We start from the raw sequence: 72089 nt of genomic DNA on the forward strand, positions 1-72089 counted from the left end.
ACATATACATTTGGTTGGGGGACTTAAACATTTAGCCCCTAACACTAAGTTAGTAAGTAGATAATGAAATCATGTCATCTTTTGCCAGGAGCTTGCAATTTATCAGCTGTGCCCCACCAGAATCCCCACATCATCCAGAAGTTCTTTTTTAGATCAGCCGTTCTAAAACCAGGTAGTCATGCCAGAAATGGGACAAGAATATTGGTCCTCAGATGAAGTCAAGTATCTATCCCTGGTTTTTCTTCAGCCATCATAGGTTCATAAAAGATGAGGAAGATCTCCTAACGCATAAATTCAGGGAGTTCTCTTCCTCATTCTAGCTGGTTACCCTATCTGCAAATAGCCTATAATGAAGGCCCTACGATGTGGCAGGCAAGAGCAGGGTGTTGTAATCTCATCTAATCTCATAATAATCTGAGAATAGATTATTATTACACCCTGCTTTTAGGTGAGAAACTGAATAAGTTTATGAATAAGACTAAATAATTTTCACAGCATCAAATAACCAATAACTGGGGGAGTCCAGATTTGAACACAAGTCTGTCTGAACTCAAAGGCTCAGGGAGAATTTTGATGTGTCTGGAACTCCCTCTTGTATTACTTGCCCAAATATTCATCCACTGAAACAATGTTCATTGAGTTCCTACTGTATTCCAGGCTCTGCGTGGGCAGTGGAATATAGTAATGAATAAAACAGTCCAAAAAAAAAAAAAAATCCCTGTCCTCTGACTTGCTTTCCAGTTATAGGAGACAGACAATGAACAAAATAAATATGTGAAATTAAGTAGCGTATCATAAACTGATAAGTGAAAACTAGCTCAGGGGAGAGGGACAAACATTACTGGGTTGGAGAAAGTCACAACTGAAAATACGCTGGTCAGATCCCCAACAAAATATTAGCAAATGCAATTCAGCAATACACTAAATGGATTACACACCATGATCAAGTGGATTTATTCCATGGATGCAAGAATGGTTCAACAACCACAGATCCATCAGTGTGATACACCACATCAACAACATGGAGGATAAAAGTCATATGACCATCTCAATAGATGCAGAAAAAGCATTTGACAGCATTTAACATCCATTCATGATGAACACCCTCAACAAAGAGGGTATGGAGGGAATAGATCTCAACATAACAAAGGCCATACATGACAAGCCCACAGCTAACATCATGCTCAGCAATGAAGACCTAAAAGCTTTTCCTCAGGGCACCTGGGTGGCTCAGTCGGTTGAGCGTCTGACTTCGGCTCGGGTCATGATCTCGCAATTCGTGAGTTCAAGCCCTGCATCGGGCTCTGTGCCGTCTTCTCTCAAAGACGAATAAGCGCTAAAAAAATTTTTTTAAAAATAAATAAAAGCTTTTCCTCTAAGATCAGGATCAAGATAAGGATGCATGCTCTCAACACCTTTATTCAACATATTATTGGAAATCTCAGCTAGAGCAATTAGGCAAGAGAAAGAAAATCATCCAAATTGAAAAGGAAGAAGTAAAACTGTCACTATTTAATTTTTTTGTTTATTTATTTTTGAAAGCGAGAGAGACAGAGCATGAGCAGGGGAGGGGCAGAGAGAGAAGGAGACATAGAATCTGAAGCAGGCTCCAGGCTCTGAGCTGTCGGCACAGAGCCCGACATGGGGCTCGAATCTGCAGACCGCAAAATCATAACCTGAGCTGAAGTTGGACACAACCGACTGAGCCACCCAGGCGCCCCAAAACTGTCACTATTTATAGAATACATAATATTATCTATAGAAAACCTTGAAGGTTAGACCGAAAATTGTTAGAATAAATGAATTCAGTAAAGTTGTAGGGTATGCAATCAATATACAGAAATCTATCATGTGTCTCTACACTAATAATGAACTATTAGAAAGAATTTTAGGGGCATCTGGGTGGCTCAGTGGATTAAGTGTCAACTTAGGCTCAGGTCATGACCTCACGATTCATGAGTTCAAGCCCCACATCAGGCTCGCTGATGTCAGCACAGAGCCCACTTCAGATCATCTGTCTCCCCCTTTCTTTGCCCCTTCCCTGCATTCTCTCTGTCAAAAAAAAAAAAGAAAGAAAGAAAGAAAAAAGAAAGCTAAATTTAAAAAATACCATTTATAGTTGCATCAAAAAGAATAAAATAGGAATAAATTTAACTAAGGAGGCAAAAAGACGTGTACACTGAAAACTATAAGACATTGATGAAAAAATGGAAGAAGTCACAAATAAATGGAAAGATATTCTGTGCTTATAGATTGGAAGAATTGATATTGTTAAAATGCCCATACTACCTAAGACGATATACAGATTCAATGCAATCCTTATCAAAATTCCGACGGCATTTTTCACAGAAATAGAACAAATAATCCTAAAGTTTGTGTGGCACCACAAAAGACCCCAAATAGTGAAAGCAAGCTTGAGAAAACAAAGCGGGAGGCATCATTTCAAACTCTATCACAAAGCAATAGTAATCAACAGCATTGTATTGGCTTACAAATGTGCACCTAGATCAGTGAAACAGATTACAGGGCCCAGAAATAAACCCACACATATATGGTCCATTCATTTATGACAAAGGAGCCAAGAGTATATACAATGGGAGAAAGAAGAGTCTCTTCAATAAATGGTGTTGAAAAAACTGGACAGCCACAAGCAAAAGAATGAAAGTGGACCACTATCTTACAAACATTTGCAAAAATTAACTCAGAATGGATTATAGACTTAAATGTAAGACCTGAAACCATAAAACTCCCAGAAGAAAACATAGGCAGTAAGCTTCTTGACATTGTTCTTGGTAGTGACTTTTTTGGATTTGACACCAAGAACAAAGAGAATAAAAGCAAAAATAAGCAAGTAGGGCTACAACACTACATCAAAGTTTAGCAATGGAAGCCATCAACAAAATGAAAAGGGGGGCACCTGGGTGGCTCAGTCGGTTAAGTGTCCGACTTCGGCTCAGGTCATGATCTCGCGGTCCGTGAGTTCGAGCCCCGCATTGGGCTCTGTGCTGACAGCTCAGAGCCCGGAGCCCGTTTCAGATTCTGTGTCTCCCTCTCTCTCTGACCCTCCCCTGTTCATGCTCTGTCTCTCTCTGTCTCAAAAATAAATAAACGTTAAAAAAAAAAATTTAAAAAAAAACAACAAAAAAAAACAAAATGAAAAGGTAACACAACCCACTGAATGGGAGAAAATATTTGTAACTTGTGTTTCCAATAAGGGATTCAATTCATATCTGTAATATATAAAGAACTTGGGCAATTTAATAGCAAAAAGCCCCAAACATTCAAGTTAAAAAATGGGCCTTGGGGCACCAGGGTGGCTCAGTCGGTTAAGCATTTGGCTTCAACCCAGGTCATGATCTCACGGTTTGTGGGTTTGAGCCCTGAAGCGGGCTCTCTGCTGTCAGCCTGGGGCCTGCTTTTGATCCCCTATCTGCCCCCTCCTCTCTCTCTGCCCCTTCCCTGCTCATGTGCTTTCTCTCTCTCTCTCTCTCAAAAATAGTAAGTTTTGAAAAATAATAAAATTAAAGTAAAGTAAATTAAAAACGGGCAGAGGGGTGCCAAGGTGACTCAGTCGGTTAAATGTTCAACTTTGGCTAGGGTCATGATCTCAGGGTTCATGAGTTCAAGCCCCACATCAGGCTCTGTGCTGGCAGTGCAGAGCCTGCTTAGGATTCTCTCTCTCCCTCTCTCTCTGCCTTCCCGTGCTCGCTCTCTCTCTCAAAAATAAATAAATAAACTTAAAAAAAAGAAAAAAATGGGCAGAGGATTTGAATATACATTTTTCCAAAGAAGACATACAGATAGCCAGCAGATAAATGAAAAGATGCTCAACATCACTAATTATCAGGGAAATGCAAACCAAAACCACAGTGAGATATCATCTCACATTTGTCAGAATGGCTATTAGCAAAAAGACAAGAAAAAACAAGTGATGGCGAGGATGTAGAGAAACAGGAACCCTCGTGCATTGTTGGAGGGAATGTAAACTGGTGTTGCCATAATGGAAAAGAGTATGGAGTTTCCTCAAAAAAATGTAAAATAGAACTGCCATAGGATCTAGCAGTTCACTTCTTAAATTAAAAAAAAAAAAAAGTTTTTTAATGTTTCTTTATTTTTGAGGGGGGGAGGGGCAGAAAGAAATTGAGACACAGAATCTGAAGCAGACTTCAGGCTCTGAGCTGTCAGTACAGAACCCAACTCAGAGCCTGTTGTGGGGCTCAAACTCACGAGTCATGAGATCATGACCTGAACCGAAGTCAGATGCTCAACCCACCGAGTCCCCAGGGTGCCCCTAGCGGTTTACTTCTTTGTACAAAGGAAGTGAAAACACTACCTCACAGAGTTACGTGCATTCCCACGCTCATTGCAGCATTGTGTACAACAGCCGAGATAGGAAAATAACCTAACTGTTCATCAATGAATGAATGGATAAAGACATGATGTTTGTTTCTAGTATATATGAATATGATTCAACCATAAATAAGAATGAAATCTTGCCATTTGCGACAACATGGACAGAAGTTGAAGGCATTTTGCTAAGTGAAATAAGTCAGACAAAGACAAGCACCATATAATCTCACTTACATGTGGAATCTAAACAAAACAGGAAAAATCGAAACAAAACAACGAAGCTCATAAATCTAGGGAACAGATTGGTGGTTGCCAAAGGCAGGGGACAGGGGCTGGCAAAATGGGTGAAGGAAGTCAAAAGGTGCAAACCTCCAGTTGTAAGATAAACAAATCACGGGGGTAGAAAGTACAGCATGGCAGTCATACTGAATAATACTGTATTGCATGTCTGAAAGTTGCTAAGAGAGTAGATCTTAGAAGTTCCCATACAAGAAAAGACATTCTGTAATTTTATACAGTCGTGATATTAACTAGACTTACTGTAGTGATCACTTCACAATATACAAATATTGAATCCTGTTGTATACCTGAAACTAATAATGTGTGTGTCAATTATACCTCAATTAATAAAAAAGAAAACATCATTCAGAAAAGTCCTTATTGAGGAGGCAGTTAAGCAAACACATGAAAATGGTTAAGTTCTATCAGTTGCCATCAGCTCTGAGGCCTCAAAGACTCGAGGCAGAGGGATTTTCTTTGAAAAGTCATTATGGACTTTGTCCTCTTGCAAGTGATATGAAAATACACTCAAATGGACATAAGCAAAAAGTGGGAATTTATTAGCTCAGGGAATTGAAAAGTCCAGGCCAGCCTGGAGTCAGGCATCAAACAATATCGTTAGGACAACCTTCCTTATTTTGTGTTTATTTACTTCATTTAGGCTGCTATAACAAAAAACACTACAGAGTGGATAGCTTAAAGAGAAAACCCTTCTTTCTCACAGTTCTGCAGGCTGGGAGGTCTGAGCTCATGGTGTCAGCTGTGTCTGATGTGGGCCCATTTCCTGGTTCATAGATGACTATCTCCTTGCTGTGTCCTCACATGGTAGAAGGAGAGAGAGAAAGTTCTCTGGGGTCCCTCTTAAAAGGGCATTAATTTCGTCCATGAGGGTTCCCTCATCTTGACCATATCAGCTCCCAAAATCCCTGCCTCCTAAAACCATCACATTGGGGGGTTAGGATTTCAACATGGGAATTTGGGCGGGGACACAAATATTCAGTCTATTCAGTATCTCTGCTTTCCTCTGTGGTGACCTTATTCTCCAGCTTCTCACAAAGATAATATGGCTGTCAGCAACTCTAGAGCAGCATCCTGCCCAGTTCAGAGTGAGTGTGGAAGGAAAGAGAGTGTCCCTCCACCTATGGTCCAAGCAAAAGTCTCATTGCATGGCTTTGGGTTGCATGCTTATGTGGACACATTACTGTGGTCGGAAGGGAAACAGGCAGCTCTGACTGGCTGGGTCTGGTCACCTGCCTCGCCTGAAGTGAGAGGGAGAGTCACCCTATCAGCAGCAGGGGAGGGTGGGACCCAGAGGAAATTTAGGGTGTTGCCGGAAGGAAATGAATAGAGTGGAGAAAGCAACTAGTATTCACTGTATTTCTGATCTAAAACCAGTTCCTTTTATCCCATCGTATGCAGTGTTGATTCAGCGTGCTCCACGGTTAAGCATAGATTTCTCCCTAACAGATGGTTTGCGGAAGACCGTTCAGTGGAACTGATGGTTTCTGGAGTCTCCTGTCACCACATAGAACTTGTGGCAACATAGTCATGGGCAATCAGCCCCTAGGGAATGGCTAGCTAGGTGGTTTTGGCCTGTGACCTCTGTGTTTCCTCTGTGAGCTTCAGTGAGCCGCATCACAGTGCCTGACATCACATGCCAGAAGTTCAAGGTGTTGACTGATTGATTGAAATGTAGTTGGCACACAGCGTTGCTTGAGTTTCAGGTGTACAACATAGTGATTCCGCAAGTCTATGTGTTATGTGGTGCCCACCACAGTGGAGCCAATCCAATGCTATCGCAATACTGTTGACTGTGTTCCCTGCAAGGAGATCGTGGCTTTTAGAGTCTCACTGCATTCATTCTGACACCTTAGCCAGTGGGGCTGACAACATGCTAAGGACACGGTCTTAAATTCTGAAAAGGGACTCCCACTATGTTAGTGGAACCTCACTATTTTCCTAGGAAGTTTCATGCTTGAGCTTTGGTGCTAGATGGTCAAGGGGCTGGATGTAGACCCCAACACTTATTGCTCTGGGAACCTGGGCACGTCATGTGACTTCCTGAGCCTCGGTTTGCTCATTTGCATAATGAGGTCATTAGGAAGAGTAAATAAATGAGCCCCGTATAAAGAAGCAGCACGCAGTGCAGGGGGGGAGGGGGCGGCGGAGGCTCAGAAAATTTTGTTCTTTTTTTCTACTTCCTTGCCCTCTTTTTCCATGAGGCCATTATCAGGCTCCCTCGGAGTCCATGTTATGCAACTGGCAGATAAACCTGCCAAATAAAAAGAGAAGAAAATAAAGGGATGGGCAAGCGAGCCCCTGGGGGCAGAACTAGGGGCTGTGCCTTTGAGTGGAAAACCATGGGCTTTGGAATGAGACTGGAGTTTGAATCCAGAAGGCCCGGGGGAAATTATTTAGTATTCTGGAGTTGTTTTTCCCCTCTCCACAATGAGAAAAGCACTTATTGCTATTTATGATTACTGCGAGGATTAATTGAAATAATGTATGTTAAGGAAGCTGATGCATAGGAGTGTTCAGTGAATCTTAGTCCTGTTCGTTTTTCGAAGTAACCAGTGCCCGGATGAGGTTTGATGGGCGATCAGAAAACTCACATGAGAATGCCCAGAGAGAATTATTTATTTTTCTGGAGGCTGGAATGTCCAGAACTCTGCCTGATTCTCCTCCCTTTTGGCTTGTGCAATGTTTTCTCTTGTTAGGGGTTGGGCAAAGGAAATACAAGTTAGTCAACAAAGGTGTACTGACAATCTGCTGTACACAAAGAGAATGCTACGTGTTATGGGAGGGAAACCAAATAAGTAAAAGATATGATCCTTGCCCTTGAGACACTTCTGACCTAATGAAGAGAAATGAGCATGCAGAAGAGGCTATTTGAAACACTCGTGAGCAAAATCACAGCCTGCCTGCCAAGTGCCAAGGTTGACCATGAAGGTATGACCTGGGCAGGGTGTGAAAAGTCAGGGAGGTTTCTCAGGGCAGAGATTAGCAGCACGAAGAGGCCCCAGCAGAAGCCCAGAGGTAGAATGAAAAACCTGCACGCACACGGTGGCCTCCCTGACTTGTCTGCGCACCGGGAGAGCATTGCATGGGGGGTAATGAGATAACAAGTCAAGAGACTCTTGGGCAATTAAATGAGGGCAATCACAAGTCCGTGTTGTTACCTGTTACTGGCTCTGGTAGCAACAACAAATCCAAACAGTCTCCCCAGGCTGACAGGTTGGAAGGAGGGCTGGAACCGTCATCCACACAAGCCAGGGATTATCCCTATTATCGTAAATCTGAACTTCCTGGCAATTCTTATACAGTGGCAAGGTTACCTGCCTCAGTGTAGGGTTGCATTGAACAAAAACTGGAGGCGCATCAGGTGCCACATCTCAGCATAGATCAAGTCACAGTTCTACCTGTTACAGGGACTTAGGTCACGATCTTCCACTTGCACAGCTAAGGACAGAGGACACTGAAGGTGAGGCTTCTGCTTCCGGACGCCGGTCTGCAGTTTCAATCTCCCAAGCCCACCTTAGCTTCTGAACAGAAGCTTCTTCTGTGCTCTTCTCCACAGCTGCGTGACAGCATGGTGTGGCTCTGTCTCCTATTTGCTGGGTGGAATTCAGCCAGTTAAAGAAAAGGATGATGCTGATAGTGGTAATTCTCTCTTCGGATTGCTGGGCGGTAATTCACTTAAAAGGCTTAGCACAGTATCTGGCACACGGTAATCACTTACTAACCAGTAACTTTTGTTATCTTAAACTAGTTTGAGATTTGGTGAAGTTGGGTTACTATTTTTCTCTAAAGCACAAAGGGCAGATTTATATGGCCCAGAATGGACTGGACCTTAGGTTCAATCCAGATGTGATTCTAGCATGGTGGGATGGAGACTCTTCTAACTTGAACCTTCTGGTGATTTGAGTGGTTTGATACACTCTTCAGTAGAAGTTTCATGGAAAGACTCAGTGGAACAGAGGCCTACGTGTACGTTTGTTTGTTTTTTTGTTTTTTTGTTTTTTTTAGTATTCAAAGTGCAGTTCCTAAGTAACTTGTTTTCTTTTCTTCAGATGTTAAAATGAAGTTAAAAGGGATATAGAGCACTGTCATCAAACTCTTAGTGTCTTACCCAGTTTGTTTATGCTCTAGGCCAGTTTGGAAGAAATGATAGATTAAGAGAAAGTCTGCTTGCCTGAAGATTTGTTGAGAAAGAGAGCTGGGTGGGTGAACGCAATGAATGTAATGACAACTGGAACTTTCTTTAGACAGAAAATGATGTCATGCAGCCTCTCTTGGTAGGAGGTTTCAAAACAAATTGCCTAGGAAGCAGTGCTAATTATTTGGATAGCAGATTGCATTTCTCCTCTGGATCACCCCCTCTCTGGACCACAGGTGACAAATGGAAGCATCTGGATTCTCAAGGCTCTGGTCTGAAAGGCTGAGAGGGTGGAGTTCTGTAGCCCAGGGTTGGGAGTGAAGACTCATGAGTTCTGGTCTCACTCAACTGTTTGCCCATGGGCATGTCACGTCATCTCCGGGTCTCAGCTTTGGTGGGTTCCAACTGATGTGTTCTGAATTCCGTCCAAGTTCTGGTATCTTTTTAAAAATTTTTATTTTTTAAGTAATCTCTATACCCAATGTGGGGCTCGAACTCACAACCCCAAGATCAAGAGTTGCATGTTCCATTGCCTGAGTCAGCTAGATGCCCCCAAGTTCTGGTGTTTCATAATTCAACAAATGTGTAACTTGGTTCCTAGCTGAAGCATGTGGTCTTAATGGGCTAAGGCAACGGTGAAATGAAATTGCCTCATTCTCTTATGAACTTTCTCTGGCTTTCTAGGAGGGGCAGAGGAAGAGTCTCAGTCAGATTAATAATGAGGATGGGCAAATACATCACTAGACCCAGGATGCAGAGTCTGGACTTAATTGCCTTGGAAGTACTGCCCTCCTCGGCCTCCATCACCCCCACCCCCATGGTCTGCTTCCTCCAGGATGGGAGGAATAATTTTTTTCACCCTCTAGCTGAGCTTGCTCTCCTGTATTCAGAGGCAGCTTTCAAACCCATGTCATTTCAGAGAGGCTTCCCTCTGTTCTCAGACACCCAGCTGGGGCAGCCCACGACCTCCTTCCACTTGTGACTATGGATGGATGTGTCAGAGCAAGTCGAGTCACGGGGAAAGCATGAGCTCTCCTACATGCTCCCCAGACAGGTCTGTTTTCTCTGTAACCAAGCTCAGTCACTTGCCAGACTCTCAAAACCGACACATCTCTCAAATTCTCAGGACTGTTTGCTCCCAGGTGAAATACTGAGTTTGGGTGCATTTATAAAATTGATAGAAGACTGCATCTGAGAAAAGCTACCCATTGAGTGGCGAGAACCGACCACCCAGAATATAACATTTTCTAGCACATTTTTTTTTTTTTTAAGTATGTTCCACACCCAGTGTGGAGCTTGAACTTACGACCCCGAGATCAAGAGTCGCATGCTCCACCAGACTGAGCCAGCCAGCCGCCCCTTTGGCACATTTTTTAAGCCTTGCATCACTCTCTGAGTTTTACAACATTGCTATGTGGTAGGTGTTATTAAACCCATTTAACAGATGAGGAAAGTGAAGTTGGGGAGACTAAGTTTTGCCCGAAGTCACATAGCAAAATAAGGAGTGAATCTATGGACCTAAATCCACGTCTTTTGATCCTGAGTTCAGTGTTCTGACCATGAACACAGCAGAAGCAGGAAGTCAATTCAAATCCACATTCCCACATCAGCAGGAAGAATTCTGTGAACATTTCTTGGTCACTGATCTCATGACTCATAGGTCCAATTTGCCAATATCATTTTTATGGCGGTTTAGTCATTTTCCTGACACTGTATGTCTCATACAGAACAAAATTAAGTAGATAAGATTCTGAGGCTACTCATAAGAAGTTTACATTCCAGAGAAACAACTTGAGTGAGAGAACATTTTATATTTTTTGTTTAAAGTGAGCGCAGAATAAGGGGCAGGAGCCTTAAAAAAATTAAAAAAAAAAATAATCTTAGAGGAAAATTGTTCCACTAAGGCAAGTTCCAGTCACCAATATGTTCTTCCATTCATCACACGTTAACTAAGCATTTATTATGTGTCAAGCTCTGTTCTAGCCACTGAGGATGCAATCATAAGACTTAGTCCTCACCATCAAGTAACTGATAGTTCCATGGGGAATCTAGAAATGTCAAGAGGCACTAGGGTGTGAAAAGGGCTCCAGGAGAGCCCTGAAGTTTTGTAGTGCACTGAGACAGGGAAGGTCTGACAGAGGAGGTGATATTTTACCCACATTACTAAGGACTAATAAAATGAGGCCAAATAAATAAGGGGGGAGCAATCATTTCAGAAAATCATCACCATCCTAAGCACCATCCCATCACCCATATAATTACTTCTTATGTGCCAGACGCTGTTGTAAACATTCTGTAGACGGGGCTCCTGGGTGGCTTGGGGCGCCTGGGTGGCTCAGTCAGTTAAGCATCTGACTTCGGCTCAGGTCATGATCTTATGGTTGCTGAGTTCCATCCCCGGGTTGGGATATGTGCTGACAGCTCAGAGTCTGGAGCTTCAGATTCTGTGTCTCCCTCTCTCTGTGCCCCTCCCTTGCTCGCACTCTGTCTCTGTCTCTCTCCCTCAAAAATGAATAACATTAAAAAAATGTATAAAAAACATTCTGTAGACATTAACTCATCTGATCCTCCCAATCAATCACAAGGAGGTTCTGTAATTATGCCTATTTTTCAGGTGAGGAAAATGGACAGAGATTAAGTGACTTAGTGAAAGTCACCCAGCTAGGAAATGGCAGAATCAGGGTTTGAACCTGGGCCCACTTGACTCCGGAGAGTGTGTGGTTGACCCTGGTGAGGCCAACGACGGAAAGAACATTTGGCAAAAAAGATGAGAAGGTGTGCGTGGGTATTTGTGTGCAGAAGTGGATGCATTTCAGCATGCCAGGAGCATAGCCCACGATCGTGTCTGCCTTTGTTGCCCTCCACGCTCGTTTCCTGCACCCCTTCCTCCAGTTTCTCATCATTCTCTCCATGCAGTACCATTTTTTTTAAGTTTATTTATTTACTTTGAGGGAGACTGAGACAACGCAAGTGCGGGAGGAGCAGGGAGGGAGGGAGAGACAGAGAATCCCAAGCAGGCTCTGCACCACCAGCTGCAGAGCCCGACATGGGCTGGAACCTACAAACCGTGAGATCATGACCTGAGCCGAAATCAAGAGTCGGGCAGTTAACCGACTGAACCACCCCGGATGCCCCTTCGTTCAGCACCACTTTAAATCCACGGAGTGAGTGTTTAAACCAATAGGGATGCAGATTTAAGCTGCAAATCTACAAAAATACTAGCCTATCACAGACCAGTTTTCACTCTTTCCTTCTGACTCTGCTTAGCACCCAGTCTCCCCCTCTATGGTTTGTTTCTGATTCTGACTTCTGTCCTTCTTGTTCTGAGAAACCATGAAAACTATAGCTCATGTTCACAACTCGGATATCCCGGACGAACAAATGCCTTCAGAAGAAAAGTAATTTTGATGCTGTTTCTTTTTCTGGGTCTTTGATTTTTTATAGAATTAGACACGGATCTTTCTTTCATTCTATTTTTTTTTTTTTTTTTACCGTTTTGTCAATTCTTTGATGCTTTTATGAAGATGAAAAGTTATCCAGCATGCTTAGTTGTTTTCTGCCAGAGGGTTGGTCCAAATGATAAGTCCCTCAGTTTCAGGAGTCTTCAAGTTCCATGGCCCATCCAATGTTCGCAGTGACTCTATGATGTCATGAATCTGATTTTTCCAATGAGGCACGTGAGATTCAGGGAGTTTAAGTAACTTGCAAAAGTCACACTGCTAATAGACGTCGGGGCCAAGATTCCCATCCAGGTTTCTGTTCCTACTGGTCCCTCAGTGTTCTCAGGTTCACCACATGCTAGATGTCTGGTTTTGGGGGAAATCACTTCACCCATTCCATTTCTTCATTCATTAATAAAGATGATAAATAAATCTACCTCCAAGAGCCATGCAGACGAAATGAGTTAACATGTGTGAAGATCTACAGCTATGTCTTGTGCATAGAAATAAGTTAATAAATGTTTGCAGTTATTGTAATTCTGTAGGGAAATCAGTCCTGTCTAGAAGTTGGAAGTTTATGATTTGCTTAAAGTAGAATATTTACCAACCATTTTCTCTCTCTCTCTCTCTCATTCATTCATTCACCACTTAAGGGCCTTCTAGTGTCTAAGGTCTCCCATAGAGCATACATGTAGGCCTTCTAGAGCTTTGGGCCAAGGCCATGGGTGTCTCCCTATAGTGGAGTCCTATTTTCCAAAGGGAGGGGCTCCTTCCCTTCTGGTCTCTAGGTTACGCAAGGAAAAGCCTGTCTGAGTAAATGTTTTGTAATGACAGCATCTGTTCATCTGCTTCCCTATTTTCTTCTCCTATTTCTGGAGTCCTTTCTTTCAGCCTCTAGGGACACAGTGGATACGTACTAAAACAGGCAGTTACAATCCTGAAGGTTCATCCACCGGACCTTCTTGTCTCCCAGATTATAAGAGTCCTACAGCATATAAATTCATTGTCTTTTTGAAAAAGCTTTAGCCATACCTTCAGAGACTGCCAGGCCCTCTCTGAAAGAAGAGAAGCAAAACTCAGGTGAGCCAGAGAATCATCCCTGAGGTAGATAGTTGACTAACCACAGATATCCATAGAGTGGATAGTCGACTAACCACAGATATCCATAGAGTACTTGCTATGAGGAAGGCACTCTGTGTTGGCATTGTGGAGGGTAGGAAGGAGACTACAACATAGTCCTGAGACGAGGTGAAGGGCACAAAGATCATAAATAATCGTTTCATTAAACAGTAGATGATTGTCATACAGCAATATTTGGGTTCAAGTTGAACTGAATAGCTACTTGGTCTGCGTGCAAGGAATTCAGAGGGGAAGGAAAGGGAGGTGTGTGTGTGTGTGTGTGTGTGTGTGTGTGTGTGTGTGTGTTTCAGATTGGTATTAGGATCTCACTTGGGAAGCAAGTTGAGTAAGAACACTTCCTATGGGATGAAGAACAGGGCAATGGTAGGTCCAAAGGTCCAGAAAAATGGGGCTTAAGGCAACACATATGAAATCAAACAGTGTGTCTACGCTGATTTGGTTCATTTAAAGCCAGTAGACTTGCTCATACACCACCTATTTTTTGATTAAGCTATTCCTGGATTCGTGAGTACTTTTTGTGATAATCACCTAGAGATTGTAGTAATCACCTTGTCCTTGAGAATAGGAACATGAAAGACCTCCTCATTCAGAGACCTACTATATCATGAAATCAGACGGGTCAGATCCTAGTCATTCAAAAGAAATTGAACCTAACCTCTTTTGTTCTGGACCCTGAATTCTGGGTTTAGTACAACTTGTTTCTGTTCTTGTATTATTTCCTTCGGATCCTCACTCCCTTACACGTGATCTTGCTTCTGACCTTTGAACCTGCATGAAATGAACCATAAGGAAGGGGTTGAAGAAAGTGTTTAAGAACTAAGACCAAGAAAAAGGTTCATTCCATAGGGTGCCTGGTATGTGTTGCAGAAATGGGCATGGCCTCTTCAAAGTGTTGACTGGGTTAAACCATTTATGAGCATAAAACAGCGTTGATATATTTATTATTTTATTTTATTATTTTTAAATTTTTTAAATGTTTATTTCTTTTTGACAGAGAAAGAGAGAGAGAGAGAGAGAGAGAGAGAGCGAGCGCATGAGCGGGGGAGGGGCAGAGAGAGAGGGAGTCACAGAATCCAAAGCAGGCTCCAGGCTCGGAGCTGTCAGCACAGGGCCGGATGTGGGGGCTCGAACTCACAGACCGCGAGATCACGACTTGAGCCGAAGTCAGGCGCTCAACCGACTGAGCCACCCAGGTGCCCCTCTTTTTTTTTTTTTTTAAACTTTATTTATTTTGAGAGAGAGAGTATGAGCAGGGTAGGGGCAGAGAGAGGGAGAGAGAGAATCCCAAGCAGGTTCTGTGCTGACAGCGTGGAGCCTGACATGGGGCCCAAACCCACCCACAACCATGAGATCATGACCTGAGCTGAAATCAAGAGTCAGATGCTTAACCAACTGAGCCACCCAGACACCCCTGATATATATATTATTTAAAAATTGTACCAAGATGCAATTGCATTGAAGTTTTAAACACTAACAATTTCACCACTTGCTTTATGTTTAGGTATCACTTTGTATAAACCATAAATGCCGTTGTGGATCTAGTTGCTGTTAATCTCAATGCCCCGGTTGAATGGTCATGAGGTGTATTCAAGACACTTCTTTCCTGTGTTACTTTGAGAGAAAGGATGAGGGAATAAAAATAGCAGGATGAACAATGGAAAAAAGAGGGAGTGGGGTTTCACCCTGGGTCCCCAAGAGACAGCAACGGAAAAACAGCACAAAACGAATGAGAAATCCAGAAAGTCGTTGAAAGGAGCCGGAAATGGCTCAGGAAATGCCAGAGAAAGCAAAGGCGAGCAGTAGGAAATAGATTGAGACTGAGAGTCCCAGGCATTGGCCCTATAGGGACTGGGATAGTCCCAATTGGAGATGGAGACATTTTCTGGAAAAATGAAACCTCTCCCTGCTGGAAACAAAAAGGAAGTTGGAAGCAGAGAGCATGATGGGGCAACAGCTCTGCCGTGGTCCGTGTGAGAGACGCCAGCCAAGCTGCAACTGCGTAGGAGGTAAGAAGGGAAACTGTTCCTTCCACCTGGACAGATGCGTGCTGCAGAGCCCGGAAGTGATTCCAACACAGATCCCTTAAAAAAGGCACAATGGCATGTGGAAGTGAATTTCCAACGATTTACTAGGTGTTCGGGATTGCAGCTGGGTTGAGCTGGGGTCCCTGCAGATTCACAGGAAGTAAGCCTTTGACCGCAAAGAGGGGAATGGACATTTGTCAAGCAGCACAGCAATGCTGTGGAAAGGGTGTTATTCTCTCCATTTTAACAGGTGAGCCAAGGCATGGAGTAGAAAGTGACAGTACATTATTCATTCACACCCAAGGTCACATGATTGAGAAGTGCGAAGCTGAGATTCAAAGCCCAGCCTTTCTGTCCCCCAGCCTTACCACTTACATCATGCTGGGCATTGTTGCATATTTGGAAATCTCACCTAGGGCCAAGTTCTTTATATACTTTCTCTGAGCTATAACAGGATCCAGCCATGAGCTTAAGTGTCAGCGTGTCAGCATTTCAAAACCTGCTACTTCCACATGACCCTAACACCTAGAGCTAAAATTGGGCAGGATCTCAGAGCCCAGACGTTTCTTTCCTTTTGATGATTTCATGGGGGTGGGGGTGGGGCAGGGAGCCCTGAGTGGATAGAGTCCGGATTTGGTAACATGTCCTTAACTGGCCCTTGGGCTTGATCTCATATATTCTTTCCTTATAGTCATAGCCTTGATTAAGAAATGAAGACCCCAGAGGGTGCCTGGGTGGCTCAGTTAATTGAACGTCTGACTTCGGCTCAGGTCATGATCTCGCAGTTCATGGGTTTGAACCCCACATTGGGCTCTCTGCTGTCAGTGCAGAGCCCGCTTCAATCCTAGGTCCCTCCCTCTCTCTGCCCATCCCCCGCTCATGCTCTCTCTCACGCTCTTTCTCAAAAATAAAGTAAAATTTTAAAAAAAGAGAAAAGAAATTAAGATCTCCAAAGAGAAAACTTATCCACAGATTTCCCTACTGTTATTTGAAGGAATGAGGTAATACAATTACTTTATATCTTTAAAACACTTTATTTAGTCTTATGTCTTAAATTATTAGAAAATCGAAACATATAAAAAAAATATCAAGGTAATGAACATTCATTGTAAGCTTGTTATGTATCGGGTGCCTTCTAATCTATATTATTTCATTTACTTCTGGGAAGAAAGTATGCTCACTTTATAGATGAGGAAATTGAGGTTCAGAAATGTTACAAGAATAGGAGGTGGAAGCGTCAGGATTTGAACCCAAAGACCCTTGAATCTTAGCTAGGTGTCATGTCAAACTTTAAGAAGGAAGTCAGATGACTTAAGGAGGTAAACCTTTAGTGAGTAAGTTCTAAGGAACTCAGAACGGTGTCAGGAACATGGTAAGCCTTCTATCAATGTTCACTCCTGTTACGGGTATTGTTATTATCAGAAGACCAACTGTAAGACCTCGTTTCGAAGAGAATCTCTGACACGGTTACTTCTCAACCACATCCAGCAGATCACTTCATACCTAGAGATACGACGGTGACCATTATTCTGATGGTACCACTGGCACGTGACATTTACAGAGTGATTCAGGCTTTGTAAGCCTTCCACTTTTCCATTCTTAGGGAGAAAGGGCTCTCATATGGGTTTCTAGAAGGCTTTCATAGTCCACACCTGGAAGGAAAGATACAGGGATTTTTTTTAAATGTTTATTTATTTGTTTATTTGTGAGCGAGAGAGAGACAGAGCATGAGCAGGGGAGGGGAGAGAGAGAGGGAGACACAGAATCCGAAGCAGGCTCCAGGCTCTGAGCTGTCAGCACAGAGCCCGATGCGGGGCTCGAACTCACGGATCATGAGATCGTGGCCTGAGCTGAAGACAGATGCTCAACCGACTGAACCCCCCAGGCTCCCCGACACAGGGATTGTTAGACATCAGACTGTTGGTGGTGGTTTCAACAAGGCAAACTCAGGCCATTCTTGCCATGAACAGAAAACAGTGATGGGTCAGAGATAAGAGACGCAAGGGCCAAGGCGGTTGAGAAAGGCTTGCTTGGAACTCTGTCTCCCTGAAATGTTTCCAAGGTTGATGGAGAGGATCGGTGTGAACTTCATACAGAAGACAAATCTAATTCCGATAAGGCATAAGGAATGGCCGATATTTAAGGACTGTGGAATTGAATTGAAATTATCCCTCAGTTTTTGCCTTTAAAATTTGCTCTACTTGAGCTACTGCTAGCTTGCTGATCAATTTCTCAGGTGTTTAAAAAAAAAAAAGTTACATTTTGGGCAGAGTGCCCCAGCTACTTCCTTCTCTGGGCCTTTGTTCCTGCTGGTTCTCTGCCTTCTCAGCCTGAGCTCTGCCTGCCGCTTCTCAGGGCTTCCTTCAGCATCATTTCCCCAAAGAAGCCTTGCTAACTGCCTGCCCCGCCTCTCGCTGTCTCCACCCTGGGTGAAGTACCCCTTCTCTGAGCTGGTTGAGACCCCAAGCGTACTTCTCTACCTATATCATAGCTCGTATCACTTTGAATTGATTTCTCTTTCTGCACTGAAAGTATCTGGTAAGTGTCCGAATCTCCACGTGGGCAGGAGCACCTGGGCCTTCTGTCCTTCATCAACATGGTGCCGGGTGTGTGCAGTAATCCCTCAGGAATGACAACGTGGCCTGAACCTCCTCTGAAATAGTGGGCCCCTCACTGTCAGCCGTGCAGATGGTAGCTGGGATCACCTGTTTAAAAAACAACCTACCTTCACTTATTTTGTGAGTACTCTCTCGTTGGCTAAATCTCATTTTGAGAGACAAAAAGATACCTTGAAAGGCGAATCTAAAAATCTAGGTATAGAGATGACAAAAGGACCACAGAAGACAAGGATGAAAGCTTGGGTGATGCGCTTCATTTTCCCCAGAAGGTAGACTTCCCTGGGCCCGCCTGACGTTGTCTCCATTCGTTTGATGTCCCTTTAGGGCAACGGCCGGAAATGGAGATAGATTCTGGCTCCAGCAGCACCAGGCTCTTCTCGCCGATCCTCCTTCCAGTCAAGCTGGGAGCCAAGCCTGGGGCAGGCTATGGTATGCAGGATTTGAATTTTTCCTGGCACATGCGTGAAACAGTGTGATCCAACTGGTAGCAGAAATTCCATGTTTGTGCAGGACAACATCTGCAGATTTTATCTTCAGTACAGCCCAGATACAGTCACACTTGGTATTTAAAGAATGACGGAAACAACCGCAGAAAGAGATAAAATGGCAAGTACTCTCTGTCCAGAGTCTCTGTAGCTGTTTCAAATATGAATAGGCTTTGTAACTAGAAAAGGAAACAGGAAAGATTGGGGGTGGTGGGGAGAGGGAGGGGGTCAGAGATATGAGGATTTATCTATCAGAGCTGGCATATATACAGTAATCAGTCCTGTGTCGGCTTTGGAGTGGAGGGAACACGAACTATCTAGAGCTAGAAAGATGTGGGCTCCTGGTGCTGGCGTGTGCGGAATGATGTAGGTACGAAGTTATTCATGGCAACATTGCTAATATAGAAAGAGATTGGAAACAACCCAATATCCAACAATGGAGGACTGGTTAAGTCACTGATGGTATGCCCATACAATGGAATGCTGTGCTCTGTAAAAGGGAAGGAATGAGGAAGCTCTTAATGTGGCAGGATGAAAAGACATACAAGATATATTGCTCTGGGGAAAAAAGCAAGACACAGGGCAGTGGGCACAGAATGCCATGTTTTGTGTAAAAAAGGAGGAAAAATAAGAACATATATATATTTAAATTTATTTATTTATTTGAGAGAGAGAGAGAGAGAGTGAGAGAGAGAGAGAGAGAGAATGAATGAGCCCGGGAGGGGCAGAGAGAGAGGGAGAGAGAGGGAGAGAGAGAATCCCAAACAGGCTCGACAGAGTCAGCACAGAGTTCCACACGGAGCTCGAACCCACCAACCGTGAGATCACGACCTGAGCTAAAGTCAAGAGTCAGGTGCCCAACTGACGGAACCACCCAATCGCCCCAGAATATATATTCTTACTAAGTGTTATAGGCATAAAGAAATGATGAAAGGATAAAACAAGGAGAAGATGGCAGTTACCTGTGTATGTGGCAAAGAAGACAAAAGGGGAGGGGAGCTGGATATTTGGGGGTCGGGGGTCCGGGAGACTTTTTTATTGTATACCTTGGGATTATTTTGAGACATGGGGTTATATTATCTATTTATAAATCAAATCAAACAAATAAAAAGTCAAACAAACAAGCATCATGGCTCAGCTGCCCCTGGGAATTGACCTACCAACTCCCAGTCTCAATTTTGTCATCAGAATAATGGGGATATTTATATTGCCTGGCCAGCCTGGTGGGTCACTGAGCAACAGAAAGTACTAAGTGCACAGCCTGGAGGGGTGCTTACAAACGTTGGCTGATTTTCCTTCCCTGTGAAAGTGCCAGTGTCTCTCTGACCTGGGCGGGATTGTGATCCCCTGGCTCAAAATTTCTCAAGAAACATCTTGGGAGCAGCTTTCCTGTTTGCCTTCTCATGACCTTATCTGAGTCCTGAGTCCACAGTAAAAAATGGCCAGGGCCCTTATGAGTTCAGTAGCTTCTGAACACTCTTCTTTGAAGTGGGGCAGCCTCTAGAAACCTCTGCTTTGTTTTCCTCTTGGTTGATTTCTTCCAAATGGGCTCCTCTGTTGGGTCAACTCCTGCCCAGTCTCCTGGAGAGTGGTCGCAGGCCTCAGAGCTGCCTGAGGGCGCTCTGAGCATTTGGGAGGATTCAGGTTCACCCTCTGACCACTTTGCTCAATTGCTTTCTCTCCAAATCACTCCTCCGGGCTTCAGTATCCTGGTGAAGTGAGGGGACAGACGCATGGAACCAAAACCTTGTGTCCTAGAGAGGCCAGGGAAGACACCGCGGAGTCAGATTGGGGGCGCTAAAGGGGCAGCCAGCACCCCCCCCCCCCCCTCCCTTTGTGATTTAAGGGCCACGGGGTGCTCTGGCCTCGAGGCTAGTGTTTGATCTGGCGCCGGCCAGAGCAGAGAGCCGCATGGAGAGCGCAGATGTCACGAAAAGAACACTCAGTGCTCGCTGGGGGTTGGACAAAGCCTGCGGTAAACCTGTGCAGACCCTGCGCGTCCTCCTCGGTACGGGGAGCAAGCGCGGCCTCTAGCGGCCGCTCCTAGATCTGCTCTCTGGGGCCTTCATGCTGGTGGGACTGTCCTCTTCCCGCTAGGCCACAGCCCCGGAGGAGCTGTGGGAAAGAGGCGCAGGACCGCCGGAGGACGTTCGTTGTCCCCTGGAAACCTTGGCCAGGCAGAGTCGTGGCCCGTCCTGCAGGGGAGCGAGCGAGTCAGGCCAGGCCTGCCCGCATGCGGCTTGAGTCACATTCCCTCTGGAGCCCTGCTTCTCATGCGAGAGTGCATCCAGAACCCCTCCCCTTCTTCCTTCCTGTGCTTCTGTCCACCTGCTCTCCTCCCCCAGCTCTGTCCCTTTCCCACCTCCGTTATCAGGTTATCTGGGGTCCCACTGAACTTAATCTTCAGGTAGTGATTTGCGGCGCTGGTTGCTGCACGGAATCTGGGGTGCAGGTGGTGGTGGGGCTCCTAGGTCTTGAATGAATGAAGCCAAGCCAGTTTGGGTTAGTTGAGAGCAGACTTGAAGGAGAACCTGAATCATTCACCTGAACCTATTTATTTTCTAGTTATTGGAAAGCACACAACATCCACTCTTTTTCTTGTTATAAAAATTTTGGTATTATGGAATGTTGTGTTGGAAATACTGATGAGACCCTCTGCTTTCATGGAAGATCAATATAAATTCTCTTTTTGTTTCCTTTTGAAAAAAATAAAAACACAAAACAAATCCAAACACTTGAACCCTTGCGTACATGAAACTGTTTTCAGCACTAGGCACTACATTTCCTCTAACCCAAGGTTGGTCCCGTTAGGGCAATTAAAAGGGCATAACATGACACTGACTTTTTGCACACATGCCTTCAAATTTCTGTTTTCTGTATTACAAGCTACTGTCCACCCAGGGTCATAAATCCCCGGAGGGGAGAGTCATATGTCACATCACGTGATGAGCTTTGCATCTGTTTTGCAGCTGTTCATTTTGTACTTTGATTTTGTCTTTTGGAAACCCTAGAGCACGGCTTCTCAAGCACGAATGTGCATATGAATCACTTGGGGATCTTGTTAAGATGCAGGTTCTGAGTCAGGAGGTCTGGGGAGGGCTGAGATTCCCCAGTTCTAAGGAGACGCCAGTCCTGTTGATCTGGACACCACCCCCTGAGTAGTAAGGAGGAGGAGATGTCCTTGGTGATTCCGGTCTGTTCTTTTTCTCATCCTTTCTCTGCCTTTTTTTTTTTTTTTTTTTTTTTTTTTTTTTTAATATCCTGTACTGTAGTCCTGACTGGAGAGAAACCGTGACAGCAAAGTCAAAAGCTATGTTGATACACAATTCGTGGGTAGCATCTTATGCTTCTTCAGGTCATCTGGAAGAACACAAAAGGCTCCTGTAGGCAGCTGTAACTGAAACCAGAGTGACCACAGCAATCTGTGTGTGAGCCACCGGGAACACACCCTAAACCAGTGGTTTGAATTCCCTTGCCCTTATGTTCCTGACATAAGAGAAGCAGCAGGTGGTTGCCCAAGACTCTGGTCTTCTGTCTCTTCTTTATAGATGCTGTGATCTAGGCAGGGTTCCTCAGCCGCGGTGCTGGTGATATTTGGGGCTGGATCATTGTTTGCCGCAGGGAAGGCGGTGTGCCCCGTGCATTGAGGGTGTTCAACAGCATCCCTGGACTCCACCCACTTGACTCCAGTAGCCCCATCCCACCTCCACTCAGTAGGTTAAGTATCCGACTTCAGCTCAGGTCACGATCTCGTGGTTAGTGGTTTCAAGCCCCACATCGGGCTCCTCGCTGGCAGTGTGAAGCCTGCTTGGGATTCTCTCTGTCTCTGTGTCTCTCTTTCTCTCTCCCTCTCTCCGCCCCTCCCCAACTCACACACACACTCTCTCTCTCAAAGTAAATACATAAACTTAAAAAAACACCCTAAGACTATAAATTGCTGTCTTTCTTTGCATCCCCCTATTCAGTTTGTTCTCAAAGAGGCAGTAACTGCGGTCTAATGGACAGCATTTTGGCCTTGGGGGCTGAGGATTCGAGTTGGAATCCCAGCGATGCAACTTACTAACGATGACCTCGAATGAATGGGTCATTTAATATCCACAAATCTCTGTCTCTTCAGCTTGGAATATGGGTTATTTATTCCTAGCTCATAAGTTGCTGTGAAGGTTAAAGGAGATTAACGAGGGTATGGAGAATATAGTACCTGCCTTTTGAGAGTGCTCAATAAGGTATGCGTGTTTGTATGTCATTTATTTATTTATGCATCCAGTAAATAGGGGACACAGATTTTGGGTCAGGGAATACGATCCTATACTAAGTGCTTGGAATATTTCAGAAGAATGAAAATGATCCAGAAGAGGAAAGGAAGAGCCAGGAGGATTGGGTCAGTCATCTCCTCAACATGAACATCTATCTGGAAGCCTCTAAATTGGCCCCCCCAAGAGATTGGTTGCAAGAAGGAAGAAATATCTGTATTAGGAGAGATGGGCTTCCCTGATGAGTTCTCAAAGTGTTGTCCCAACACCAGCAGCAGCAGCACGTGGGAGCTTGTCAGAAGTGAAACCACAAGGGCCAGACCCTAATTCTCATTTGATTCATGGGCAAGAATCTCAGGCCCTCATTCAGAGCTGTTTTCTGGTCTTTTTTTTTTTTTTTTTTAATGTTTATTTTTGAGAGAGAGAGAGAAGCAGAGCACAAGCAGAGGAGGGGGAGAGAGAGAGGGGACACAGAATCCGAAGCAGGCTCCAGGCTCTGAGATATCAGCACAGAGCCTGACGCAGGGCCTTGAACTCACAGACCGTGAGATCATGACCTGAGCTGAAGTCGGACGCTTAACCGCCTGAGTCACCCAGGCGTCCCTTTCTTTTTTCTTTTTTTTTTCTCTTAAGAAATGATGTGTAATTGACCTATGACATTATATTAATTTCAGGTGTATAACACAATGGTTCAAAATTTGCGTATGTTGTGAAATGATCACTATGGTAAGTCTAGTTAACACCTATCACCATATGTAGTTACAGCATTTTTTTTCTTGTGATGGGAACTTTGAAGATTTACTCTCTTAGCAACTTTCAAATATGCAATACAGTATTACTAACTATAGTTGCCATTCGGCACATTACATCCCTGTGACTTATTTTACAACTGGGAATTTGTACCTTTTGTCTTCCTTCACTCATTTTGCCCACTCTCTGCCCTCCACTTCTGCCAACCACCAATCTGTTGTCTGCATGGATGAGCTTGGTTACTGTTTTTGTTTTAATTTTTTAATTTTTATTTTTTAAATGTTTATTTTTGAGAGAGAGAGAGAGAACACTAGTGAGGGAGGGGCAGAGAGAGAGAGACAGAGAGACAGACAGACAGAGGATCCAAAGCAGGCTCTGAGCTCTTAGCCCAGTGCAGGGCTCAAACACACGAACTGTGAGATCATGCCCTCAGTCAAAGTCAGATGCTTAACCAACTGAGCCAGCCAGGCCCCCCTGTTTTTTGTACTCTTAGATTTCACATGCAAGTGAGATTATATGGTGTTTGTCTTATTTCACTTAGCATAATGCCCTCAAGTTTCATTCACGTTGTCACAAATGACAAGAGTTCATTCTTGCTTATGGCTTAATAATATTCTGCTGTATATTTTTACATATAAAATGTTCTTTATCCATTCATCTATTGATGGACGCTTAGGTTGTTTCCATATTTTGGCTATTGTAAACAATGTTGCAATGAACATGGGGGTGCATATATCTTTTTGAGTTAGTGTTCTCATTTTCTTTGATAAATACTCAGAAGTGGATCATATGATAATTCTATTTTTAATTGTTTGAGGAAACCCCATACACTTTTCTGTGGTGGCTTCACCAATTTACATTCCTGCCATCAGTGCACAGGGTTCTGTTTTCTCTAAACCCTCACCAACACTTGTTATTTCTTGTCTTTTTGATAATGGCCACACTAACAGGTGTGAGGTAGTACCTCAATGTGGTTTTGATTTGCATTTTCCTGATGATTAGTGATGTTGAGTATCTTTTTCATCTGTCTGTTGGCCATCTGTATGTCTTCTTTGGATACGTGTTCAGATTCTCTGCCCCATCAGAATGTTTGTTTGTCTTTTGCTATTGGGTTATATGTGTTCTATGTATATTTTGAATATTAGCCCCTTATCAGATATTTGATTTGTAAATATTTTCCCCCATTCAGCAGGTTGCCTTTTCATTTTGTTGATGGTTTCCTTTGCTGAGCAGAAGCTTTTTAGTTGGATGGAGTCCCACTTGTTTATTTCTGCTTTTATTGCTTTTGCTTTTGGTGTTGTGTACAAGAAGTCATCACCAAGACCTATGGCAAGAAGCTTACTGCTTATGTTTTCTTCCAGGAGTTTTATGGTTTCAGGTCTTACATTTGAGTCTTTAATATATTTTCAGTTACTTTTTGCACATGGTCCAGTTTCATTCTTTTGCATGTGGCTGCCCGGTTTTCTCAATGCCATTTATTGAAGAGGCTGTCCTTTCCCCATTGGATACTCTTGGCTTCTCTGTCATAAATGAATTGGCCATATATGAGTGGAGTCAGAGTTTTTTCTTAGGTTTGCTTTCTACAAAGTATGAATTTTATAATCCATAGCAGAGAAGAAACGGCAAATTAGTAGATATGATGTAGACCTATTAGAAGTAGGGAAAATGAAGGCAAAAATAAGACGACAATTGATAAAGAATGAAAAACTCCCAAATGTTAAGACTGGACTTGGGTCCTTCAACATAGGGCAAACAGCCACATACCCTTCAATAAATCCTGTGGTCATTACTTAATATCCTAAAAGTAGATATTTGTCAAATGGCCTAGAATTGAGAAAAACTTATTTTTTAAAAGTTTATTTATTTATTTTTGAGAGAGAGAGAGTGAGTCTGAGCAGGGGAGGGACAGAGAGAGGGAGAGAGAGAATCCCAAGTGGGGACGTGGGGCTTGAACCTATGAACTGTCAGATCAGCTGACATTAGAAGTCGGAAGCTTAACCGATTGGGCCACCCAGGCGCCCCGAATTGAGAAAAGTTTAAACCATGTTCTTTGTTCTATGGTTTAAAATCCATAGTATGATGTAAGTTTCAGAAAGGTTTTTAGAAATAATATACTTCAAATAAATAAAATTTGAGTACTTTCAGGAGTTAGCTTTATTTGGGAATGTCACTCGATGGTATGCTTCCTTCCCAAGAAAGTAATCATGAGGCACTGCTGTAACTTGTTAGAGGTCAAGAGCCATGCCCCATACTTTTTCTATAGCTACCTGAGCACACTGTAAGAACTCAAACACATGTTGGCTGATTAGGCTTCTTTGCCGGCATTGAGATAAAAATTACAGAAACTCAATTGTTTTTGTAGCCATCATGCTGTTCCCACTTTGTCCTATTGTTGCTTCTTTCTTCAAAGTCCAACATTCTCTGTATCGATTGCTTTTTTTCCTTTGGAGATAGTGAAATTTATGCAAGGAGAGCAACCTTGCTGGGAACATTAGTTTCCTTTCCATGTTGTCTTTCCATGGCAGTGAACTCACCGGCTAACTCCCTTTGGGTACTAATCATAGTCATCGATCTTTACGAGCTGAGTGGTTTTCATCCTTTATTACCAGCTAGGAAGACCATTGTTTCAGGGATCGGCCATTTGTTGAGATGACTTATTAGGAAGGCCTTAACAAATTCTCAAAGTGTGGTCCTTGGACCACCAGCTGCAGCATCACCTGGGACCTTGTCAGAAATGCAAATTTTCTGGCCCCTCTCAGACTTACCGAATTAGAAACACAGTGGGTGGGACCCAGAACAAGCCCTCCAGGTGATTCTGATGCATGGTCAAGTTTGAGATTCAGTGCTTGAGATAAGAGTCCCAGTCTTCCTCCACCTCTCCGCTTTTGCACCCTCATGGGGACAAGCTGTTCTCAATTCAGAATATTTGGACTATAAATTTAGAGAGGTATGCAAGCTTCGTAAAAAGATCTGGCTGAGATAAACCTGGCTTAAAAAAATTTTTTTTAATGTTTATTTATTTTTGAGACAGAGAGAGACAGAGCATGAGCAGGGGATGGGCAGAGAGAGGGAGACACAGAATCTGAAGCAGGTTCCAGGCACCGAAATGTCAGCACAGAGCCTGGCACGGGGCTCGAACTCACAAACCATGAGATCATGACCTGAACTGAAGTCTGACGCTTAACCGACTGAGCCACCCAGGTGCCCCGAGATAAATCTGGTTTTAAATTTTAGCTCTGCCACTTACTAGCTACAAGTCTTTGAGCACATTCTTTTTTTTTTTTTTTTTTTAATTTTTTTTAATGTTTGTTATTGAGAGAGAGAGAGTGAGAGACACAGAGCATGAGCAGGGGAGGCGCAGAGAGAGAGGGAGACACAGAATCCGAAGCAGGCTCCAGGCTCCGTGCTGTCAGCACAGAACCTGACACGGGGCTCGAACCCACAAACTGCGAGATCATGACCTGAGCTGAAGTCGGACGCCCAACCGACTGAGCCATGCAGGTGCCCCTCTGAGCACATTCTTAACACACTAAATGTTATTAGCCATTTTGAGACTTGGTTTATATAATGCTTTCCTCAAAGGGCTGTCCCAAAGACAGAAAGAGCTACTGTGTGTTATAGCACTTTGTACAAAGCTTCACACACAAAAAAGGCTAAATGTTAGGACTCTTGTCCTTCCTTATTTTGTTTAGGCATCAGACATTTCCACTTGGAGAATGTTTTCCCATAAAAACAACATATGGTACTCAGAATCAAATGTACCTGAAATACTAAGATTAGCATTATACTTTAGACATGTTATGGGTTCAAAACAAGCCCAACAGGCTTTTGTGTATTGACCTGGGAACTTAATGATCCAGTTATTTCTTCATTTACTCGTGCCTTTAAAAAGCACAATACCATTTCCCTATAGGGAATTATATTCCAGCTTCCAAAATGTAATTTACACATGACTTTTGGGACATGCTCTGTTCATTAGAGTTTCTAGGCATATAGGGTATCTTTAATGTAATCCAGATAGTCAAACTCAAGGAGCCAGGGATTGGGAAGCTCCGTAAAATGAGTGTCTTTCCTCAATGCTAATAATATACTTTGTAATTAAGCAAAGCTCAAAGGACAGCATAGTTGTGACTTGTTTTTGGTGGTGACTATGCTAAGTTGAAATGATGAAGTCAGACACTAAGGCAAAGTGGAGCTGACTTGAGGCACAGAGGAAAGTGGAAACGCCCATTTTGGGCACCTGTTGGCCATGAAGTAAAACTCATTGTCTGCAGGATAAATTTCTCACTGTGCATCTCGTTAACTCAGTTACCACATCATCAGGTGCCTTCAACGCTAGAGTTCAAGGGCAAGAGCTCCAGGTGCCTGAAATGAACCACTCACATTTTCTGCCTAACGGGAAAGGCACACGTGGCGAGGTGACATCTCAACTTTTGTTTGAGGTCAATGATACATTTTCCCTTCCTTAAACTTGGTCTGTCAAAATGTAAGTGGATGTGTCCCACGGGGACTGCTAATTTATTTGAAGCAGCGTGGTATGGCGGACAGCAGTGCATATGGGGCAGAATATCTGGGTTATAACCTTGGCCTTCCTTGTTGCAAGCAAGGTGATCTTTGATAAGTCATGCAACCCTTCTGAGCCTGAGTTTTCACTCATGTAAAAGGGTGGTGGTAATAATAATAACAATAGTAATAATACCCAACCTTCCTAATTCACGGGGCTATTGTTACAAGGAACAAATGAAATGACATATATGAATATCCTAACCCTGCCTTTAGGAGCATGGAATATTTAGCCAGAAAAATCCCTAGGAAGGTATCAGATGGAGCTTTTTTAACTACAGGGAGACCTTTTGATGGCAGAAAGCAACGGAAGCAACTACAGATGGAATGGCCTTGAGTAACATGAAAGATTTTTCAAGACAGCATTCGACTTGGGAGTTCCTCTTTTCCTTTTTTTTTTTTTTTTTTAGTTTTTTAAAAATTTTTTAAAATTTTTAAAAATTTATTTATTTTGAGAGAGAGAGTTGGGGGGGGGAGGGGCAGAGAGAGGGAGACACAGAATCCCAAGCAGGCTCCAGGCTCTGAGCTGTCAGCATAGAGCCCGATGTGGGGCTCGAACTCATGAACCGTGAGATCACAACCTGAGCCCAAGTTGGATGCTTAACTGACTGAGCCACCCAGGCACCCCATCTTTTCCTACTTACAGCCAAGGACTCTCTACCCCTTCCGCCCCAGCTGGAGAAGGTGTTCCCAAAGGTTTCTGACAGGTGACTGCAGGGGTGGCCTGCAGCTGGTGTTTGCAGAATGTCTTCATTTAAACATACCAACCACATTTCAGCACTTGTGTGAATGTTCAGCATCAGTGGGAACACATGAACTACAGCGACAGAAATGCAGTTGAAGAATCTGAACTTAAAAAACTATAAAGAGTAAAGCCATGTTGCCCTGTCATTTATCTACTTCTTTTTAAAAGTTTATTTTTTAATTTATTTTCAGAGAGAGAGAGAGAGATTGTAAGTGGGGAAGGGGCAAAGACAGAGAGGGAGAGAGAGAATTCCAAGCAGGCGCCACAGGGCCCGGTGTGGGGCTTGAACTCACGAATTCATGAACTGTGAGATCATGACCTGAGCCGAAATCAAGAGTTGAATGCTTAAGTGACTCAGCCACCCAGGCATCCTGCCCTGTCATTTATGATTGTCTTTTGCCCATCCTGGCAAAGAGAAGGAGGTTTAGTATCTGAAGGGGTAGAACAGAGAACCTCTGGATGGGGTACTTCAGACATACTTATGGGAGTGGGCACCATACTATACGAACACAGATTAAGTGACCATATGTACTCTAAATTCAGAACAAATGGACCTCTAGCCCTGCTTTTCCAGTTGGCTGCCAGACCAGGGCTTTTACCTCTGGTCAGGACATTGGAAGGCTATTCTTGGAGAAACAGATCAAAGAATGAAGAGCTATTTATACTGACATCAGAGTTTCACCTTAAAAGGCACCACCCGTCCAAACCTACAGTGAAGTTCAAAGTCACCAAAACTCATCATATGCCCAGAGCTTCCAACCAGCTTTTCTTCTCTACTGGTTATTATGTGTGGATGACCAAAAAGTCCTAGGTATCTGAGGAAAGTCTCTATCATGATAGGTTGAGATGAAAAAGGCAAACAGACAGCAGCAATGCAAAGCATACAGAGACAAGACAGGGAGAATAACACATAATAAAAAAAAAGAAGCTCTTAAATTCTCAGAAGGAGGGCGCCTGGGTGGCTCAGCCAGTTAAGTGTCTGACTCTTGGTTTTGGCTCAGGTCATGATCTCACAGTTCGTGGTTTCAAGCCCCGCATTGGGTTCTGTGCTGACACGGTTTGGCCTGCTTGGGATTCTCTCTTTCTCTCTCTCTCTCTCTCTCTCTCTCACACACACACACACACACACACACACACACACACACACTCCTTCTCTCTCTGCCCCTCCTCCGGCTCTCTCTCTCTCTCTTAAAAATAAATAAATAAACTTAAAAAAAAATTCCCAGAAGGAAAGGAGAACATACTGTGTCCATGGGGGGAGAAAAAAAAAAAACAAAAAAACACCCTGGAGGCTATAAAAAAGAAACACTCAGGACAAAATGTGCTTCTAGAAATACAAACTCAATAGATGAAAATTACCCAGAAAGTAGAGTAGGAAATATAGAAATGGAAGCTAGAATAACAATGTGAGAAAATTAGATCAGTACAGGAGATCCAATATCTAAATAACTTGAGTTCCCAGAATGAGAGAACAGAGAAAAAAAGGGGATGAAATCATCAAAGAAAAACTTGAAAAAAATGTCCCTGAGTTAAAAAACAGAAGTTGCCAGATTCAAAAGGTTTATTGAATGTACAGCGAAATGGATAAAAATAGACTTACAACAAGGCATAGCTTGTGAAATTTTGGAATGCTGTTAACAAACAACTTTCTGCAAGCTTCCAACGAGAAAAAGAAAGGATAAATAAAAAGGATTAGGAAGAAAAATGGGTTTGGACATGCTTTTAAAATTCTTAACAAAAACTCCATCTTAGAATTCTCTACCCAAACTATCACTTAAGTTTGAGAATTGAAAAAATACATTTTTGGGCACACACAGTCTCAAAACCTTTATGTCTCATGCACTCTTTCTCAAGAATCTCATCTCGAGTATGACGTAGTCCACCGAAAACGAGAGAACAAATCAAGAGAGACACAGTGCACAGGAATTAGGACATCCAGTGAGAAAAGAGGAGGCCTCCCATCTTCTGAAGATCCCAGAAGGAGAGCTGTGCTTACACTGTGGCCAGCTGGCCCAGATTGGAGGAGTGAACTTGACAGACAGGTTGAGCGCTGCATTAGCAAGATCCCCAACTGCCAGGGTGCCTGGGTGGCTCAGTCAGTTGAGGTCTGACTTTGGCTCTGGCCATGATCTCATAGTTCGTGTGAGTGCAAGCCCTGCATTGGGCTCGCTGCTGTCAGTGCAGAGCCCCCTTTGGATCCTCTGTCCCCCTCTGTCTCTGCCCCTCCCCTGCTTCAGCCCTCTCTCTCAAAAATAAATAAAACATTAAAAAAAAAATCCCCAACTCCCACGGACTTTTCTTTCCATTCGAGAACAGTGTGTTTGATAATCATACTGGCTTGTCTTGACCACATACTGACTCCTGAGAGCCAGCAATAAAGTCATAGGTTTGTGTGTTTATTTATTTAATTTTTTTTAACGGTTGTTTTTGAGAGACACAGAGAGAGACAGAGCATGAGCCAGAGAGAGGTCGAGAGGGAGACACAAAATCCAAAGCAGGCTCCAGGCTCTGGGCTGTCAGCACAAAGCCCGATCCAGGGCTTGAACTCACAAACTGTGAGATCATGGCCTGAGCCAAAGTCGGGCTGAGCCACCCAGGCACCCCATAAGTCATAAGTTTAGAATCAGAAAATACTCAATGGTCCGCTAATAATGCTGCATGTCCTATACCTGGCTCATACTTTGGTCCTGCCCGGTTGCCCCAACTGTGGCAAGCTCTCTGTTTCCAAGGACTCACTGACAAGCTGTGGCCCTACATGTGGCCCTTCCAGAAGGGGTGGAAGGTGAAGCCAGACTCGGACTCAAGGGACTCTGCTCACTTTTGCTTTTTCCAGGAGCCTTCGGCTAAAACAGGCATTCATTATTGCCTATTTCTTCCATGGCTAGGGTGGGCTGACTACTGAGTTTTTCAAAATGAAATAATGCATTGTTTAGGGACACATATACTCATGGTACAATTCTTATTTTTTTAATATAAAAGATGGCTTGACATTAAAATGAGGATTGTGGTTAATTCTCTGGGGAGTAAGTGGGGCAGGACGGAGTTAGAGAGGGGCACACAGTGGACCTTAAAATTAACACTTGTAATAGGGACGCCTAGCTAGCACAGTTGTTAGAGCACATGACGTTTGATCCCGAGGTCATGGGTTCAAGCCCCACCTTGGGTGTAGAGCTTTCTTAATAAATCAAAATCAAAATAAAAAAAAATCACCTGTAATGTATTTCTAAGCCTAGGTTGTGGGACATTGCTGCTTAACTATTTTTAAAGTGTAATATATGTTTATACAGTCTTCTCTCTGTATTATATATGTTGGGATAAAATTGTTGAAATAAAAATGAACTGAAAGTCCTGTTTCTCGAGTGGATGCTTGAGTGATCCTGGGCCCCAGTGAGGCAGATCTAAGGCAGAGTTATTTTGACTTTGATAGAGAGGAGGAAACTCCCAATTACTTAGGTATTAAATTCTCCTAGGAAGCTTTTTTTTTTTTTTTTTTTTTTCCCCCTGACTTGCAGAGGCCTGTTCTTTAGGGATTGAGTCACTGGAAACATTAGGAAAGATGTGGTTACTTCTTTACCAACTGCTGGGCCCTGCTTGTTCTCTGCCTTAATTCAGATATTACTGGGGGATGGGGAGCCCCTAATTATAGTCAGTTACTGACTCATAACCATACTTTGCTCGTGGTTATTTCCTCTGAGAAGAATATATGTGGTGTTTCTGCCTGACGTGTGTGTGTGTGTGTGTGTGTGTGTGTGTGTGTGTGTATCATTGCTCCAGAATGTCTTTACATGACCTTCAGCACAGGGTGGGCCTTGCTGGGAAGGCTTCGCCAGCTTCAGCGGAGGGCTGGGCATCTCTAGAAGACACGCCCAGGCGATGGGTGTGGCTTGTAAGTGTCCAGTCTCACGGCTGTCATTTCACATTACCTGCTGTGTGGTCAGTAGTAACGGAACAGAATATGGAAGCTGACCTGTTCCTCTGGACTAGTCAGGACTCTAGGTTGCAAGGGGCAGAAAACCAACCCACAGATTAAACCACGAAGAGATTTATAGGCTCACTTAACTTTGCAGCGAAGAAGGAGATTCTGGCCCAACTGGACCCAAGCGTTCCAACAAGATCGTTAGCATGTTTCTATCCGCTTTCTCCAGTCCTGGCTTCTTTTTCAGGCTCTTATTGGCTTGCCCAGGGCCAGGTGACCATCCCTGATGCAATCACATGGACTGGAGTGGTAGACTGGTCTCATTGACAGCATATATACATATCCATCCCTGTCGGGGCTCCTGGGTGGCTCAGTCGGTTGAGCGTCCGACTTCAGGTCAGGTCATGATCTCACACTCTGAGTTTGAGCCCTGCATGGGGCTCTGTACTGACAGCTCAGAGCCTGGAGCTGCTTCAGATTCTGTGTCTCCTTCTCTCTCTGCCCCTCCCCCGCTCATGCTCTGTCTCCTCTGTCTCAAAAGTAAATAAACATAAAAAAAAAAATTTATATACCCACCCCTGTCCTGGGGAGGGGCTTGGATCCACCATCTGACATGGCCTGAGAGAAGAAAAGGTAGTTTTCACTACAGCAGCTATGCACACATAGAAACTACCCCTGGAGTCAATTTTCAATAACTAATGTTTGAATTTATATGATGTCATGATAAATTTTAGGTCTGAGTTATGAACTACCATTATCTTCTGACCTGGGCATAGTTTATAAGTCTTCACACTTAAAAAAAACCATGCTTAAAAACCTTGAGGGGCACCTGGGTGGCTCAGTCAGTTGAGTGTCTGACTTTGGCTCAGGTCCTGACCTCATGGTGGGTGAGTTCGAGCCCCACCATGGGCTCTCTGCTGTCCATTCCCCTTCTCTACCCTTCCTCTGCTGGCGCTCGCTCTCTCTCACAAATAAGTAACTGTTAAAAAATAAAAAAAATTAAAATCTTAAAAAAAAACTTAAAAAACGTTGAGGTTTCCAATTCAGACGAGTAAAGAAAGTCGTTGTTACTAAAGCAGTTTGACAGGAATAGAGTCCTTATGTCTGAATACTGAATGGGGGAAAAGTTAACAGGAGAAGTCAATCTGCTGCCTCTGATGGGTCTCAGAATAATTTACTCTGACTTGGGGCCTTCAATTCGATTTGATTAAGCAGTTCATGGTTTCGGCCTAGTTCAAAGACTTGTGCATGCAGTGTTCCCACTGAAGGGATTTCTTTCACAGTACCTGGGGAAAAAAGGGCTTTTAGATCTAAGAAGTTTGTCCCAAAACTCCTCCTTTATTATTTATTATTTCTCACTTGGTATTGTGCCTTCTCTGTGGGGACCTACATTACTCTCTTTCGTTGCACAGTGGGCTTTGGGGATACACTGCTTGCTTGCAAATGCCTTACTAACTCTGTGACGTCGACTCCGTTAGTCACTTCGCCTCTCTGCGTCTTCCGTTCCCTCATCTGGGAAAACCTCCTACATAGGATTGCCTGCAGAAACTCCTTAGGACCTTGCTGGGCACACAGTGAGCACTTTATGAGTGATTTCTACCACTCTCATTATTTCAGGGGCTCTCAAAGCACACAGCCAAGGGGCCTGTTTGACTTCTGGTTGCGATGGGAGCGTGGAGGGCAGAGGGCAGGCGCCCGAAGCTGGGAAGCCCTATTAAAAGTAGAACAGAAATAGACAGGAGGAAACCAAGCGCTTTCTCTTCAGATTGCTATCAAACCACGCTTCGTTGCAGACTCTGGACTTGGGTATGGCCAGAGATCAAAGGCCCTCTTATGTGCGGTGACATTTCTGAGCACAGGGCTGAGTTGTAAAACTCTTGAATGGAAGATTTTGGCACTTGGAACAGCTTGGGATAGAAAGGCAGAATTTTTATAGAGGCGATTCATAGAACTGCTTATACTCATGGAGAATCCAGACTGTTATGACTCACTTGTCTCTTTATTGCTTTGGACCAAGAACTGTTGTTTCCTTTTAAGTCCCTCTGTAGGAGCTGAGCTACAGCCTAAGGCCGACATAACTCTTTCGGGAAGACAGTGTGGCTTCAGTGAGCGTGAACAGGAATACCCCCTTGTTGGGCTGTGGGTCAAGCGTACTGGACAAGCCGAAAAAGGATTTTATTTTTACCAGGAGATAGAGTTTCTTTTGGAAACTGGCAGCATCCTTAATGCTTCTTTAGCTTCAGATAAGCTTCCCTTTTGTCTGTCTGCCCTTTTCGTCGTATGAAAGCATAGGCTAAATTTGATTGTGTGACAAGCAGGGGGACAGTGGAACAACTTTGGGAAGTAGAAATCAGTGTGCCTGGGTGGCCTGCTATGCAATTAGGGATAGCAGAAGGGGTCATTTGGAGTCCGGCTTGCCCGAGGTTCTGTTGGGTCTCCTGGGAAGCACTGGGAAGCGGATTTTTGGGCTGATGGTAAGGCCTCGTGTGGTAGGCAGACTTCTAAGACAGCTCCCGGTTCCCCACCTCCTGGCACTTTACTCCTTCGTGTAACCTCCTCCTCATGTGTTCTTGCTGGATCTAGTGACCTGCTTCCCATGAACAGAATAGAACAAAGGTAGTGGGATGTCACTTGCATTATTAGGTTACAAAGGACTGTGATTTCTACCTTGCAAGGACACTCTTTCTTGTTGCCCCTTTCTCATACTCTTCCTTGTCTTCTCTTTTATGCTTTGAGGAAGCCTGATGCCATGTTGGAAAGGCCCATGTGGCAGGGAACTGAAGGTGGCTTTTGGTCTATATCCTGCAAAGAACTGATACCCTCAGTCCAATACCTGTGAGGAACTGAGTCCTGGCACACTAGGGGAGTTTGGAAGCATGTCCTGCCCCAGTTGAACCTTGAGTTGACTGCAGTCCAGCTGTCACCTTGACTTCTGTCTTGTGAGAGGCCCTGAACCAGAGGACCCAGTCAGGCATTGCCTGGCTTCCTGGCCCTCTGAAACTGTGATTTGTGTATTGTTTTAATTTGCTAAATTTGGGCGTAATTTTTAATGCCTCAGTAGGTAACTAATATAGCAGGTCAATAACATTTACCATCTCAAGCAAAGAGGGAAACAAAGTCTGCCCTCAAACTCTGGGGTTTTGAGTTCTCAAAGTGGGTTGGGAACTCACTATGAGGTAGCAGATTATCCTGAATTCACTGAGACAGAGTTTCTGGGTCTCTGAAGAACACGGTCTAGGGTTAGGTATGTCTTTAATATAGTACCTAGGGTTTATCTCAAGACCTTGGGAAAGAATGCCAGAACCAGAAAAGCCATGATTTCTCTGGGATCCTGACTGAAGTTGAAGTCACTGGTTGGGAGGAAATCTACCCCCTTTGGTGACAAAGAGTACGAAGTGATAAGTGTGAGACGGAGAAGCACATTCAGGTCTTCATTCACTGATAACTCTGGTTTCAGAATAGGATTACCATATGGGGGGCACCTGGGTGGCTCAGTTGGCTAAGTATTCAACTCTTGATCTCAGCTGAGGTCTTGATCTCAGGGTGTTGATTGATCTCAGGGTCATGAAATGAAGCCTTGCATTGGGCTTCAAGCTCGGTGTGGAGCCTGCTTCAAAAAAAAAAAAAAAAAAAAAAAAAAGGAAGGGGGAGGAGCCAAGACAGCAGAACAGCATGGAAGTTTTTTCTGTGTCTGGTGTCCATGAGATACTGCCAGACCAACAATAAACCATCCTGCACACCTAGAAAACTGATCTGAGGAATAACACAACAATCTGCACAACCTGAACCACGGAATCAGCAGGTATGCGGCGCAGAGAGGTGAACTGGGGGAGAGAGAAGCTGTGGAGGGCAGGGAGCCACTTTTGCCGCGAAGAGAGGACGGAGACGGGGGCGGGGAGAGAATAGGGGAAAAGCATCCCCCCCCCCCCCCAAAAGCAGCTGGAGAGAAAGTGGAAAAGTGGAAACAGCCACAGGGACTGAACTAAAAAGGGAGAAAGGAGAGGGTTTAAATTCCATTAAGACTATAAACAGGGGGGGCACAGAGTCTGAAACTGCAGCTCGATACCTGGTGGTGCTCTGATGGGAAGGGCAGATCCTCAGGAGCAGAGTGGGGCCCAGGGTTCTTCAGGCCACATGGGGAGAGGCGGCTCCCCTGCTGGGAGGACACCTGGTAGAGGCTGTGTGGGTCCCCAAAGGCAAGGCCCCAGTGGACCCGGGAGAACAACCACATTCGCTGGTGCTGGAACAAGGTCGTTAAGGGTGAAGCCTGGTGCCAGGTGTGTGTTGTGAGTTTCCATAGTCCCTGAAATGCTGCTGCTGGACTATCTCGCAAACCTTTTCTGGGGTGGGCTGGCACCCGGCCGCAGTCTCTTGGCTTCGGCAGCAGCAGGGTTCCGTGAATGTTCCTGGGTGTGGCCGGCACCGGCCAGTGCTCGGTGAGAAGGTCCCGCAGAGGATCCGAGCGGGTCAGAGCTGTGGTCCCTCAGAAGTAAGGGGTCAGGAAACATAGCTGCATCTGAGATAAAACTCAGGAGGGAAGGGCTGCCTGGGGCTTGGTCACCGACAGCGTAAAAGCGGGAGTGGTCAGAGGCCGAAGACAAAGGACGGGTGCACAATTGCGCATCGGGGAGAACAGAGTTCGATACTAGCGACTGAGTTGCTGGGTGTCAGGGCCACTGTTCCCGCGCATGCGCATAGGTACCTACAAGCACCAAAGCAATCCTCCCCAGTAAGCTAGCTAAGCAGCGCCATCTAGTGGAGAACGGAGCCGTTACACTAAGCCCTGCCCAACTGGGCCAACCTCACTCTTCAGGAACACAAGTCTCTCCCCCTGCTTAGTTTATGGACTATAACGTGCTTCATAGTTTGACTTATAGGGGAAAACAAAGTAATTTCAGTAGTATTTCAGTCTATTTGCCGGTCCGTCTATTCAATTTTCTTTCTTTTCTTTTTTTTTCCTTTTTTCCTTTCTTTTTTCTTTTTTCTCTTTTTCGTTTCTTTTCTTTTTCTTGAATACAGAAAGAGAAAAAAATCATTTTTATTTTCAATTTTTATTAAAAATAGTTTTCTTTCATTTTTTTTACTATATTTTTACTTTTGTGTAAATTTTTTTCAAATTCTATTTTACTTCCATCATTTCATTTTAGTCTATTCAGTGTATTCATTTTTTCAAATTTTCAAACTATCTCCTTTTTTTTTCTATTTTTCTTTCCCTTTTTTGTAATCTATCAAGCCCTTTCAAACACCCAGACAAAAACACACCTAGGATCTAGCATCATTTATTTGATTTGTGTGTGTGTGTTTGTTTTTAATTTTTTAATTTTAATATTTTTTAATTTTAATTTTTTAAAATTTAATTATTTTACCTAATTAATTCTTTTTCTCCCTTCAACATGACGAAGCAAAGGAATTCACCCCAAGAGAAAGAGCAGGAAGAAACGACAGTCAGGGACTTAACCAACACAGATACAAGCAACATGTCTAAACCAAAATTTAGAATCATGATAATAAGAATACTAGCTGGGATTGAAAACAGATTATAATCCCTTTCTCTGGAGATAAAAGAAGTAAAAGCTAGTCAGGATGAAATAAAAAATGCTATAACTGAGCTGCAAACTTGAACGGAGGCCACAGCGGCAAAGATGGATGAGGCAGAACAGAGAATCAGCAATATAGAGGTCAAACTTAAAGAGAATAATGAAGCAGAAAAAAAGAGGGAGATGAAGGCAAAAGAGCACGATTTAAGAATTAGAGAAATCAGTGACTCATTAAAAAGGAACAACATCAGAATCATAGGGGTCCCAGAAGAGGAAGAGAGAGAAATAGGGGTAGAAGGGTTATGGGACCAAATCATAGCAGAAAACTTTCCTAACCTGAGGAAAGACACAGACATCAAAATTCAGGAAGCACAGAGGACTCCCATTAGATTCAACAAAAACTGACCATGAACAAGGCATATCATCACAAAATACTCAGGCAAGGAGAGAATCATGAAACCACAAGGGAAAAAAGTCCTTAATCTACAAGGGAAGACAGATCAGGTTTGCAGCAGACCTATCCACAGAAATGTGGCAGGGCAGAAAGGAGTGGCGAGATATATTCAATGTGCTGAATCAGAAAAATATACAGCCAAGAATTCTTTTTTTTTAATATGAAATTTATTGTCAAACTGGTTTCCATACAACACCCAGTGCTCATCCCAACAGGTGCCCTCCTCAATACCCATCACCCACCCTCCCCTCCCTCCTACCCCCCATCAACCCTCAGTTTATTCTCAGTTTTTAAGAGTCTCTTATGGTTTGCTCTCTCCCTCTCTAACTTTTTTCCCCCCTTCCCCTACCCCATGGTTTTCTGCTAAGTTTCCCAGGATCCACATAAGTGAAAAAACATGGTGTCTGTCTTTCTCTGTATGACTTATTTCACTTAGCATAACACTCTCCAGTTCCATCCACGTTGCTACAAAAGGCCATATTTCATTCTTTCTCATTGCCACATAGTATTCCATTGTGTATATAAACCACAACTTCTTTATCCATTCGTCAGTTGATGGACATTTAGGCTCTTTCCATAATTTGGTTATTGTTGAAAGTGCTGCTATAGACATTGGGGTACAAGTGCCCTTATGCATCAGCACTCCTGTATCTGTTGCGTAAATTCCTAGCAGTGCTATTGCTGGGTCATAGGGTAGATCTATTTTTAATTTTTTGAGGAATCTCCACACTGTTTTCCAGAGCGGCTGCACCAGTTTGCGTTCCCACCAACAGTGCAAGAGGGTTCCCATTTCTCCACATCCTCGCCAGCATCTATAGTCTCTTGATTTGTTCATTTTAGCTGCTCTAACTGGTGTGAGGTCATATCTCAGTGTGGTTTTGATTTGTATTTCCCTGATGAGGAGTAACGTTGAGCATCTTTTCATGTGTTTGCTGGCCATCTGGATGTCTTCTTTAGAGAACTGTCTATTCATGTCTTCTGCCCATTTTTTCACTGGATTATTTGTTTTTTGGGTGTGGAGTTTGGTCAGTTTTTCATAGATTTTGGACACTAGCCTTTTGTCCGATATGTCATTTGCAAATATATTTTCCCATTCCATCAGTTGCCTTTTAGTTTTGTTGATTGTTTCCTTTGCTGTGCAGAAGCTTTTTATCTTCATGAGGTCCCAATAGTTCATTTTTGCTTTTAATTTCCTTGCCTTTGGAGAAGTATCAAGTAAGAAATTGCTGCGGCTGAGGTCAGAGAGGTTTTTCTCCTGCTTTCTTCTCTAGGGTTTTGATGGTTTCCTGTCTCACATTCAGGCTCTTCATCCATTTTGAATTTATTATTGTGAATGGTGTAAGAAAGTGTTCTAGTTTCATTCTTCTGCATGTTGCTGTCCATTTCTCCCAGCACCATTCGTTAAAACAGCCAAGAATTCTTTATCCATCAAGGCTGTCATTCAAAATAGAAGGAGAGATAGAAAGTTTCCCAGACAAACAAAAATGAAAGGAGTTTGTGACCACTAAACCAGCCCTGCAAGAAACTTTAAGGGGGACTCTCTGAGGGGAGGAAAGATGAAAAAAAAAAAAAACACCAAACAAACAAAGACAGAGACTAGAAAGGACCAGAGAACACCACCAGAAACTCCAACTCTACAAGCAAAATAATGGCAATAAATTCCTATCTTTCCGTACTCACTCTAAACGTCAATGGACTCAATGCTCCAACCAAAAGACATAGGGTAACAGAATGGATAAGAAAACAAGATCCATCTATATGGTGTTTACAAGAGACCCACTTTAGACCTAAAGACACCTTCAGATTGAAAGTAAGGCGATGGAGAACCATCTATCATGCTAATGGTCAACAAGAGAAAGCCGGAGTAGCCGTACTTATATCAGACAATCTAGACTTTAGAATAAAGACTGTATCAAGAGATGCAGAAGGGCATTATATCATAATCAAGGGGTCTACCCACCAAGAAGACCTAACAATTGTAAACATTTATGTGCCAAATGTGCAGGCACCCAAATATATAAATCAATTAATCACAAACATAAAGAAACTCGATAGTAATACCATAATAGTCAGAGACTTCAACACCCCACTCACAGCAATGAACAGATAATCTAATAAAAAAATCAACACGGAAACAATGGCTTTGAATGACACACTGGACCAAATGGACTTAACAGATATATTCAGAACATTTCATCCTAAAGCAGCAGAATATACATTATTCTCCAGTGCACATTGAATGTTCTCCAGAACATACCATATACTGGGACACAAATCAGCCCTCAACAAGTGCAAAAAGATCGAGATCAAACTGTGCATATTTTCAGACCACAACGCTATGAAACTCAAAATCAACCACAAGAAAAAATTTGGAAAGATAACAAATACTCGGAGACTGAAGAACATCCTACTAAAGAAGGAATGGGCCAACCAAGCAGTTAAAGAGGAAATTAAAAAGTACATGGAAGCCAATGAAAATGATAACACCACAGCCCAAAACCTCTGGGATGCAGCAAAGGTGGTCACAAGGGGGAAGTATATAGCAATCCAGGCCTTCCTAAAGAAGGAAGAGAGGTCTCAGATGCATGACCTAACCTTACACCTTAAAGAGCTGGAAAAGGAACAGCAAATAAAACCCAAAACCGGCAGAAGACAGGAAATAATGAAGATTAGAGCAGAAATCAATGCTATTGAAACCAAACAAACAGTAGAACAGATCAATGAAACCAGGAGCTGGTTCTTTGAAAGAATTGACAAAATTGATAAACCACTAGCCAGTTTGATCAAAAAGAAAAAGAAAAGGACCCAAATAAGTAAAATCAACAATGAAAGAGGAGAGATCACAACCAACACAGCAGAAATACAAACAATATAAGAGAATATTATGAGCAATTGTATGCCAATAAAATGGGCAATCTGGAAGAAATGGACAAATTCCTAGAAACATATACACTACCAAAACTGAAACAGGAAGAAATAGAAAATTTGAACACACCCATAACCAGTAAAGAAACCGAATTAGTAATAAAATATCTGCCAAAAAAACCAAAAAAAACAAAAAACAAAAAAACACCAAGAGTTCAGGGCCAGATGGCTTTCCAGGGGAATTCTATCAAACACTTACGGAAGAGTTAACACCTATTCTCTTGAATCTTGAAGCTGTTCCAAAAAATAGAAATAGAAGGAAAACTTCCAAACTCTTTCTATGAAGCCAGCATTACCTTGGTTCCAAAACCAGACAAAGACCCCCCACTAAAAAGGAGAGCCATAGACAAATTTCCCTGATGAACATGGATGCAAAAATCCTCAACAAGATATTAGCCAACCGGATCCAACAATACATCAAAAAAATTATTCACCATGACCAAGTGGGATTTATACCTGGGATGCAGGGCTGGTTCAATATCTGCAAAACAATCAGTGTGATCCATCACATCAATAAAAGAAAGGACAAAACCATAGGATCCTCTCAATAGATGCAGAGAAAGCATTTGACAAAATACAGCATCCTTTCTTGATAAAAACCCTCAAGAAAGTAGGGATAGAAGGAGCATACCTCAAGATCATAAAAGCCATATATGAACGACCCAATGCTAATATCATCCTCAATGGGGAAAAACAGAGCTTTCCCCCTAAGGACAGGAACAAGACAGGGATGTCCACTCTCACCAATGTTACTCAACATAGTATTGGAAGTCTTAGTCTCAGCAATCAGACAACACCAAGAAATAAAAGGCATCCAGATCGGCCAGGAGGAGGTCAAACTTTCACTCTCTGCAGATGACATGATACTCTATATGGAAAACCCAAAAGATTCCACCAAGAAACTGCTAGAATTAATTCATGAATTCAGCAAAGTTTCAGGATATAAAATCAATGCACAGAAATCGGTTGCATTCCTATACACCAAGAATGAAGCAAAAGAAAGAGAAATCAAGGAATCAATCCCATTTACAATTGCACCAAAACCATAAAATACCTAGGAATAAATCTAACCCAAGAGGTGAAAAATCTATACACTGAAAACTATAGAAAGCTTATGAAAGAAATTGAAGAATACACAAAAAATTGGAAAAATATTCCATGCTCCTGGATAGGAAGAACAAATATTGTTAAAATGTTGATACTACCCAAAGCAATCTACATATTCAATGCAATTCCTATCAATAACACCAGCATTCTTCACAGAGCTAGAACAAATGATCCTAAAATTTGTATGGAACCAGAAAAGACCCTGAATAGCCAAAGCAATCTTGAAAAAGAAAACCAAAGCAGGAGGCATCACAATCCCAGACTTCAAGCTGTAGTACAAAGCTGTAATCATCAAGACAGTATGGTACTGGCATAAAAACAGACACTCAGATCAATGAACAGAATAGAGAACCCAGAAATGTACCCACAAACGTATAGCCAACTACTCTTTGACAAAGCAGGAAAGAATATCTAATGGAATAAAGACAGTTTCTTCAGCAAGTGGTGCTGGGAAAACTGGACAGCGACATGCAGAAGAATGAACCTGGACCACTTTCTTATACCATACACAAAAATAAACTCAAAATGGATGAAAGACATAGATGTAAGATGGGAAGCCATCAAAATCCTCAAGGAGAAAGCAGGCAAAAACCTCTTTGATCTTGGCCGTAGCAACTTCTTACTCACCATGTCTCTGGAGGCAAGGGAAACAAAAGCAAAAATGAACTATTGGTACCTCATGAAGATAAAAAGCTTCTGCACAGCGAAGGAAACAATTAGAAAACTAAAAGGCAACTGACGGAATGGGAGAAGATATTTGCAAACGACATATCAGATAAAGCGTTAGTATCCAAAATCTATAATGAACTTATCAAACTCAACACCCAAGAAACAAATAACCTAGTGAAGAAATGGGCAAAAGACATGAATAGACACTTCTCCAAAGAAGACATCCAGATGGCCAACTGACACATGAAAAGATGCTCAACATCACTCATCATCAGGGAAATACAAATCAAAACCGCAATGAGATACCACCTCACACCTGTCAGAATGGCTAACATTAACAACTCAGGCAACAACAGATGTAGGCGAGGATGAGGAGAAAGAGGATCTTTTTTGCACTGCTGGTGGGGATGCAAACTGGTGCAGCCACTCTGGAAAGCAGTATGGAGGTTCCTCAAAAAATTAAAAATAGAACTACCCTATGACTCAGAAATTGCATTACTACATATTTTCCAAGGGATACAGGTATGCTGTTTCAAAGGGACACATGCACCCCAATATTTATAGCAGCACTATCAACAATAGCAAAACTATGGAAAGAGCCCAAATGTGCATTGAGGGATGAATGGATAAAGAAGATGCGGTATATATATATATATATATATATATATATATATATATATATATACACACACACACACACACACACACACACACACACACACACACAATGGAGTGTTACTTGGCAATCAAAAAGAATGAAATCTTGCCATTTGCAACTATGTGGATGGAACTAGAGGGTATTATGCTAAACGAAATTAGTTAGAGAAAGACAAACATCATATGACTTCACTCATATGAGGACTTTAAGACACAGAACAGATGAACATAAGGGAAAGGAAGCAAAAATAATATAAAATTAGGGATGGGGACAAAACAGAAAAGACTCTTAAATATGGAGAACAAACAGAGGGTTACTGGAGGGGTTGTGGGAGTCGGGATGGGCTAAATGGGTAAGGGGTACTAAGGAATCTACTCCTGAAATCATTGTTGCACTACATGCTAACTAATTTGTATGTAAATTAAAAAAAATAAAATAAAAAAAAAAAGGATTACCATATGGTTGGGAAGACAAGAATCACAAAGAAAGATGAAATTGCAGAGAGGTGATATGGGAGCAGCAAATGCTGAAGGATTTGTTTATACAGCCCAGTAGAAATGACATATTAGTGACAACAGTGGAGGAAAACCATGCTTCAATAAGACAAAAATTTGAATGAATAATGCTCAATGTGGAAAATTTGAAGATTGAAAGATAAGAGTAGAAATAAATCACAGACAATCCCACTACCCACAGGTAATCAGTGTTAATATTTTTATACATTTCCCTTTGCCAGTGCATATTTTTATGTTGTTTGTATTTTTACTATATATGCAATTTTGCTTTAAGTAAAACTTCAAATTGTGAAATAATTCAAACACAGAAAATACCAACATCAAGTGTAGTGGTTTAGATTGGTGACAATAGAATGCCCCTTCACCCACTATAATAACATTGGCTTAGACAATATAGGCATTTATTTTTCCTTCACATTAAAGACACCTGTAGGTAGCTGGTCCAGTGCTGCTTTGACACTCCTACAACATCATCTTTAATAACTCAACTTCTAGTTATCTGCTGTGCCATTCCTGAGATGCCCTCATGCTTACAATATGGCTGTTGGAGCTCCGGCAATCACATCCCACACCACAGGAATGCCTCTTCCTCTTTTAAGAGACTTCTGAAAAGTTTCCTACAACATTTTCACATCTTACTGGTTCACATTTAGTCATGTGGCTACATCTAATTGCATGGTGGGCAGAAAATTAAGTCTTTTATTCAAGGTGATGATGTATCCAGGTAAAAAATCTTTGCCACACCATGGAACCACCAAACAGATTTAACATATGATAACACTTGGCTAATTTGGATCTGTTTTTAAATTTTTTAATATTTGAAATTAAGAAATGAAGAATTAAAGATATAGATAGATTCTACTTTCATTGAGGATGTAGAGAGCTAGCAGTGCCACTCCTGCCCAACAAGAAAAGGCCAAACAAACTACAAAATCATAACTTTTCTTGAATCCATTTGAGAATTGAGATTGGAGTGTGATAAAGTAGACTTCCAAGGAGAGACAGGGAGAGTCAGAATACAAGCACTAGGCTTCTCTTGGCAGAGCCTGGGAGGAAGAAACACTGGTACCAAGCTAGTCAGTAAGAAGTCAACTAAAATTTTCAATGAGTTTTGGAAGGCTTAATGTGGGTTACAATGATAGTATAGAAATCTTGGCATATCCAGACACAAGGGAAGCTTGTACTCTTTAGTAGGTTCTTCACCATGGACCTCTGTAGAGTGCTCACAGGAAAGATTGAGGCAAATAAGGGAGACCAGAAGAAGCTTTCCTAGGTTGTTTAGACCTTGAGGAGATTGGTCACCACTGCAGGAGCCTTTCCCCCTGTGGAACTAAATCTGTAAGCTGTTGAAAGAGGAGTGTTCACCCCCAGAAACACAGGTGAAGCCCCACTGTAGCTGGGGGAAAGGTAAAAGAAAAAAATCATTTTTATCTCAGGGAAAAGGGCAGAAAATAATTCTAAGCACGAGTCCTAGACCAATATCATTAGTGGTCTCTTACTGGTAGGGAAGGTGCGGGAAGCTATCTCCTGAACAAGACCCTCTAAAGGTATAAAGCAGAGTTGGTTGCCATGGGGAAGAAGGACAGAATCACTAAGGATGTGATACTTCTGAGACCCAGGCATACATGACCTTCCAGGATAACAGAGAATTTCCTCTTGACCCCGCTCTCTCACCCTATCAGGCTAGCAAGCACTGAGTAACAAGCAATAGCAACTTACCACTGGGGTGGGAACAAAAGTATCAAAGGAGAACTCCTGCATGGTGTAGGCACACAGGGAAGGTTGAAAGCTAAGACTGGAACAAAAATATTGAGAAAAATGCTCTGACATCCGACCCCCACACTAAGCACAAGGTAACACTAGAAGAATCTGAAGCCTGAAGGTAACCATAGGAGCAAACAAAACTCAAACCCTACTCAATATCTGACTAGGTCAACATGACCACCACACTAATGACCTACTAAAAGAAGACATGTGTCCATTTCCCAGAATAAATATTATCTACCTCAGTTGTTACTGTTCTAAACACACCGTCCATTCAATAAAAAAAATTATAAGATATACATATAGGAAAATAACCCACTGTTAAAAGACAAAGATGAACAAAACCAAGCTCAGAGACTATCCAAATGTTGAACTATCAGAGAGTTTAAAGTAACTACGATTATGTGTTAAAGGCTCTAGTGGAAAATGTGGACAGCATGCATGAAAAGATGGGGGATTTCAGCAGAGAGATGGAAAATATAAGAAAGAGTCAAATAGAACTGCTAGAAATAAAAGCAAGGTAACAGAGGTGAAGAATTCTGTCAATGAGCAGTTCAGGGGACTTTATACTACCGAGGAAAGAATGAATGAACCTGAAGACAGGTCAATAGAAATTACCCAAATGAAAACAGGAGCCTTTCCTCCTGTGGAACTAAATCTATAAGCTGTTGAAAGAGGAGTGAAAGAGAAAATAAAAAAGAAAAAAATTAAAAAGGCCCAAGCATCCAAGAGTTATAGGACAATACCAAATGATCTAACATACGTATAACGGAATCTTTGAAGAAGAGAGAAAGAATGAGGTAGGAGATATGGACAAAATTTACCACTCTTCATCCCATTTTCTTCCTTTTTTCTTCCTTCCTTCTCTCTCTCTCTCTCTTTTTCCCTCTCTCTTTCTTTCAGATTTTATTTTTAGTAGTCTCTATGACTTGAACTCATGACCCTGAGATCAAGAATCACATGCTTCACTGACTGAGCCAGCCAAGCACCCCATCCCATTTTGTTTCTGTTCTCACCAGTAATCATGTGTCCTGAAGCTAGTGTGTATCCTTCCCATCATGTTTTCATATTTCTTAGTATACCTGAATGTGTCTGAAACAATATATGGTATCATTTTTGTTTTCAAAATATATAGAAATGACATCGTGGTATCTTTCTTTGCAATTTAGTTTTTTTAATTATAAAATTAATATTGGTTTAACTACTATATAATATCCCACTGGTTTATTTATCCATTCCCCCAATGATGGAAAAATAGGTTTAATTTATAATATTATAAACAATGCTGCAATTAATATTTTTGCATATGAAGTCTTGTGAACATGTGACTTCCATAATTTCTTCCCCAGCATGTAATTCTGAGTTGAAAACAAGCAGTTTTGAATATTACATAATGCCATTAAATTGTTCATTAAAGCAACTGACTTGATTTACACTTCTGCTAGCAATGAACAGCACTGTTTTTATTCTCGACATGTTCACACTTAGTATTATCGGACTCTTGTTGCCAAGTTATGGGTGTAAAATTATATTTTAATGTTGTTTTCATTTTCATTTCCCCTGAATATTTTCAAAAAAATTTTTTTTAATGTTTATTTACTTGAGAGAGAAAGAGAGAGAGAGCTAGCGCATGTGAGTGGGGAGGGACAGAGAGAGAGGGAGAGAGAAAATCCCAAGCAGGATCTGTGCTGTCAGCACAGAGCCCAATGTGGGCCTCAATCTCACAAAGTGTGAAATCATGACCTGAGCCCAAATTAAGAGTTGGATGCTTAACTGACTGAGCCACCCAGGCGCCCCTCCACTGAACATCTTTTTTATATGTTCATTGGATGTTTCTGTTTCTGTTTATGTAAACTGCCTGATCATATCCTTTGCCCATTTTAATATGACTGTCTATAAAATTTTTTTGTAATATTTCTTTATCTTAGTCAATTAATCTTTGTTGATTATATGCTTATCTATGGCTGTCCTTTTGTTTTTGTTATGGACCTCTTTTTTTTATCCAGAGGTTATAGTTGTAATTTGTAAAATGTACACTTTATGGTTTGTGTTTTTTTGTGTGTCTTATGAATTGCTTTCCTACTGTAGTATCATTAAGTTACATTTTCTTATATTTTCTTCCAAAAGTGCTAGAAATATTGTTTTTCACATTTGCGATTTGTTTTATGTGAGGCAGGGTCTAATTTATCACTTTCCGCATGATGCCAATTATCCCAGTAGTATATTTTAAATTGTGTTTTCTTTCCCCAGTGGTTTCAAATACCACTGCTGTTGAGTTCCAAGTTACCATTGATATGTGGGTGGGTCTGTTTCCAGTGTTCTTGTTCTGCCAGAGGTGTCTGGGCCCGTTGAAAACACAGCTGTGAGAAATGAGGTTTTGAGGAACTTCAATTCCCAGCGAACATACTGGGCATAGACTCAACATACTTGGACCACTTCCAAAACACTACAGATTGTCCCTGTCACTAAGTACAAGGTGCAAGTCATGTGCTGGAGACGTGAGTACGATTCCATGCTTTTGGGAAAAAGGTAAACGGAACGTTAGCCTGTCCTGGTCCTATATCCTGCTCCCTGTTTTCCTCTACCTTTATCTGAATTGCTGAAATTTTCACCATAGCCTAGGTTATTAAAAAGTAAGCCATGTGATAGAAGAGGCAACATACCTACTTATCAGAGTAGGAAATGGGTTTAAGGAAATAGATCAGTTTCCTTTATTTTATTTTTTTCTCATAGGGTAATAGAATGGGAGACTAGAAGAAATCTTTGAGATCGTCTGGTATATTTCTAAATAGGTAGAGAAACCCATGAAAAGATGCCTGGGAAAGTTTACATTTATACCAGTTGTTCCAGAATAATAATCAACAGTACCTTCTTTCAGTATCAAAACGTCTTGGCTTGGATAATAAATTATATGATCATCCTATTGCTGAGAAAACAGATTCCTGTAAGTTAAAGGATTATGTTAAAAAATTTTTTTTATTAGTCACAAATGGATACTGTTAACAACAGATTTCCTTAATGCTTCCCCTAGGAAATCTATTCAATTGCAAGTGTATCTAAAAATTTTTCTTAATAAGTATGATGTGAATTTGAGGTCTGGACTAAAAATACACCTGGGAAAGCACAATTCATATTTAATTGGTTTGAAGACACAAAATGGGGTAACTACATGGTTGAAGACAGAACGAAACTATACACTAGGGGGTCTAGTCACCTACAGTTCCTCATACAGATACTGCAGGTGCTGTCATGAGGCTGAACTTCAAGTCCCTTGACTGTTTATTGCTCTTTCTATGTTGCTTTCCTTGACAGTTTATTTTTTGTTTTTTATTTATTTTTTTTTAACGTTTATTTATTTTTGAGACAGAGAGAGACAGAGCATGAACGGGGGAGGGTCAGAGAGAGGGAGACACAGAATCTGAAACAGGCTCCAGGCTCTGAGATGTCAGCACAGAGCCCGACGCGGGGCTTGAACTCAATGACCGCGAGATCATGACCTGAGCCGAAGTCGGACGCTCAACCGACTGAGCCACCCAGGCGCCCCATCCTTGACAGTTTATATCGTAGGGTCTGGCAAAATGCTGGACTGAGCTAATATATACCCCTACCTTCTATTACAAATGTATAGAAATGTTGGATATACTATCTATATATGTAGTTTATCCAACATGTGTATACACATATATACATACATACACACACATATAAACTACATGTATAATTCATAAAAACGCATACATACAATTCACACACATTCTTATATATTTACATAAAAATAAAGGTAAAGAAAAAAAATAAAGGTAAAGAATGATTTCTTATGAAGAGCCAAAAAATCAGTTAACCAGAAAGGAGTACATTGGTAAATGTAAGCATATTAAAGACTTTTCTATTTATCAAAAGACAACCATTAAGAGAGTGAAGATACGGGGGTGCCTGGGTGGCTGAGTTGGTTAGGCCTCCGACTTCGGCTCAGGTCATGATCTCACATTTTGTGGGTTTGAGCCCCGCATTGAGTTGTGCCGAAGGCTCAGAGCCTGGAGCCTGCTTCAGATTCCGTGTCTCCCTCTCTCTCTGCCCCTCCCCTGCTCATGCTACCTCTCTCTCTCAAAAGTAAATAAACATTAAAAAAATAAAAAAAAAGAGTGAAGATACATGCTACAGAATGGGGAAAGATATTTGCCCCACACCTAATTGACAAATTAGTTGGAGTCAGTAGAAAAAGTCAACCAAAGAATTGAACAGGGACTTTGGTAAAAAGAGGAAGCCAGCCAAGGTCATTCTCTGTCTCTCCCTCTAACTCTAGATGAATCTAGGTGAGGGGTATACAGATGCTGGGCATACTTTTCTTTTAACATACTGGAAAATTTGAAATAAAACATTGGGAAAAATAAAAACAAAGCCACACTCAAAGAAAAAAAATAAGATTCCCAGATGACACACATGAAGAAGAGAACTCAGGAGGAGAGCAGAAAGTGTACCAGCTAACGCTATAGCGACTTAGGGAAGACCAGATTTTTTTTTTTTTTTTTTTTATTTATTTATTTATTTTTTTTATTTTTTAATATATGAAATTTACTGTCAAATTGGTTTCCATACAACACCCAGTGCTCATCCCAAAAGGTGCCCTCCTCAATACCCATCACCCACCCTGCCCTCCCTCCCACCCCCCATCAACCCTCAGTTTGTTCTCAGTTTTTAACAGTCTCTTATGCTTTGGCTCTCTCCCACTCTAACCTCTTTTTTTTTTTTTTCCTTCCCCTCCCCCATGGGTTTCTGTTACGTTTCTCAGGATCCACATAAGAGTGAAACCATATGGTATCTGTCTTTCTCTGTATGGCTTATTTCACTTAGCATCACACTCTCCAGTTCCATCCATGTTGCTACAAAAGGCCATATTTCATTTTTTCTCATTGCCACGTAGTATTCCATTGTGTATATAAACCACAATTTCTTTATCCATTCATCAGTTGATGGACATTTAGGCTCTTTCCATAATTTGGCTATTGTTGAGAGTGCCGCTATAAACATTGGGGTACAGGTGCCCCTATGCATCAGTACTCCTGTATCCCTTGGATAAATTCCTAGCAGTGCTATTGCTGGGTCATAGGGTAGGTCTATTTTTAATTTTCTGAGGAACCTCCACACTGCTTTCCAGAGCGGCTGCACCAATTTGCATTCCCACCAACAGTGCAAGAGGGTTCCTGTTTCTCCACATCCTCTCCAGCATCTATAGTCTCCTGATTTCTTCATTTTGGCCACTCTGACTGGCGTGAGGTGGTATCTGAGTGTGGTTTTGATTTGTATTTCCCTGATAAGGAGCGACGTTGAACATCTTTTCATGTGCCTGTTGGCCATCCGGATGTCTTCTTTAGAGAAGTGTCTATTCATGTTTTCTGCCCATTTCTTCACTGGGTTATTTGTTTTTCGGGTGTGGAGTTTGATGAGCTCTTTATAGATTTTGGATACTAGCCCTTTGTCCGATGTGTCATTTGCAAATATCTTTTCCCATTCCGTTGGTTGCCTTTTAGTTTTGTTGGTTGTTTCCTTTGCTGTGCAGAAGCTTTTTATCTTCATAAGGTCCCAGTAATTCACTTTTGCTTTTAATTCCCTTGCCTTTGGGGATGTGCCGAGTAAGAGATTGCTACGGCTGAGGTCAGAGAGGTCTTTTCCTGCTTTCTCCTCTAAGGTTTTGATGGTTTCCTGTCTCACATTCAGGTCCTTTATCCATTTTGAGTTTATTTTTGTGAATGGTGTGAGAAAGTGGTCTAGTTTCAACCTTCTGCATGTTGCTGTCCAGTTCTCCCAGCACCATTTGTTAAAGAGACTGTCTTTTTTCCATTGGATGTTCTTTCCTGCTTTGTCAAAGATGAGTTGGCCATATGTTTGTGGGTCTAGTTCTGGGGTTTCTATTCTATTCCATTGGTCTATGTGTCTGTTTTTATGCCAATACCATGCTGTCTTGATGATGACAGCTTTGTAGTAGAGGCTAAAGTCTGGGATTGTGATGCCTCCTGCTTTGGTCTTCTTCTTCAAAATTACTTTGGCTATTCGGGGCCTTTTGTGGTTCCATATGAATTTTAGGATTGCTTGTTCTAGTTTCGAGAAGAATGCTGGTGCAATTTTGATTGGGATTGCATTGAATGTGTAGATAGCTTTGGGTAGTATTGACATTTTGACAATATTTATTCTTCCAATCCATGAGCACGGAATGTCTTAGGGAAGACCAGATTTTGATATGAGCCCTGGGAACTTGGGGCTGGGGACTGAACTCCCCTGGAGTGACAGGAAGCATGTGACACAAAGAACTACTTCATCCAAACCTGCAGATAAAACCAGATTGCAAGGAATGGCGGTTTTCTCCAAAAAAGGGGACTGGAAGAATCTTCCCAGTATCCTAAGAAAGCAGCCAGAAAGCAGGTCTCTGTCTGACGTTCTGGGTAGAGAAAAAATCTCTCCTGAAGAACTCAAACAGCATTCCTGTGCCACATGTGAATGTTGAGTCCAAATGTTCTGTTAACTACATTATAAATGTTTATTTATCTATCTTCATTTTTGAGACAGAGAGAGACAGAGCATGAGCAGGGGGAGAGGCAGAGAGAGAGGGAGACACAGAATCAGAAGCAGGATCCAGGCTCCGAGCTGTCAGCACAGAGCTGGACGCGGGGCTCGAACTCGTCAACTGCGAGATCATGACCCGAAGCAAAGTCAGATGCTCAACTGACTGAGCCACCCAGGCACCCCATGTTAATTACATTATAGATAGCCTGGCTTCAGACAGACAAACTCTCTACAGTATTCAACAGAAGCAAATACAAAGCTACCCTAAAGGGATACTTTCATAACCTAAGGGGCATGAGGTTTCCAGTAAGTATTAAGTCATGGTAAAAAAAATAACAGTCCATGTAAGGAAACCATCCACCATGAGGAATAATTGCTAGGCACAACATGGGGAAGGGTTAGTACCTTAAGGACTTAAAATTGTATACTAATGTGAAAGAGAAGGTAACTTAAGAATCCTTAGAACAATCAAATAGATTATAGCGGAAGAAGGGGATACTATAAGAAAAGATACATTTGGAAAATATATCTTTTTTTTTTTTTTTGGTAGCTTTCATGCCCAGCATGGAGCCCAGTGTGGGTCTTGAACTCATGACCCTGAAGTGAACACCTGAGCTGAGGTCAAGAGTCAGATGCTTAGGGTGGCTCAGTCGGTTAAGCATCCGATTTCAGTTCAAGTCATGGTCTCACGGTTTGTGGGTTTGAACCCCACATCATGTTCGGAGTCTGGAGACCGCTTTAGGTTCTGTGTCTCCCTCTCTCTGCCCCTCCCCAACTCACACTCTGTTTGTCTGTCTCAAAAATTAATAAACACTAAAAAAATTTTTAAAAAGGAGTCAGATGCTTAACTGACTGAGCCATGAAGGCACCTCCAAATGAAACTTTTAACAATTAAAAATAGAATTTCTCAAAAAAAAAATAATTTTCTCGTTGAAATTAGAAAAGCCCTCTGTGGACGGGATAAATAGCAGGTTACACGTGTCTGATGAAATAATTAGTGAACTGGAAGTTTGTTCTGAGGAAATTGCCCAGAATGCCACAGAGAGATTACGAAATGGGAAAGACGAAAGGAAGCTGTGAGGTGGGATGGGAATGATCACGGAATGAGGCACAGCGACACGTGTCCAACTGAAGTTTCAGAAGGACAGACGAGAAAGAAACTGGGAAAAGCAGTATTTAAAATGATGACGACAGAGAACTTTCCAGAAGAATAGACAGGTCTAACTGGAGGTGAAAATGAGAGTCTTTTGGAGTTTCAGCTGGATCGAAAGATGGAGAACAAGTCAATAGGTGACAAGGATGACCCAGTTTCAAAGTTAGCTTCTTGGTCACGAATGCAGGCCACGCTAACAGATTGCAAAACTGGTTCTGACAATATGAGTCAGTTCCTGACTTTGGACCTACACACAACATGAAAGATGAAGAGGCTGGGAGAGGGAGTTGTTAGCAGTTACCAATAGGCTGTATTTTCATGACCATTCACGGAGGAGGAGCAGGTCGTCGCGTCCCCCTGTTTCAAGCTGAGAGAAAGTGACCTCAGTGGTGCTGCTTGGCAGGCCTGACGTGTTTCCTGAGGTTGGAGGATCCTACGGAGGATGTAGGACTCATTCCTGAAGAATCTAAAACCAAGAGGCCGTGGTAGAGCCACTCCTGCCTGGTAGTGGAGAGACAAGTGGCTGCCCTGTGTGGACCGATCTGCACTTCCGTTGACGGTGGGCAAAGATGTCTGCTTTCCAAGCAGTGGAAGGGAAGATGTGAATGTGAATACATTTATAGTTTGAAAATTATACTGGACCTGGGGAGCCTGGGTGGCTCTGTCGGTTGAGCCAACTTTGGCTCAGATCATATCAGGATTCGTGAGTTTGAGCCCCTCAATAGGCTCTGTGCTATCAGTTCAGAGCCTGCTTCGGAATCCTCTGTCCTCTCTCTCTCTGCCCCTCCCCTGTGCTCTCTCTCTCTCAAATAAATAAACATTAAAAAATTATACTGGACTAGCCCCCAATTATGTCACTGTTAGGTTATTATTTGAGATTTCATGTAGGAATGGGGAAGGAACTGCAGAGAAAGTTTGAATGGACTGAAGAAAAGAATGAAATTAACTTTTTCTTATACGTTTCTGGGTCTAGCTTCATGAAAACACTGTTTGTCTGTGTTTTTTTAATGTTGATTTATTTTTTGAGAGAGAAACAGAGTGTGAGCCAGGGAGGGGCAGAGAGAGAGGGAGACACAGAATCCAAAGCAGGCTCCAGGCTCTGAGCTGTCAGCACAGAGCCCGACACGGGGCTCTAACCCATGACCCATGAGATCATGACCTGAGCCAAAGTCAGACGCTTAACCAACTGAACCTCCCAGGTGCCCCATGAAAACACTAGTTTAATATGAATCTTTAAATTGTGGAATTACAAAGGTCACAGATAATATAAATTTAACTTTCCAGACAAGGATGTATAACCTGAATCTAATGAAGAAACATTAGAGAAACCCCAAATGAGGAACATTCTATTTAAAAATTCGGGAGGGGCATGTAATAAAATGGTCTGTGTGATAAAAGACAGAGAAAGGCTGTGTAAAGAGTCTGGAGTCATGAAGGCTAAAGATTCATGGCGGCTAATCAATATCTAAGACTAGATTGGATTGTGTACTTTGGGGGTAGGGGAGATGATGCTGTACAGGGCATTACTGGGTCATCCAAAAAAAAAAACAAAACAGTAAGAATTGAAAGATTAAATACAATGTATCATTTTTAAAAGTTTATTTATTTGAGAGAGAGAGAGGGAAAGAGTGAGCATGAGCAAAGGTGTGTGTGTGGGGGGGAGAGAGAGAGAGAGAGAGAGAATCCCAAACAAGTTCCATGCTCAGCACAGAGACCCATGCAAGGCTCAATCTCAAGAAGTATGAGATACTGATGTGAGCTGATATCAAGAGTTGGGCACTTAACCGACTGAACCTCTCAGGCACCCCAGTACAATGTATCATTCTTAAATTTACTACAGTTGATAAGTATACCGAGGGCTATATAAGAGAACGTCCAAGGAAATATATAGTAGAGTATTTAGGGGTGAAGAGCATAATATATATGACTTATCTTGTTCAAATGATTTGGGAAAAATTGTGTGTGTGTGTGTGTGTGTGTGGAAAGAGAACAAATAATAAAACAAATGGAGTAAAATGTTGACAGTTGGTGAATTTACATAACAGTATATGAGTATTCTTATACTATCTTTATTTTGCACATTTTCTTTAAATTTGAAACTGTTTTCCAACATTCGAAAAACAAACACAAACAAATAAATAAGGAAGCAGAGAGACAAAACAGATTGTCCGCGGAGGAGATTATGTTGTGGACAGCAGAGTTCTCATGAACAACAGTAGAGGCCAGAGGTGAAGGAATGTAGCCTTCAGTATTCGGTGATTTTTATCCTAGCTAAACTATCATTCAGGGGGCATGGGGCAAATAAAACATTGAAAAAATAAAAATACTTACATAACAGTTAATTTTTTTTATTTGTAAGTAATCTCTACACCCAATGTGGGGGTTGAACTCACCACCCTGAGATCAAGAGTCGTATAATCCACTGACGGGGCCAGTCAGGCGGCCCCAGAATACTTACATGATGATTAAAACAATCACTCGCTGGTTCTTGCTGAGTCACTAAAGGGTGGGCTTCAAGGAGAAAGATACAGTTCAGAAGAAAGAAGGGAGAAGTAAGGATACAAAGTTCAGCAAAGCAATTAGTAAGTATGAGCAAATCTAAATAAACTGTGATTAAAAATTTTTTTTAATGATTTTATTTTTGTGGTTAAAGATGTGGAATTAATACTTTATTTGGTTTTATTTTTTTAATAATTTTTTAAGGTTTACTCTTATTTATTTTTGAGAGAGAGAGAGAGAGAGAGCACACAGGAAAGGCAAAGAGAGAGGAAGAGAGAGAGAGAGAATCCCAAGCAGGCTCCGCACTGTCAGTGTGGAGCCTGATGTAGGGCCTGAACCCGCGAACTGTGAGATCATGACCTGAGCTGAAATCAAGAGTTGGGCACTTAACTGACTAAGCCACCCAGGGGCTCCAGGAACTAATATTTTAGACAGCAATAACATGAAAGATGGGAGAGGATGATTCAGAGTGAAAACATTTTAATATCCTAATATTTTCTTGACGGTAACCATGCAGTGTTAATGATTTAAGATAAAAGAAAAGAAACAGAATCTGTAATTTCTTAGATGGTTAGAGGAAACTAAGATGATAAAGAAAACATGATACTCACCATCCCCCCACCCCCCATACACCGTCCAAAGGGCAGGAAAGGAAAGGCATAAATAGAAAAAAACACAAACTAAGAATGGTGGAAATGAATTCAAATATATTGGTAATCACAGGCAATGTAAATATTCATGGGATGGAAAAGCACATAGAAGTCAAAACAAACGAACCAGATCTACCTGGGTACCAACAGCAGCCTCAGAAACATTGTACTCGATGCACAATGTGTTAGGATACACACAATTTGGAACCACTTTGTAAAATACAAAGTGACACAAAACAATGTTATTTATTGCTTGTGGATATAAACACACGTAGCAGCACAGTGAATGGAGTAATACATGCCAATTTAGTGACGATCTCAGGAGAAGATGAGAGTGGAGGGATGGGGGAAGGTGAGAGAGTGTCCCTAACTTGATCTGCAATTTATTTTTCCTTAAAAGAACAAGTCCAAAGCAGTCACGATAAAAAGCTAACGTGGGACATGTGGGTTGTGGAATGTGGGTGTCTGTTTTATTAATTTCTGGACTTCTCTATATATTTAAAGTAACCACTCAAAACCACGAACCCTCTATATTTTATATTTAATTCCATTTTTCTGAGGACATAAAGAAGAAACAGTGCTGCTCTCCTGGAGCTTGTTTAGGTAAAGATGCAGGTTACTCTGTTTCCCTCCCCTCCCAGATTCGTGCTCTGTCCTGCTGAGTCCTCCTTCTGTAAATAGAACCCCACCAACCAGTCTTCCTCCCTCTGCTAACAGTATTTCCTGCTCTTGTCTCAACAGGCCTTGGGGGCGGTGACCGCTTCTCACCTTTGCTGGACTCTGGATGTCTTACCATACCTTGTTTGTTCCCTTGACCCTGCTGGAAACTCGGAGAACAGTACCTTTGTTAAAATGCTTGCATTTTAACCACCTGGGAAGACACAAGAAGACATTGTGAAAAATCAAAAACAATTCGTTTTTGTTTTTGTTTAGTTTATAGAACTTCTTTGCTGTGGATGAAAAGATTGATAAGGTGACCTTCTCCATGTCCCAGCCTATTTGCACTATCTGAGCACGTGTGGTGGACAACTTCTTGATGAAAAGAGATCACGACTGACATACACGGGGAGAATTGCTCGTGCGCCAAAGATCTTACGATTCCTTGAGTGGTATCAATTGTGTTTTATGATTTCCTTGTTCATCTACTTAATTAATTTTGATTGAGTGGTGCTCTGCCCCAAGAATTGTGCCAGGTAATGGGGATACATTACAAGCTTCAGTAGACAGGGCAAACCTGAGATGGGGTAAATTCTAACGGAAGCAGAGAGTGCTATGCGGTACCCAGGAGGGTTATCCACCCAAATCCTGCACTGTAAGATATGGTTTCCCAAAGGAAGTAACATCTAATCTGAAACCTGAAGTTTATGCACTAGTGAGCCAGATTATGGACAACAGCTGGTGGGAGGGAATGAGTTTAGTTTTAGTTTTAATTCTGGGCAGAGAGAAAAACAACTTGGGCAAAGACCAGCAGGGGATAAAAAGCATTTGGGAAATTAAAAGCATACCTCTTGGGTTAATGTATGGATTGCAGGAGAGGAGGAGAGTTGGGGCAGGAGAGGAATGCAGAGGTCAGATCACAAAAGGTCTTATAAGTATGTTTAAGGATATGAGTGCTATTATGAGGTCAGTGAAAAGCTGCTAAATCTTGTAAAGTGGGTGGTGTATAGCAAAATGATATTTGCATTTAAGAAAGATTTACCCTGAGGATGAACTTGAGATAAGTAAGTGAGATATCTTAGTAGGTTCTCTGGAGTAACCCAGGCCAGAGATGATGAGCTGGGTTTGAGACAGTGAGGCTGGACAGAGTGGCTGCAGCAGAAAGGATGGCTCACGCGGGCCACCTGAACCCATCCTGTCACAGTTAGGCAACTGCTGTCATTATAGGACAGCCCTGCAAAATGCAAACTGTCCTCTCCTTGTTGGCTTTTAACCAGACTATGAACGCCCTGCAGGCAGGGAATATTTTGTGTCCATCTCTGTGTCTCTAGGATCTCAGTGATGCTCAGGGAATGAATGTTCTTGAATAAGTGGATCTCGGCAACATCTTATTTTTTGATACAATGGTTACCCTCATGACTTCCAGACCCAACACTGTTAGGAGAGTTCTATAATGATTGTGAAGTCAATGTCTAGGGCTGTTTCAGAGGCACATGAAGGCGTGAGTGCTTTAACTCAGTTCTCTGTGCATATTGAAACGTGCAGGCTGTTTTTCCCTGACTCAGTTCTCTTGTGCCATCTGCTGGGATGAGCATTTCACAGCACACCAAAGCGAGATGGCCAATGAAGACAAGCCAGAAAGCTCCGTGGGAGAAGTAGCAGACAAAACCCTGGACAGCCTTACAATTTAGCCGGAGAAACAAGTCTTGTGCCCACGCAGCAATCCCTGTGCAGTGAACCTTCCCAAGATGTCCTGGGGTGTTTTCCCCAGACAAATATCCCTTTCTACCGGTTTGCGTGCAGACGATCTTAACTTTCTGCATTCTTCTTCAGCGTTTGCGACGACTTTACCATACGAGACGTTAGTATTATTACAGGCTTTGAAATGAGGAAAGAGAAGCATGGAGATTGAAATAAAATGCCAGCTCTGAGCTGGCTGGGTGGCCGGTCAGAATAACTTTAAACAAGGAGCCGAGTCAGAACTGAAGCCTGTTTTACTCCCAGGTGCACACTGGACTCACAAAATATCCCAGACAAAATAAGACAGAGGTCAAGAGGGGGCAGAGGTAAGCTGCTTGGTTGCAGCATGGGCAGGGCGGGTCAGGCATGGAGCTGAAAAGTCCTCAGTGCCCTTACAATGCCGTTGTTGGTGCAGGGGTTAGAGGGGCCGGGGGAGCAGCGGGAACAATTCTCCTGCAACGTGTGTTCCCCAATGACAGGTCAAGGGCGTGTCCCCAAGGGAACAAAATTTTGTAATTCTATGAAGATTGATAGAGCTTGCGCCTAGGCGGTACCGAAAACCTTTGGGGGACGTTGTCAAACAATAGATATTGCTATGGTGGTTGACATGTGTAGTTAAAACAAAGAAACTAGCACACCATCCTCTTCTCGTTGAAACTTAAGTTATTCCTATATAAATATATGCTTGTATAAACGTACAAATATATTCTTGGTGTCAAAACACCCAGCTCAGATCATGATCTCATGGTCATGTGATCGAGCCCCTCGTGGGTCTCTGTGCTGAGTATGGAGCCTGCTTGGGATTCTCTCCCTCTCCCTTGGCCCCCCTCCCCTGCTCTCTCTCTCTCTCTTTAAAATAAATAAAAATAAAAATAAAAATAAAACCCTAAAAAAGAAAAACCCAAACAACCACAACATTTTCCCCCAACATTCGGGGAAAGCTCTAATTCTCCTTTACTTTCCCCAGAGGTATAGCAGTCAGTGGTAGGCTTCTAGATCTTGTTCTATGTGTTTACACACACGTGTTTTCCAATGGGAGCATGGAGTATGGTTTAGTGTTTTATCCCCCGTGTGAACGCTATCTTGCTGGACTTCCCTGCCCTGCCTCTCCAACAGAGGGGCTCACGCTCGCTCTTCTGACTCACCGGGACTTGTAGTTTGATTTGCATGAGGCCCCTGCTAGGATCTCCATCTAATTGCCTAATGACAGTCATCCTGGTCCCCTCAGACCAGGCCTCCAGGCTGGGAGGTCTCTGCAGCTCATACCCAGCTTCACAAAGCTTTCTTTCTTTCTTGTATTGCGGTAGAGCATACGTAACATAAAATCTTACTATTTTAACCACTTTTAAGCGTGCAGTTCAGTGGCATTAAGTACATTTACATTGTGTGTAACTATTAACACCCTCCGTCTCCAGAACGTTTCCCAAACTCTGCACCCATTAAACACTAGCTCCCCACTCCCCTTCCCTTAACCCCTGGCAACTATCACTCCACTTTCTGTCTCTGTGAAGGGGAGTGATACGGTATTGGTCTGTGTGACTGGCTTATTTAGCTTAGTGTGGCGTCCTCAAGGTTCATCCATGTTGTAGCATGTGTTAGAATTCCTTTCCATTTAAAGGCTGGATAATAGTCCATTTTACGTATACACTACATTTTGTCCACCCATTCATCCACTGATGGACATCTGGGCTGTTTGCTCCTCTTGGCTATTGTGAATAACTCTGCTCTGGACACAAGTGTGTGAAGACGTGTTCGATTCCCTGCTTTCAATTCTGGTGGGTAATTGCCCCGAAGTGATGTAATAGCTTTCTGAGCACACCCTAAGCTGTACTTTTCCTTCTTCAGATGGATGCCCCCTGTTTTTTAGCTATTTACCGAAGTTACCCACCTACCAGAGACAGTCCTTGCTTTCTAGGACAGCGATGGGTTGAAACATATGTATTTCCAGTTCTAACGATTTTGGGGCAGGAGAGAGAGAGGCTGTTCTCAAAGTCCTGTACTTCAAGACTCATTCAGGAGATCCCCCTGCCAGGGCACCTGGGTGGCTCCGTCGGTTAAGCCTCTAACTCATTTTTTTTTCTTTAATTTTTCTTTATTTTTGAGAGAGACAGTGTGAACGGGGTAGGGGCAGAGAGAGAGGGGGGCACAGAGGATCTGAAGCAGGCTCCGGGCTCTGAGCTGTCAGCACAGAGCCCGATGTGGGGCTTGAACTCACGAACTGCCAGATCATGACCTGAGCCAAAGTTGGACACTTAACCAACTGAGCCACCCAGGCGCCCCAAGAAAGAGATAATCTTAAGCAGGTTCCACACTCAGCAGGAGCCCAATGCAGAGCTTGATCCCACGACCCTGGGATCATGGCCTGAGCCAAAATCGAGTCATATACTCAAGGATGGACTGAGCCACTCAGGTGCCCCTACTTAGAATAAAAAAATTAATTACAGATATCTTTACTATTTACACACAGTTAAATTTCTTTTTAATATTTATTTTTGAGAGAGAGAAAGAGAGCGTACACACCTACAAGCAGGGGAGGGGCAGAGAGAGAGGGGGGCAGAGGATCTGAAGCTGGCTCTGTGCTGACAGCAGCGAGTCTGATGCAGGGCTCACGCTCACAAACTGTGAGATCGTGACCTGAGCCGAAGTCAGACACTTAGCCGACTGAGCCACTCAGGCGCCCCGATATTTGTACAGAGTTTAGAAATTCAAACAACAAATGAAAAGTTGATAAACCTTAACCCACCCCTCCCCATCTTGGTACTAATCTCTGGAAGGAAAAAACTCTGTTTCAGTTTTCAGGTCTCTGAGTATTAATCTGCTTCTCTAGATAATAAACACCCACCACTACACAATCAATCTTACAGAATATTTTCTATTAGTTTTTGCTTTGGTAGAATTTAGTTCTCCTCTCCCATCACCCACCTTTCTGCCTCCGTTGGTTGCCACCCTCACCCCTCCCTATCTCTATGCCCATTGGCTTTGCAGACCCTCCTTCCTCTGTGACTCACCCTTTGACTGTGGGCCCAGCCATGTGATATCCTTTGGCTAATGGGATGTTCACAGACACGATGCAGTCAGGGATTAGAGGATTGTTTGTGCGGTGGAATCTGCTCTCTTGTATCTCTGCCGTCACGTGATGAGCCTGCTGGTCTCCAGAGAAGGATAAAAGATGTGGGGCAAAGCTCTTCCAGTGGACTCCTAGACCCACAGAAGGAAGCAACGCTATCTAGCCAGACTGCACCTAGATCAGCTGAACTCCAGCTCATTTGCAGGTGGGCAAGTGGTAATAAATGATTGTTGTATTAAGCTGCTGAGTTTTGGGGTAATTTGTTACTCAGTGATAGCTAACCAACATACACACCCAACTTCCCTGCCCCACCCTCCTCCTCCTTCTCCTCCTCCTCCTCCTCCTCCTCCTCCTCCTCCTCCGGTTATATCCTCATTTTTGTTCCTCTGGTATTACCATTTTAACCCTCTTCATTCCATTAGTTGTTGTTGGGAATCCCTTCTCTCCCTATTTTGTATGATAACTTTATTCTCACTCCTCTTCCACCCCCGCACCACTTTCCGACTCCTGGTTTCCATCAACTGTACCTTAGTTTTCACACTGGGAGGTTTACATTCATTAACATTTTGTCCATAGCAAAAATTTTGGACACTTGCTGCTTTCTAAGTCCATTATGTTCCTGTGGAGGAAAATGGAGAAAAGATTATTTTAGAGAGCCGATTCACAACTTCTTAGGAACTGTTTTCCTTCTTTAAAATCAAAGGATCCCGGATTAATATACCTTCAGTCCTGTCAAAGCTCCTGAAGACTGTAATGTAAGGAGAAGGGAAGGGAGGGCTGACTGTCAGAATATTACTGTGCATTGAGTTAGGTTGGGCTATTAGTGAAGATACTAGGAAATAGAGTGTTTCCTGTGTTGACAATACATTTCACTTGTCACACACATTTGTGCTACTAGCAGATGACTAGGTGATAGCAGTTTAATAAAACACCTGGACTTTACAAAGGTCTTTAAAAAAATTTTATTTTAACGTTCATTTATTTTTGAGAGACACAGAGACAGAGTGTGAGTTGGGGAGGGGCAGAGAGAGAGGGAGACATAGAATCCAAGGCAGGCTCCAGCTCTGAGCTGTCAGCACAGAGCCTGACAATAGGGCTCGAACCCACAAACTGTGAGATCATGAGTGGAAGTCAGATGGTTAACTGACTGAGCCACCCAGGTACCCCCAAAGTTCTATTTTAATTAATAAAAATAAATTAAACCAACTTGGGCATTGTGCCCAGGAAATCTGTATGATATATAATTGTAAGAAGAATACTATCTATTGATACCTTTGACCACTGATTTTTACCAGTTACAATGAAAAATTGGAGGTGAAAATGTGTAGGTATTTTATAAGATTTGGGCTTGGAGGTGGTGATGTTAGAAACTGGAATTCTCAATCTGTAGGAATGCTATCCTTGGGTTTTTGGAATCTTTTAGATCTTTTCTGACCCCTCCACACCTACAAGGGACAGGGAACGGAATGCGTTGACTTCTGTCCCAGGACATTGGCTCCTTTTATTTTCCTCATATCCTCTGGAATCATGAAGAGAGCACCGGTTGGGGGTTAGGCAGTTTTAGGTCAGAACAGCTGTGTTACCACATGTTGGCACGTGTAAACGTGGGCAAGTGCCTTAACTTCTCTTAATTTACAGTTTCCTCAACTGATGAAAAGAAATGCATACCTTCTAAGTCGTGCTGTGAAGAGTAAATAAGCTAAGGTATACAAAGCGCTTCACATTCCTGAATCAAAGAGGATGCATAACAAAAGGTAGCTGCCTTTGTTATCATCCTTATTCATCAGCTTGAGACACAGATTTCTTTTAACATTTAACTGAAGTCATTCTATTATCCCGGACTGCTTACAGTGAGAATGTATCTTTTCTTTTCCTGCTATCCTCTTTCCTGTGATAACTCCCACCAGAGGTACTCCAAGATTCCTGGATACTATCGTCTTCAGCAGAGAAAACCCGGAAAACCATGGTGTTCAGGATTTTTGACTGTCGTTGCTGGTCCTGCCACATGGTGTCGCTGTTGAGACAGACAACCTTGCCCCGCTTGCCATCCTCCTGGCCCAAGCCCAGCGACCTTAGGGGAAAGAGGCAGGCACCTGTGTGGAACTATGGAACGCAGTGATCTGAGAACAGCTGCTGTACCCTATTTCAGCATCCTGGAGAGATCACCTCTACTTAGGTACCTGTGTTGGAAGCAAAGCTGTAGGACTATCACGTGTGCAAGAGGCAACTTGACCCCCACACACGCTGCCCGTGGCTGGGGCTCAGTCCTGCTGCCTCCCTTACTTCTCAGATCTTTCAGAGATACATCTGGAAGCTCCGTGATAGATAGCTTCTTTGCATGTGGATGGTTACCACCATGCTCAAGTAATTAGCATCTTCCCCCTGGCAGTATTGACTAGCCGGTTCCTGCTACAAAGATGCCCTTGTAGGAGAGCTGCTGTGACAAAAAGTTGGAAAACCCATCCTTCTGGGGGCACATCTCTGCACAGATGAATTCCTTGGGCCCAGCTGCCTCTGCCCACACTCATGCGAATAGGCTGCAACCAGGAGACAGACCGCACGGAAGAAACGGTGGATTCATATCAGCAGCTGACTCCTGTCACTACAGCCAGACCTCAGGTCCTTAAAAGCAAAGAGGGTGCCTGCCGTGGGAAGGATGCTCTCGAAGAGATACCCAACATAAACCTCTAATCCAGAGAGCAAGTTGCCAGCTTAGATGTACAATATGAGTCCATTTTCCCTATTTTTTCTTTTATACTTTTCTATTGCCTGAATTTATTTTAACAACGTGTATGCATCACTTTTGTATGTAGTAAAAATGATGAAGATTAAAAAACATACCCTATTCTGCTGGCATACTGGTCAGGAACAGAGCCTTCGACTGAAGGAACAAGTATGGGGATACTGTGGGGATTGCTTTTGGAGAAATTGGAAAACCTGTATTATCAAAATAATTTTCGAAGTGGTGAACACAGAACAAAATCCATAAGGAAATGTAAAAGTATGTCGTGAGTTGGCCCTTTCTTCCTTAAAAGGGTTCTAGAAAGATCAAAACAATATCGAGTTGTTAGGTCCACCATACCTTATGGACAACAGCAGAATCAGGTGAGAGCACATAGTGTTTCTGCTTATGTTGAGCCAAGAGAAATTCCTTTGCCTCCTTTGCAGGTAGGGTTCCTTTTTCTGTTCTTCCTTTTGATCAAGTGGCTGGTGACTATATCCTCTCCATTTGATTATGCCTCCGTGATGTGTAGCGTCTAAGTAGCATCCGTTATTCACTTAGGGATTAGAAACCAAGGAAATGAGAGAAAATGATATTTAGCGGCTACTACAATGTATTGAGCAGTGACTCAAAAGTACTGTGATGTTACTGCCCTTGTGGTCTAATGGCCTTGGCTCCACGAAGGGTTAAGAGAAAATCCAAAGATGCTGGTCTTTTTATCCCCCCAGTTCATTTTTAAAAATAGGCTTTATTTTTTGTGAGCAGTTTTAGATTCATAGGAAAACAGAGGAAGGTCCAGAAAGTTCCCATGTACTTTTACCCCCATATTTGCATAGTTCCCCTATTATCAACATCTCCCACCAGAGGTACAATTGATGAACTTACATTGGACACATTACTATCACCCAAGGTCCATAGTTTACATTAGGGTTCACTCTGGGTGTTGGACATTTCGTGGGTTTGGGCGTGTGTATAATGAGATGTATCTACCACGATAGTATATACAGAGTAGTTTCACAGCCCTAAGAATCCTTTGTCCTCTGCCTTTTATCCCATCCTCCCCCTTAAGCCCTGGAAACCACTGATACTTCTACTGTCTCTATAGCTTTGCCTTTTCCAGGATGTCATATTGTTGGAATCATGCAATAAATAGATCTTTTCAGACTGGCTCCTTTCACTTACTGATATGCACTGATGTTTCCTCCGTGTTTTTTCATGGCTTGATAGCTCATATCTTTTTTATTGCTGAACAATTTTCCATTGTCTGGATGCACCACAGTTTATTTACTGGGTCGCCAGCAAAAGGACTCCTTGGTTGCTTCCAAGAGTTGGCCAATTATGAATAAAGTGGCTATAAACATCTGTGTGAGGGTTTTTGTATGAATGTGTTTTCAGCTCCTTTTGATAAATACCAAGGAGTAGATGCTAGCTTTATGAAGACACTTGGCCTTCGGCTCCTGCGTCTGTGAACCTGAGGACTACAAATATATATATATATATACTTCTTTATGACACAGGGGGAATTCAAATTCACTCAAATATAAAGTCTCTTTTAGCTGCATATGTTTTCTATATTAATTAGGGTGGTATTAGCTTCTGGATCAGATTGACACCAATTCTCAGTGGATAAACACAATAAAATATATATTTCTCAGTTCCCAATCCAAACTGGCTGGAAGGCTTTCCATGTGGCAATTCAGGAACCAGTCTCCTTCTATCTCGTGACTCTGCCCTCCACTACATGTACAGGGTTCTTTTCATTCAGTCAATGGTATGGGGAGTGGGATTTTGCGGAAGACACATGTATTTCTTTCTTTGTTTTAATGTGTGTTTATTTTTGAGGGAGAGAGAGACAGAGAGCAAGCAGGGAAGGGGCAGAGAGAGAGGGAGACACAGAATCTGAAGCAGGCTCCAGGCTCTGAGCTGTCAGCACAGAGCCCGACGCGGGGCTTGAACACACGAACCGTGAGATCGTGACCTGAGCTAAAGTTGGAGGCTTAACTGACTGGGCCACCCAGGTGCCCCAAGACACGTGTATTTCTTAATTGCTTTGGCCTGCATGAGACAACATCACTTCTGTTCACATCTCCTTGGTGAGCACTAGTCCTGCCCAGAAGCTGGGCCTGGGGAATATAGTGCTTACTGGGAGTCACTTCTCCTCAACAGTTCTACTCCATGGAGGGGGTCATGCATCTTTGATGGTCACTCAATCATTTCTTTCTTTTTTTTAATTAAATTTTTTAATGTTTATTTATTTTTGAGAGAGAGAGAGAGAGAGAGAATGAGCGGGGGGCAGGAGCAGAGAGAGAGGGATACACAGAGTCAGAAGCAGGATCCAGGTTCTGATCTGTCAGCACAGGCCCTGATGCGGGTCTTGAACTCATGAACTTCGAGATCATGACCTGAACCGAAGTCGGATCCTTAACTGACCAAGCCAGTCAGGTGCCCCACTCAATCATTTCTACCACAGGTACAGCCATGACTCAAGGAAATGGTTTTTGAATTCTGGAAAAATCTCATCAAAGTCACTTTTCAACTAGCAATCAGTGGTAAGGAAGAGAATTCATTGGGAGTGAACTCAGAAGGTCAAGATTCAAATCAGGCATACTGGAGCTCTCTGCTTGAACTTGCACAAACCATTGATTGACAGACATATCTCCTCAGCAGAGCGGTCCAATACCACATGGAGGCATACCTATCTATCAACACGTTCTTTGGAGGGGTAAAAACCCTCCACAGATTGTGACCACTGTCAAACGTAATAGTATTTCCAAATATTATTCGGATAATTGAACGTGCTTTTGTGTAAGAAGTAGCTACCCCTCGAAAACACTGGCATTGGAATTTTGTTAAACTTTGATGTTGAAATTTTTAATTGGTTCAGCCATTTGGAGGACAAATTGGTATTGTATCTTAAAGTTGAAGATGAGGGCATTCTGTGACCCAGCAATTCTATCAGTACTGTTGGTAAGGATTTATTTCTGTCAGCAACCCCAGACCACTAAATAGTGCCAACAGCTGCATATATAAATGACCCCCAATGGTTTCATTTTTCTACAAGATGACATCTGAAGAGCAGGAAAAAATTGACTTCTTATGAGACAAAAATCCATTCTTTTGGAGTGCCACTGTCAGTAGCTAAAAATGCCATTGGCAGCAAGTTTCTAAATGGTGTCTGCCTATTTGAGATTCTGAATTTGAACAGGGAACGATATCTGTGCCAAGAAGAATCAATGAAGTATTATTTTTTACAGGTGCGTGGGCAGGTACGTGAGAAGGTATCTAAACTTTGCAGTAATGTTTCAACTGGTTAAAGAAAAATTTTAAAGACTTTTGTTTTTAAGTCATCTCTACATCCAACATGGGGCTCAAACTCACAACCCCTAGATCGTGAGTTGCACGCTCTACTGACTGAGCCAGCCAGGCGCCCCGTAGTTTTTAAAAAATTAATACAAGTATTGATTCAGGGAGAATGGAGACATTATAGAATTTATCTGTTGTAGGAAAAGTAGGGATTTATAGATAACAATTTGCTTGGTAGACTGACTACTCAAGCGACATGATGGGGGCAAGGCAGGATCACAGGAGTGGCACATATAGAAAATTTTCTTTTTGGGGCGCCTGGGTGGCTCAGTTGGTTAAGTGTCCGACTTCGGCTCAGGTCACGATCTCTCGGTATGTGAGTTCGAGCCCCGCGTCGGGCTCTGTGCTGCTCAGAGCCTGGAGCCTGTCTCAGATTCTGTGTCTCCCTCTCTCTCTGACCCTCCCCTGTTCATGCTCTGTCTCTCTCTGTCTCAAAAATAAAATAAATGTTAAAAAAAAAATTAAAAAAAAAAAGAAAATTTTCTTTTATGTGGTGACTTAGCTGAGGACCTATTCTCTTCAGAAGGTGTTGGAAATATAAAATGTAGATAAAATGAAACAGGTCTCTGAGCAAAAGACATGACCAACTTCATGGGCTAAAGCTCACACCTCTTACTTACCATGGCTTCCTTGCTGTATCACTTAGAACTTATTTAATTTAATTTTGTGTTTCTGTCTAGTAAGCTTGGCTTGCTGTTTCTTAAGCAGCACTGTGAGAAGTAACAAATTAGAAGTGCATAGCATGTGTGTGTGTGTGTGTGTGTGTGTGTGTGTGTGTATTCACCTAGAACAGTGGTTTGTAACTGGCGATAATTTTGCCTCTCCCCCTCACTAGGGGACATTTGGCGATGTCTGGAGACATTTTTGATCGTCATGACTGGGGAGGAAGGGACAGCTGTTATTGGCATCTATAAGATGATAAATATCTTAAGATACAGCCCCCTCCTCCAACATGAACAAGAATTATCTGTCCTAAGTGTCAATAGCCCTGCCCTCGAAGCTGGCATTAAGGGCATCAGCAAAATGTGTGTGGCAACTTACAACCTAACAGTGAGGAAGGAGGCAGGGAAATGATGAAAACAGGCAAATAAGTCTTAAAAAATTAAATTTACAAAAGCATGTCAGTGTGGCGTGGTTTAGCATGGAGGCAAAGGACTCTGTGCATGTCAATAACTCCCGAGGCTATCTCTGTATCAGAGCACTGAGTGATGATGGCTGTTCAAATAATGTTAATGTATTCAGTTTAATAAAATAAGTGGAAGATCTTTATTACCCGCAGCTGGGTGGAAATGCAGATGGCAGAGATCGACACCAGTCATGAAGACCCACGTCTGAACTCGGCCTGGAGCTTGGGGATTCCTACCCGGTGTGCTGGAGGCAGAATTTGTGTGGGAAAAGTACATGCATTTAGGTGAGCCAGCCCTGTCACTGTGATCATGGACAAATTTTAAGTCTCCTGAGTCTCCATAGGGGAATAAAACATCTAAAATGCTGAGTGATGTGGAGATTAAATAAAAATATTTTTTAATACATTTTTTTAATGTTTGTTTTTGAGAGAGACAGAGTGCGAGCGGGGCAGGGGCAAAGAGAGAGGGAGACACAGAATCTGAAGCAGGCTCCCGGCTGTGAGCTGTCAGCACAGAGCCCGACATGGGGCTCGAACTCACACACAGCAAGATCATGACCTGAGCCAAAGTCAGGTGCTTAACCTACTGAGCCACCCAGGAGCCCCTAAATAAAAATATTTGTAAAGTACCTGATGCATAGAAGACATTTAATAAATGATAGTTCTGATTACTAGACATGATTAAGAAATTATTAATTTATAACAAATGCTATTTCTATTTATTTAGATGATAGACTTTTATAATAAATGATAAATAAAAGACTTTTTATGCATAATCTGATGTCCTGAGCTCTAGACATTCGGGTATCTTGGCACTTGGCAGATAAAAGGCAGTTGACACAATGTCACCGACCTACTCTCTGGTGGCCAAGCTCACTCACCCATTCATAGACAGGAGCGATGAGTTCCTAGAGCAGAGTACCTCCAGTCCAGGAAGGCCTCCAGGATTGGAAGAGGAGAAAGAAGGAGAGCCTAACAGAAACTTCATCTGACGTTGAACCACTGATAGCATTACGCTATTGCTGAATGTCTGCAAGCCAACAGCCAGCTCAGTGTGCTGGAGTGACCATTAGTCTTGGCTGTTGTCACTCATTCATGCTGGGAAGCCCAGGAGCTCCTCAGGATTTGTACATTGTACTAAATTCTTTCTTTCTTTCTTTCTTTCTTTCTTTCTTTCTTTCTTTCTTTCTTTCTTTCTTTTTCTTTTTTTAGAGAGAGAGAGAGAGAACATGAGAGAGGGAGGGGGCAGAAGGACAGAGGGAGAGAGAATCTTAAGCAGCCTCCATGCTCAGTGCAAAGCCTGATACGGGACTTGATCCCACGAACCATGAGATCGTGACCTGAGCCGAAATCAAGAGCAGGACTCTTAACCGACTGAGCCACCCAGGTGCCCCTGTACTAAATCATTTCTATCAGGAAAACCCCACATCAATGAAGCAGTCATGCATCCAGGACATATTTAAGGACATCAGTGACCATCCCTCCGTTAACCCTCAGGCCAGCATTCTGACGTTTTTGTCGCTTACTAACTTACCTTGGTTAAATAACTTGTGGCTTCTACAGAAGCAAGTTACTTTATCTCCCTAAGCCTCAGTCTCTTCACATGTAGAATGGGAGCATAAGAACTCCTACTGTTTAATACATCTCAAACATATTATTAAATAAAAATTAAATGCATGTATTCAATAAATATTAAATATGTTATTACATAAAACAATGCCAGGAAGCACTTAACTGAGAGTTGGCATAAGAACTCCAAATGGTAACTGCTCTTTTTATTATTAATTATTATCACTCTTGGGATGGATTTGGATGGCCCTGATAATCTTGGTCCTAAAGTGCCACTGCTTTTAAGGGTAGTTCATCTTTGGATTTACAGTAGTTTTATGTTAACTTTTTTGTTGTTGTTGTTAAAAGTAGGCTTCATGCCCAGCGTGGAGCCCAACGCAGGACTTGAACTCATGACCCTGAGATCAAGACCTGAGCTGAGATCAAGAGTCAGATGCTTAACTGACTGAGCCACCCAGACACCCCTTATGTTAACTTTTAAAGATTGAATAAATAGGGGCACCTGGGTGGTTCAGTCAGTTAAGCGTCCGACTTCAGCTCAGGTCATGATCTCGTGGTCTGTGAGTTCGAGCCTTGCGTTGGGCTCTGTGCTGACAGCCTGGAGCCTGCTTCAGATTCTGTGTCTCCCCCTCTCTCG

At 42.5% G+C, this 72089-nt stretch overlaps 1 long non-coding RNA gene across 1 annotated transcript; it reads right to left on the minus strand.

Annotated features, from left to right (window-relative positions):
- Positions 1-16403: 16403 nt before the first annotated feature.
- On the minus strand, positions 16404-37566 carry LOC109273392 (uncharacterized). The gene is made up of 2 exons (XR_008416976.1): positions 36786-37566; positions 16404-17041 (listed from the first exon to the last, which is right to left on the minus strand). It is a non-coding gene; the product is annotated as an uncharacterized LOC109273392 (long non-coding RNA).
- Between the last annotated feature and the right edge of the window lie 34523 nt (positions 37567-72089).

This window comes from Panthera pardus, unplaced genomic scaffold (assembly GCF_024362965.1).
Source record: "Panthera pardus isolate Hobbes unplaced genomic scaffold, ASM2436296v1 HiC_scaffold_24, whole genome shotgun sequence".
Lineage (NCBI taxonomy): Eukaryota > Metazoa > Chordata > Mammalia > Carnivora > Felidae > Panthera > Panthera pardus.